Genomic DNA, 72,089 nt, shown 5'->3' with positions numbered 1-72,089 from the left:
CCTCTTGAAGTGGGTCATCCTGAAAGACCTTTGTCACTGGAATTTGTCGTACAAACTCCCATTGGTTCTCAGCCCCCTGATCCATTTTGCTCTTGCCTTTCCTGTCCCTTTCCAAATTTAGATCTACAAAAAGTAAATCATCTATGAATGGCTTTGAGGACTAGGCATTGGATGGTCTAGGCATGTCCGGCGGCTCAATGAGCCAATCATCTCTAGACTCCCTTGCTCTGGAAGGCTTCGATAAGTCTAGGAACTCACTCTTAGAGAGTCCTCCTAATTTGTCTACATTCTCTGGATGATAGGTGACTTCGTAGCGAACACCATCTCCGCCCATGTATATGTTACCCTGGTCATTGACTAGAGGTGTTCTATCAAGCTCTGAGAAAAAGTCCGTAATCTTACGAGATACCGTTGTTGTGGATCCCTAAAGATCTCAGCTCCTTGAGCATTCGTGTAGACATATTGAAGTCTCACATTAAGTGGTAACCCCATGATGTCGGCTTCAAATGGATTAAAAGATCTTGTGGGTGTCCTATTTGGGGCTAAGGGATTACTATTTGATGGCCCTAGATTGTCCATAGACAATGAGCTAGTTGTCCTGGAAAGGGTATCAGATTGGGATTCGAAAAAGGTTTCAACAATATCTGCCAAATTTCCTACCGATTGTGTCCCACTTTCCTACGTAGGCACTCTAGAAGGTGCCCTAGACCCTATGGCATTGTCTATATGACGTCCCGACCGCAAGTGCATAAGGTCAAATTTTAAGTTATTTATTTATTTATTTATTATTTTTTTTTCAAAAAAATCCAAAAATTTTCAAGTTGGCTCAAACTTTGCCAAAACCCATTTTGAACCCCCTCGAACACATTAGGCCAAAAAAATAGCATATTTTTCAAGATCAAAAATCGCCTAAAATTTACCAATTTTCCATAATGAGCTCAGTATGGGAAAACGGTTCCGGGACTGAAATTTCGACGATGGGTGTTTTCTAACTCCTCTCGAAAAGTTGGATAACCTCCCGCCAGAAAATGAAAATTTTTTCACTCTTTTTTTTTGGCACCCCCTTATCCGGTGCGATGGCGGTCTTTATGGTGCGGTGTGTGGGTCTCTCCCACGGTGCGCTGTACACACACAACCGCCTTCTTTTATTATTATTATTATTTTCTTTTTTGAAGTGCGTGTGTAGTGAACTAAATGCGTGTGCAGCTGTGAGATTTGCAGCAGCGAATTCAATGCGTGTGCAGTGAACTAAATGTGTGTGCAGCTGTGAGATTTGCAGCAAATTCGAAATATTCAATCTTCATGTGTGTGTACAGATTTCAGTTTCTCTACAGGTGCAGGTTTAACAGAGAACTAAAATGCAAGTTTAACAGAGAACTAAAGTGCACAAAATTAAAGATGCAGAAAACTAAACTAAGCTAAGAACAGAAAATAAAACGAACATGTAGAAAATTGAAACTGTAAAAATTATCCTCAAACAAAATGACAGAAATGCAAAAACATGCCTCTCTCTTTCGCACACAAATTGAAATTGGCAGGTTTAGCGCCTACCTCCAATCCTTCCCGTGTGTTGAATCCTTGTCCTGACCTCAAGGGAGAAGCGTAGCTAGCCAATCACACTTAAATTGCAAGATAAATAAAGAGAATTTAACAACATATTAGTCTTAAATAAGTACCAAAATTAGTCCCAAAGCCTGCTCTCCTATCCAACAGTTTTGCAATCAATTGGAGCTTAACAAGGAGTGGTAGTGTGTGTATGGTGCTCAACTAATGTAGGCACTCGCTCCCCGGTAGCGACGCCATTGTAGGGCGGTTCTCTCTACCATGCAATATAGTGCTCATAGAGTACTACCGATCAACAAATGAGTTAAGAAACACAATGTCAATCCGAGGACTCGACCCGATTAGTGCATGAAGGCTTATCCCATGAGGGAGAGCTCACATACACGAACCACCACTTGACGATTCAACCATTCAACACCTCAATCAATCTCTCAATCCCTTAAATCCACTACACTAATCAAGAGAACAAGCAATGCATGGCAATCTCTTAATCCCATTCAAACATTGATTAAATCTTAGCTTTCCCTAATGCCAGCAAACCCATAAGCATGCATCTACTAACCCACAAGCTTAAGCAAGCATAGAATGTAACATTCACAAACCCACAAGCTCATAGAGAGAGTCCATCCATGAATAACTCATTGCCAATGAAGTGGGCAAGAGCTTGCATCAATGGAGACTACACACACACACACACACTACAAGCATGCAGCATACACAAGAGAAAGAAAGAAGCATTCAACTAATCACAGATTAATCTACTTCAATGATGCTAAAACAGATTAAGAGAAAGAAGTGGAGCTATACTCATTGGAGCTTGATGCTCATTAGAGTACAATAGAGAGAGAGTTAGAGAGTTGCCATAGCTTGAGAGCTCAAGAGCTTCACTCAATAGCTTATGAGAATGGCCAAAAAACGTCCCCTTTCTTTAGCTAACATCTCTTTTATAAAGATGTCACTAACCCTAACCCTAGGCCTCTTTCACACATGGGCGGACAACCCCATAAGTGAGCCTTGCTTAATACACTTAGAACTCTCATTTAGAACCCACATTGACCAAAAACGATTTACATTGCACTTCGGCACAAAAATATGAAAAAATTATGTGCGTCTTTATGTTCCCATGGCTACAATCCCGCTCTCTCGCATTAATTGCTTCCGGCCTCCTTCCATAATCCGTGTTCCCGTGGAACAGGGGAGGCTTCTATTTATAGGAAAAAGTGAGCCTCAAACCAAGCAAACTGATTCTAGAATTTTCTAGATCAGTTTGGTCAATTTTTGACCATTTTTGGGTCAGTTCAGCTTACTTTTTGGAAATAGATTTGAAATAGGAGAGAGGAGAGATGAAATATCTCATTTTATTGATTTAAAATGGGAAGTAATGATGAGAAAAAAGGTGCCTCCTTCTGTTGAGATTCAAGCTCAATGTCAGTGTGTGCCAGCTATGCTATGTGCTGGCATGTTAGGTAGCAGCATGTGTGAGACATAAATGACCGCGTCCAGCTGGTCATAGTGTGTGGACATTAGCTAGGGTTAGATGTGTGTGAGACATAAATGACCGCGTCCAACTGGTCATAGTGTATGGACATTAGCTAGGGTTCGATGTGTGTGGACACAACTCATAGTGTGTCTTGTGTATTATGGATTATGGCTTTATGCATTGTGTGAGAAGGGAGATGGCTTCCCTCTATGGTTAGGGTTTGCAATATACATTAGGGTTTGCTCCTGTGTGTGTGTCTCCTCTCCCTCTACCTATTTTTCAACATGGTATCAGAGCCTGGTGCTCTCTATTAGGGTTTATGAGTGAGTGAGAGAAGAGGGAGAAGAAGCTATGAAGAAAAGCTGTGAAGCTTGCCATTGAAGCTGTGAAGCTTGGAGCACACCGATTTCTATCAGATCTGAGAGCTTGGCCTACCGTGTAAGGTATTCTAAACATCCTTGAGCGGATTGCAGGTGATTCAAGCAAAAACAAAGTGAATTAGGGTTGCCCAAAGCAAAGAAAAATTTTGGTTTTTTGGAAGCTTTCCATTAAAGCTTGAAAGCGGTGATGTATGGTGAAAATAAATGCAAATCTGGCAAAGAAACATGTATCTGACAAGCAAGAATGTATTAGCAACTCATGTACATGCCCTACACTGATTTTGGAGCAATTTTGATGCATTTGAATGAGTGAAAATTATTGGTTTTTGAGCTCTCACAAAACAGAGAAAAAGAGGTCAATTTTTGATGAAATTGGAGCAAGTTTTTGGCAAAAATCAACCCATTGATGGATTGTACACTTGCATTAGTGTGTTAGGCACTCATATATGCCTTCAATTGACAATTAAATTAGCCCTAAATCCCTCAAGAGCAGGCGATGTAGCTCATACAGAGAAACAGGGCAGAATTTTCATTTTTTTGATGCGAGAAGGCCACAAATCAACTCTTTCACTTGATCAATTCCACAATTGGCTTAGCAAATTTGTAATTCACATACCCAAGGAGGTTGTACACCGAGTCTAGGCTATCAACACCCCATTGTGGCTTTTATACTGACCGCGTGCCCAGTTTGCTAAGGAGAGGGGTCTATTCCGATTAGGCAATGGCGAGGTAGGTGGTAGCGCATCTTGAAGAGATTCTGATGAGGGTGGTAAGAAAGTAGCTGTGGCTGAGGGTGGTAAGAAAGTAGCTGTGGCTGAGGGGGTTGATGGGAGTTTTGCAGTCCTGTCGAGCCCCTTTGAATGATAGGCAAAGTAATTGCTGATGTTGAAGGTATATCTGTAAGAAGGTGTGTCAGCGCGTAGCATGGGGGTGGGTGTATCACACTAGACATTCTGCTTTCCTTTGTCTCGAGTAATCTTCAATGTAGATGTGACCTTAGGTACCCATTAAAGTGTGGGTGGCTGTGGTATGATCAATGTAGGGGCTTAGGCTAGAGAGGTTTGGGGATCCATACGGTATGATTACCTTCATAGAAATGTTGGGCGCGGAGAAGAGGTTTCGAGATCCATCAAAAGGTTGAGTGTGTGGGTTTAGGGTTTAGTCGAGGGTCGGAATGCCTTGAGGAGCGTTTAGGTTTGCATCGATCCTGTACCCTGTAGGCTTGTGGTTGGTGAATGGAGGGCCTACGGGGACAAGGAGATTTGAATCCTCAATTGCACCAATATGCAGTGATTAGTGCTGATTAATCACTGATTAGTGAAATAATTCCCTGTTTTGTGTGCAAAAAATAGTGTGCGGGGAGGCCAGATCTGGTGTCTCAAAGTTTAAATGAGCTCAGATCCTTTCAAGAGCATCAATAGAAGTTAGTCTAGTAGAGGATCAAGCCAAGAAATAAAATATTTGACCATACATTGAATGCGAATGCTTAATCTCTGTTTTACCAAAGTCACTTTTGCAGATTTGATGCAGAGCTTCATGCCACTTCTCCTTGAGGAATTTCACAAATCTGAGATCGCCAGCATGTAGAGCACCCTTGAAAACCCTTGGGGCTAAGAGGAATTAGACCAATTCCATTGGTGTAAGTGTAGATCTAAGTTTTCCTTCAGAAATGGAGCGCCAAACGAAATCACAATTTTTTGCATTCCTGCGTGACGGTTCAACGTTTTGATTCAATGGGCTGATGCTTGGGGGTTGTGGCTAGCTATGGCTAAAAGCTCTTGAGCCAATTTTAAGGCTGGAGGGAGAGGGAGAGGGAGCTCCTCCACCAGCTGGGGGTGCAAAGAATGGTTGAAAAAGAGGCTAAAAAAGTGATTATCTCCTAATTATGATTAATAGAGTGATTAGCAAGATTAAGCTTGGCTCTGGTACCATGTTAAAATGCAAGAAAGATGATGAGCTATGTTGGATCAAATGCAAGAATCAACATAATTAGCATGTGATTAAAATGAGATTAAGATGAGATTAGTGGTGATTAATCTAATACAATAATGTAGGCATGGGAGCTCAATACTCATTAGTCCAATGCCTCAATTTATAGGGTTTACATCCACAAGATGTCAAGCATCTAGTCCCACTGATTTCTCCTTGATTTGTGCCACCTCCCTACATCTGGGGGCACCTTTTCCTAGAATCTTTCCACACCCCTATATTCACGTATGCTACCCTTGATTCTCTCATCAGTAGATACCTCTCACCTTTTCACTACTACCCACTCAATTACAGATTCTCTTTTACAGCCTCTTACTTGCTCCCGCACACACCCATTCATTTGTATATTTCAACAAAAGGAAGTGTGGTCTAAGGCAAACAAGGAGTTATGCAAGGGGATGTCATCGAGTCCCTCCAAAAATCTCCCAATCAACCTCTCATCCAAGAATTTATCTTCGGCGCTACAACGTGAGTGGAGATATCTAACTCTATTAATGTAGTCCATGATGGTTTCACCCTTATTTTGCTTGACGTTATTCAGCTACTCGACGGGGCTCCATCGGGTACCTTGACGAGAATACCCCACTTTGAAAGCTTCTTTTAAAGATTTAAAGGAAGATTTATCTTCTGTCTTCAAAGATCTGAACCATTGGCCAGCTTTGATATCCAAGGTAAGGCCAAAAGCACTTATCTTAGTCTAGTCATCTATGTGGCCAAATGCTTCGCAAATCTGATTAAACATCTCCAGGTGAGTAATGGGGTCACCTGTTCCATTGAATTTTGTGATCAATTTAGAGATGTTTACTTGTTTAGTTCATTCCTGTCTGGGTTGAACAGGTGCAGGGGGAGCAATGTCTACGGCTCTACCCCCTCCCTATTTCCATGGCTAACCTTAACATTTCAGGTGGCAACCTTGTCGTTAGCCATGGCTATTTCCATTGCTAACCTTAACATTTCAGGTGGCAACCTTGTTAGCTGGTGCTGGTTGGGGAATGGGTTGTGGAGGAGCGGGTCTAGGTGGATAATAGACTATCAGAGGTCTCTGCCCTCTAGGAGGACTGGGTTGTGGACCACCTGGTCCTATTTGGTATATTGGGTGTGCCCCTTGAGGAGGGTATTGCTGATAGATAGGTGGGCCTGGGTAAACCCACCCGCTTTGATAAGATGTCTCCGGCCTTTGGGAAGATGGACCTGATTCTTGGTTTGGTAAGGTTTTTGGAGCTCTAAACCAGTCAGCCACCCCCCTGAGACAGGTATGGCTCTCCAGTCTGGTAGCTGGGTCTGAGACTGATGGCTCTCGCTATGGTCAATTTCTGCTCTAAGATCTAGAGATGGAGCAGGCCCACTTCCTTGAGATTGATCCATATCTCCCACCTTGGGTTACAGTTCCTCAGGCTGTGTGTTTCCGAGCATACAATTGTGAAGCCTCGATGCAAGGCTTTGTTGTGAATGTTTTGGTGAGATGGGGGATGGGTTTTGGACAGGTGGTCTGACCATACACTGTGGTTCATTCTCTCTTGCCTTGGGGTCTGGAGTCCACTACTGGGGGGAGGTCCTCGCTCTCACTGGTACTGTCAAAGACAAGCACCGTTTAACTCCATGCAGTATTTATCGATGGGTACGACCTGACTTGTGAAGGGGCGTCTAGAGAGCTTACTTGTGATGGGTCCGATCTGACTTGTGAAGGGGCATCTAGAGAGCTTACTTTGTCGAAGAGGGGTTATTTCACACCAACCTACCTGAGAGTAGGTGTATGGAAATAAGGAAGTGCCATGCAAAACCCCTCTAAGAAAGGAAAGTTTTTTTTAAAGAAACGGACGTACACTTGTGTGAGCAAACGGGCGTACGCACACAGAAAGGGATGGGAACAGGCGTTCACTTCTCAAGGAGAGAAGGAATGGACGTTCGAAGTTGGATGCAGTGTGGAACGAGCATTCCCTTCAGATGGGAAGGTAATGGGCATTCGAAACGATGTGCCAACTGGAATGGGTGTGTGCTTCAAAAATGAATTGGAACGGGCGTACACATGCAATAAAATAGAGAAGACACGGGCGTGTAAGATTCGATGTAGATCAGAATGGGCGTGGCAATGTGAAGCCATGGACATTCACTTCGAAGAAGGGATGGAACGGGCATATGCTTCTAGGGGAAGGGAATGGACGTTCACTTGGCAATTCAAGGAAAAGAGAAGATGCAGGCATGGCAAAGTTTGGAACGGACATTCACTTGGGAACGAACGAGTGTGGTATTGTTAGACAGGGAATTTTCAGAAATTGGCTGGTCTTAATGGTTGCAAGTCTGACAGCCACCCTGGATATCCTCTAGCAGTACAAAATACCCCTAGATTGAATGCACTTCATGCCCAATTAACTGCATTTAATCTAATTTTAATGCTTCTGCCAAAATTAGGCAGCAGATCTTGCCAGATTAGTTTGCAAGCAGATGGAACGGGCATGGTAGATTTGGCACGGACATTCCCTAATGAGCAAACGAACGTGCACTTCTCAGAGATGCCTGGCAAAATAGAATGCAATTTCTCTTGTGATTTTCCTCCTTCTCTTGCTGATTCATGTGTCTTCCCAAGGATTTTTTATGATTTTGTTTTTACAAGGGGCTAGAGCTAGTCTCTAGCTTCTTATTGATTCCTATAATGCATGGTTTAAGCTAATGAATTGAAACTAATTAGATGATTAAACAAAAATGCAAACATGAAGAAAGAACACAGAAATTGAAAATTTCTTGAATGTTAAGGGCAAGGTAAGAGCACTCACAAGTTTATTCGAATGCTCCGATGATGCTCAATCAACAATCCAAAATCCGGGTAATCTCCAACAAAACATAAAACAAAACAATGTTAATCATCCTACCAATGGATTTGCACTCCAATCGGGCTAACTCAAAGACTCTAGCTAATGAATCAAGTGAAGGACCCTAAGCTAAATGCCTTTCTCGGCAGTGGTGCCAAAAATGTTAATGGATAACAACATGCTTCCTCACACACACCAGAGAAAGAAGAAAAGAAAGGTGCATGCAAGGGTCAAATCCGGTGAATGGTACTTAGCCAATCCTATGAGGTTTAACTCCCTGCTGTGAGGCCACTAGGGGCTCACTCCACACTCTCCTTGTGTCATCCAAAGAGAGATCCAAGGCTAGGTAATGAGCAAGAGGGAAAGAGATATGGAGAGCTCAATCTCTACCTCATGCCAATCGCATGCAAATAAGACATGGTAGATAGCAATGAGAAGGTAGAAGAGAAGAGAAGGGAGAGAACTACCATTCCTACTCACATACACCAACAATCTAAGCAAGCAAGCCACCACACAAGCAAGCAAGCAACCATCAACTCAAAAGAGAAAGAGAGAGAACGAAAGACTCAATTGAGACAAATGGGATTGTCCCCCTTTCATATTTCATGAAATGTCTTATATACATGAGCTCATATTTACAATATCCGGCCGCCCAATTAGAAATGGGGGCCCAAAACTAGTATTCCTAGGTTAACTAGCTATATGTACATCAATTTCTTATGACTGGCATTACACAAGTCGTAAGCTTGGCCATCCCATGTCTCTTTTAAGCGCTTAGTGCGGTTACAAAAGACTAGTTACAAAAGACATAGTAGAAGAGATATTTGCCATAATGGCTGCATGTCATGAGGGGGTTTGTGGAGGGAACTTTGCCCTGAAGTTACCTTTGAGGAAAATTCTTATTGCAGCTTATGTGTGGCCCAGTGTGAGGAAAGATGTCTGCCATTGGTGCAAAAGCTATGAGCCATGTCAGAAGAAAGGAAGGAGATTATTACACCATGAGTTGAGGAAAACCATTATTTCATATGGAGCTTTTGAGAAATGGGGTTTAGATGCCATTGGCACTCTACCCACAACTGCCAGGGGTAGGACCTACATCTTAACTTGAGTGGATTATCTTACCAGGTGGACTGAGGCTAGATGTGTAAGAAGCATTACTGCTAAGGAAGTAGCCAGGATTGTCTTTGAGGATATTGTGCCATATTTGGTATGCCCTGCGAGTTATTGACAAATCAAGGACCTAGTTTTAGAGGCCAGATTGTTGAGGAGCTTATACAGAAATTACACATTACTCACGTTTTCAACCCCCTATTATCCACAATGTTGGTTGAGAGGTTCAATGGGGAGTTACCAAATGTCTGGAAGAACATCCCAAGCAATGGGACTTACATGTAGCTTCAGCTCTGCGGGCCTATAGGACAACTGTGAGAACGGCTACAAAGTTTTCACCATACCATTTGGTTTTTGGGAAGGAGCCCTAATTCCCATTGAAGTGGAAATCCCCAGTCTGTAGTTTCTATTAAATCATTAGGGGAAAGACATAGATGAGTATCAAGAGAGGTTATTGGATCTTTAGGAGTTACAAAACTGGCAAGGGAAGAAGCTTTGGATCATTACATCCAGCATAAGAGCAGAGTTGTTCAATGAGACAGTGAAGGATAAAGGAATCAAGGAAGGGGATTTGGTGCTTAGGTATAATAGCAAGTTGGATAACACTTTCCAAACAAATTTCCAAATTAAATGGGAAGGCCCACAGGTATGAGAATGGAATCTACCAGCTTGTAGACATGGATAATCAACTTCATTCAAGGAGAGTAAATGGCTATAGGTTGAAGCCATACTAGTGCAGAGTCATGACAGTCCAGAAGGATACAGAGACAGAGGATGAAGAATTGTCTAATGATGAAGTTGCTGCAAAGGAGCATGAAGAAGATTGTTGGGAGCTAAATGTATTGTTTGCTTTCAAAGAATCCATAGCAAGTGGTTGAGCATAAATGCTTTAACCATGGGGAGTTAGGCAAAAGATGATGGAATTTTTTATGGCCAAGGGGATATGCCCTATGAGGATGCTCATCCCAACCCCAAGAAGAATAAAATAATGTATTGGGTATAATTAAAAACCTCAGGAAGCTTAGGATCTTGCATGGGTGGCTGCATGTTCATAACTCGATGTAATCAACTGCTATTAGATTTGTTGCATGGTGGCTAGCTGACAGAATTAAATAGAGTAGGTGAAAGCATGCATGAAGATAGGGGTATTGTTGCACACGAAGAAGAAAAAAGGGGGAGGGAGTTTTTTGGTGAGAGCTTGGGTATAAGAGAGCTGTGTGAGAGCCTTGGTGTTGTGCTGAGAGAGCTTGCTCTGGTCTTATGAGTTTGTTTTGAAGTTGGTTATATGAGGGATTCTTCTGTGTTGAAAGCGACGTGGGTTTGTGAGAGAAGACTAAGGTGTGTCCAGAGCAGGGAGTTGCAGGAGTGGGAGAGGGTTCTTTGTGGTGGATGGTGTTCCAGAACCTCCCAGGGAGCACTACTATTAGAACTTGGACCAGTCTTGAGGATTTCTCAAGCTATCCCCATTGTACCAGCTAGTGAAGCATGCAAACAGTTTCTGCAATTGAATGATTTATGATGATCTTGTGAATATTTGAGAATACATGTTTCGATTTCCTTGTGGTCATTTGAGAATTTGTTTTGATATGTTGTTTGTTTCCTTCATCTGCTCAAGATTGAGGCTTATTACGTGTTACACAGTCTTCTTTGAATATCCGGAGGGTCAAATTATGTGATATCAAGATTTTCTTCTGTGTTTTGGTTCAATTCTATGTTGTATGGAAGGAGTTCTTTTGGTGATAAGGTTGCAGGTGAGAGCTAAGCATGGTTGAGTTGGGCTTGGGACAGTTAACCTGAGTTAGGCTTGATTCTGAGTCATCCAGGCATCGGAATGATCAACAGGTGTTATAGAGATGTTGTTCTAACTAGTATTAGTTGAGGGGAAGTGATTCTGTACATCAGCTGACAATTCTGGACCTGTCTGAGGACAACATACATAAAGGTTGTTATTTTACAGTGTTTTTGAGGTGACAGTCTAATACAACAGGCCAGTTGATTGCTTCTGAGGCTTGGAGCTAGTGTTGTTTAAGTGCTCTGAGGTCCCTATGAGGTCAGTTGACTCAAAGGAGTTAGAATCTGTGTCAGCTAGGTTAGCTTGGTTAGTTGGGTAGATTCTGCCCATTCGGAGGCAGCTGTGAGCTGGTAGAAGTCAGCAGAGAACCTGGGAGGTGATATCTTGCCTAGTTGAGAAGTCTTTGAGGGGTTATAGCTGTTAGAAGACACTTTGGGAAGTGTCAAAATTGCTGTTGAATTCGGAGGCAGAACAGCTCTGTAACAGAATTTGGAAGCAAAGGCTGCAGGAGGAAGATCAGAAGACAGTCAGAAGAGACCATCATGAAGACCTTGGGAGTGTGAATATTAAGTCCACGGACACTGGAGAGTCATAGAGGACATTGGAGAATCAAATCTAGATTAGGAGAGCCATCCAAATTCACAGACAGGCGATAGTAAGTGTTCTGACTTGTCTGGGGCAGCCAAGAGAGTATATTGTCAGACAAAGGTCAGCTGCCTGCATTTGAAAGTCATTGGAGAATCAAATCTAGATTAGGAGAGCCATCCAAATTCAGAGACAAAGGACAGTAAGTGTTTTGACTTGTCTGAGATAGCCAAGAGAGTATATTGTCAGACAAAGGTCAGCTGCCTGCATTTGAAAGGTTTTAAGATCTGTTTGTGAGGCTATCGGACGATGGAGGACACCTTGGGATTCTGAAGAGCAGATTACGGAGGACAGGATACAAAGAGAAGGCTAGTGATAGATTCCTCTCGCGGTGGTGTGCTTTAGACGGAGCTATAGAGGCACTGTTTCTTGAAGCCAACAACGAAATCTGCCCACTTCAGTCTCCATGAACTGTCACATCAGCGTGCCTCCTACCACATCAGCTCGCTGGTGCCCTAATTAGTCGTCTGACCGCGTTTACTTTTGTCGGATGGACGACCCAGATCCCATGTTTTGGCTTCATTCAGAGGTAGGAGGGGCAACCCTTGCCGGGGTGAGCGGGGCCCAATCATGGCCACCCGTTAGTCGGTCCTACCGGTCGCATCTTCAGAGTCCATGAGCATACCAATGCCATCGGAGAAAGGCAACTCAACATTTCAGGGTCTCTCAAAGCAGAGATGGCGAAATGCCGGCCTTCCACTGCCACTGCTGCTACGACGATGCGCTTTAGCATCAGCAGAAGTAGTATCACAAGCACAAGAACAACAAAGAAGAAGAAGAAGAAGCAGCAGCCGCCAGCAATAGGATGAGTTGTGGCAGGATTTTTCCACACAATAAGAGCAGCTCTTGGCAGCCCCTCTGGCTGATGAACGATCACCAGCACAAGCTCTTCTGGCTGGATGAATCTTGGTTACCGAACTATCATCATCATCACCATCACCATCGTCATCATAATCTTGTGGATTCCCAGTTACCCGCCCCTCATCGTCGTCGTCGTCGTCATCATCATCATCATTACCAGGATTATCTATCTTCTCCCCCAACACAGCAACAGTCGGAGGGATGGCCATGCACTTCTTCTTTCGGAAGGAGATCGTATCACAGTAATGATAACGATGACCTGCGTCTTCGAACTTTCTGTGAAAAAGGGCAGCTGGACATCGCACTGGATATTCTCTATGGCATGGACACAGCTCCCTCCACCAACACCTACTTGGCCCTCCTCAAAGCCTGCATAAAGAGCAAGGCTCTCACACAGGCCAAGCGAGTCCATGCACATCTTGCCATTCATCATGCCCCATTAAGTGGCTTTCTAGTTGATTACTTGGTAGTGACGCTTGCAAAGTGCGGTGCTATCAAAGATGCGCACCAGATATTGAATAGATTGCCTTGCCGCACAGTCTTCTCATGGAATGCCATGATCTCTGCTTGTGTGGAGATTGGACACATTGAAGAAGCGCTCAAAATGTATCAATGCATGCAACAGGATGGTGTGGAGCCAGACAGTTACACTTATGTCAGCCTGTTCAAAGCTTGTGGAAGCATTATGGATGTTGGGTTGGGCAGGAAATTACATGCTGTTGCCCACAAAGAAGGCTTTGCATCTGACGTCTTTGTTGGCAGTACCCTTATCAGTATGTATGGTAAGGGTGGGGCGGTTGTGGAAGCTGAGGCTGTGTTCAGTGAACTGTTCCAACGCAATGTTGTTTCATGGAATGCAATGCTCTCAGCATATCTTGAACAGGGCCAAGGAGAAAAAGCTATATGGTTGTACAGGCAGATGTTAGAGGAAGGTGTTAGTGCAGATCATCACACACTTGTGTTTGCAATTCAGGCATGCTGCACCCTCGCAGACAGCGAAGGTCTTACTGCAGAAGGACCATCAACTAAGCTGATGTCTCAGCGAATTGGACATGCAGTACACGCTGATGCCCGCAGGAAGGGCTTTGCACTTAACGTCTTTGTTAGTACCACACTTTTGAGTATGTATGGCAAGCATGGGGCCATTGCAGAGGCAGAGAATATTTTCAGTGCAGTGTCCCAGCACAGCATTGTGTCATGGAATGCTATGCTCTCAGCATATGTTGAGAATGGCCAAGGAGAGAAGGCTTTAGGTTTGTACAGACAGATGCAACAGGAAGGCCTGAGACCATACGAGCTGACATATGTGATGTCACTTCAGGCATGTGGCATCCTTGCAGAGAGTGAAGAAGCTTGTATTATGGAGGGTCAATCGATCAAGGTAATGTGTCTAAAAATTGGACAAGCATTACATGCGGATGCTCGTGCAAAGGGCCTTGCATCAGATTGCTTTGTTGGTACAGCCCTTTTGAGTATGTATGGAAAGTGTGGGGCTATTGTGGAAGCAGAGGATGTGTTCAGTACTCTGTCTCAACACGATGTTGTGGCATGGAATGCGATGCTGTCAGCATATATTGAGCAGGGCAAAGGTGTGAATGCTTTGCAGTCATACAGGCAGATGCACGAGAAAGGTTTGAGTCCATACCAGATCACATTTGTGTTGGCCCTTCAGGCATGTGGCACCCTTGGAGACAAGGGAGAAGCTCTTTTTCTCAATGAACTATCTACCAAGGTGATTTCTCTCGAAATTGGACGGGCTTTACATGCTGATGTGCACAGGAAAGGCTTCACATCTGACATGATGGTTGGCAACACCCTTGTCAGTATGTATGGCAAGTGTGGGGCCATTGTGGAAGCAGAGCATGTGTGTGGTGCATCTCGCCAGCGCAATGTTGTGACATGGAATGCGATACTCTCAGCGTATGTTGAGCATGGCCAAGGAGAGAAGGCTTTACAGTCGTACAGACAGCTGCAAAAGGAAGGAGTGAGTCCAGACCAGCTGACATTTGTAATGGCACTTCAGGCATGTGGCATACTTGCAGAGAAGGAAGAACCTCTTGTTGTGGAGGGGAGATTGACCAAGGTGACGTCTTTGCAAATTGGAAAGGCATTACATACCGATGCCCACATGAAGGGCTTTGCTTCGTATGTCTTTGTTGGCACTGCCCTTTTGAGTATGTATGGAAAATGTGGAGCCATTGTTGAAGCAGAGGATATGTTCAGTGTGTTGCCTCAACGTGATGTCGTGTCATGGAATGCCCTGCTCTCAGCTTATATTGAGCAGGGCCAAGGAGAGAAGGCTTTACAGTTGTATAGACAGATGCAACAAGAAGGCCCAAGATCATACCAGCTGACATTCATGATGGCGCTGCAGGCATGTGGCACCCTTGCAGAGAAGGAAGAGGCTCTTCTATTGAAGGGAAAATCAACCAAGGTGATGTCTCTTGAATTGGGACAGGCCTTGCATGCAGATGCATGCAAGGAGGGTTATGCATCAGACATTTTTGTGGGTAATACGCTCGTGAGTGTGTATGGCAAGTGTGGAGCTGTTGTGAAAGCTGAGGATGTCTTTGGTGCGTTATCCCATCGTGATGTCGTGTCCTGGAATGTTCTGCTCTCCACATGTGTTCAACAGGGCCAAGGAGAGAAGGCATTGCGGATGTACAGGCAGATAAAAAAGCAGCATGTGACTCTAGATGATGTTACGCTTACCTGCATTTTGCAAGCCTGCAGTTCAACAGGAAGCTTGGAGATATGTAAACAGCTTCACTTTGACCTTGTCTCTGCAGGGTATGATCAGATTTCTTCTGTGGCAGGCACTCTAATTCATGCATATGGGAGTTGTGCAAGCATGGGAGATGCACAGGCATTCTTTGATGAACTTTCCAAGCCTGATATTGTGTCATGGAATGCATGCATTAGTGGTCATGCAGGAGAACGAAGTTCTGTAACTAGCCTGCAAATGTTCGAGAGATTGAAAGTGGCCGGTATTAAGCCTGATGAAGCAACATTCACTTCAGTTATCTCAGCTTGTAGTCATACTGGCCTTGTTGTCGAAGGTCTTGAGTACTTTGAATCCATGAGCAGAGATGACAGCATAACTCCGGACTTGAAGCATTATGGCAGTATGGTAGACCTCCTTGGACGTGCCGGGGACTTCAAGAGGGTAGGGAACATGTTGGGGAGGTTGCCAATGCAGGCTAATCTGGCCATTTGGTTGTGCTTGCTGGGTGCATGTCGTACACATGGCAATTTAGAGCTTGGAAAAGAGGCATTTGATAATGCAGTGAATATGCAGCCCGAGCACACCACTGCATATGTCATGATGTCAAACATGTATGCCGATGCTGGGCTGTAGGATTTTACAGTCAGTGGCCTCAAATATCTATGCCAATGCATGGCCTTGACAAAGATCTGGCTTAGATTGACAAACTCTAGAGGTTAATTCTTATCTGGTAGTGCATTTGCCAAATCTATCGATTCCATCAAATACCGTCGCACTTAAACCATTGAGTCCTGCCAACAGGCTTGTAGTCCAGCAGTGAGGGCTTGTGACTGGGGGAGGGAGGTCCCAAGTTCAAATCTGGCAGGCACCCAGTGGTATTGTGGCTGCTTTCAGACCACAAGTTGTAACGCCCTCGGGTAGGACGACCACACGGCCTCCAGGCAGGTACTAAAATTGTGACTACAGACAGGTCTACTCATGAAATAAATAAGGGACCAGCCGAGTACTGAACTAAAAGTCTAGATCATGATGCCCTTGTGTGCAGTGGTGTTGCTTCTAAACGACACACCTAAGGTAGTCACTTGTCATGTTGGATGCCACGTAGACATATCTGAACAAGGTGTAGGACTTGGAGTGGAAACTGATCCCATGTGAGCCCAGTCCGGGATGAGCCAGCGAGGGTTCCACTCTACGCGTCTGAGGAATAAGCACATGTTCATACAGCCAGCCATGCCTCTCAGCCAAAGATGTATCTCATGCTCTTGGTTGTCAACAAAGGATCGTGGATATATGATGATAATGTTTGCACCCTTCAAGGAGGATATGTATGTAACTAACTGGAATAAGTTTTTTGTTTGCTAAGCATTTGAAGTATTCCTTAATCTTCCTTTAGTAGTGGAAGCCAAGTCACACAAATTTGTAGCAGAAGCCTTGTCACACACAATATGTATCTAGTTAACCAACAGGGATTAGGTCTTTAGTGCATCAATTGAAGTGTTTTGTAATCTTAAGTGGCAACCATATGTTTTGGGAATATATTCAAACCAACATAATAGTCTTGCTTTTGTGTAATGGAATCTATCCGTCTTAAATTTATGTATAACCAGTCCATGTTTTTGTATGTCTTAGTACATTAGTTTTTGTACGTCTTAGTATATTAGTTTTTGTATAATAGAGTTGAGAAAAGCTCATAAATGTTTTTTGAAGCTCGCTCGCAGAAGCTCGCCAAAAAATTTATCCTCCCACGAGGACACACTGAAGGGAGATTAGAGTTAGGGTTTCATGTGGGAGACATACACAGAGAAGAAGGGAGAGAGAGATGTGGGGATAAGTTAACTCAATAGTATGAGTGTGTGACTCCCCTATCACACATGTATATTTGCACTAGTACACATAGTGCATTTAGTACATTAAAAGTACTAAGTGTACTATGTCCTATACAACTTATGGGCTTGTACACACTATAAGGGTGGGCATAATGCCTTTACCCCAACAACCTCCCACTTAAAGGCAAAGTGCCCTTAAATGAAGGAAAAGAAAAATCAGCATGTACATGATAATATACAAGGCCATATCAAGGCTGAAATTGGCCTCATCCAATGCCCATCAAGTGTCTGCAATGAGCAAACCGCTCTGGAGGCAAACTCTTTGTCAACAGATCAGCCGGGTTGTCATCCGTATGAATCTTGACAAGCTGAATTTGCTTGTTCTCTATCACCTCTCTGATGAAGTGATACTTCACATCCACATGCTTCGTCTTTGCATGAAAGACAGGGTTCTTTGCCAACCGGATGGCACTCTGACTGTTACAATGCAACAATGGAATATCACCCAAATCAACCACTAACCGAGATAGCCATAATGCCTCCTTGCAAGCCTCTGTGGCTGCAATATACTCGGCCTTTGTAGTAGATAAGGCAGTGCGCTTCTGCATCCTGGATATCCATGACACAGCACCTCCTGTGAATGTAAACATATAACCGGTAGTAGACTTCCGGTTATCTGGATGACCGGCATAATCCGAATCCGTGTAACCATGCACTAATGCATCCTGTTTGCCAAAGCAAATGCACATATCCTGTGTGCCCTTTAGGTATCTCATGACACCTTTCACTGCTTCCCAATGCTTCTTGCCAGGTTTGGCCATGTATCTAGAAACCACTCCCACTGCAAATGCAATGTCCGGCCTAGTAGCAACCATGGCATACATGAGACTGCCACAAGCTGAAGCATACGGAATCTTGGCCATATCAGCCCTGTCACTATCCGACTATAGGCTGTCCATAGCACTGAGTTTCACATATGGAGGCAAAGGAGTACTAGTCTTCTTCCCCCCATCCATATTGAACCTCTGCAAAACTTTGCCAATGTATTCCTTCTGAGACAAATACAACACATGCTGATTTCTGTTCCGAAGTATCCGCACACCCAAAATGTGATTTGCATCACCCAAATCCTTCATATCAAAGGTTTGATGCAGCCTCTTCTTCAAGGCATCCATCTCCTTACGAGATTTTCCGGCAATCAACATATCATCAACATACAAGATGAGGATCAATAGACTGCCATCCAAAGCTTTCTTGGTGTATAAGCAATGATCTATGTCACTTCTCCTGAAATCCTGGGATTTCATGAATGTATCAAATTTATGATACCATTCCCTTGGTGCCTGTTTGAGCCCATAAAGACTCTTTTTCAGCTTGCATACAAGCTTCTCCTTTCCATTCACTGCATAACCCTCTGGCTGTTGCATATATATCTCCTCATGGAGATCACCGTGAAGAAAAGCAGTCTTCACATCCATCTGAATCAAATCCAGATCATCATGAGCAACCAAAGCTAATACAGCTCTAAGTGTGGTCATTTTGACCACTGGAGAGAAGATCTCATCAAAGTCCACACCATATTCCTGCTTGAAGCCCTTAGCCACTAACCTGGCTTTTTATCTTGGCTTTGCATCATCAGGTGCAACTTTGAGCCTGTAAACCCACTTGCATGGCAAAACCTTCTTGCCTGTAGGCAAATACACCAACTTCCATGTTCCATTTTTGTGCAGAGAGTCCATCTCTGACTTTATAGCACGCTCCCAAAGAGCCTTGTCTGCCCTCTGTAAAGCCTCCTTATAACATGAGGGCTCCCCACAGTCAGTGAGCATCAAGTAGTCAACCCAGGGAACAAACCTGTCAGGGGCTCTGGAGGGTCTTGTGGACCTCCGTACCCAATGACCATCATTTGCAGGTTGCTGTCCAGCCTGCATATCACCTATTGGTGGCTCCTGTTCCATGCCATAAGGTTGAAAGATCACGCCCGGTATCTCCTCTAACTGTGGAATATCCATAGGGATATCTTCTGCCATCTCTGGTTGTCCATTTGGACCATTTTTCAGCACCATTAAAGGGCTGGTTTTGCTGCTGTAATGGCTGATTTACAGTCCTTGGTTGTTGTCCATGATGTCCATCATCATCAAAGATGACTCTGCCAGGCTCCTGTTGCCTTGCATGCTCCTTATACATGCATGTTTCATCAAAAATGACATCATTGCTACGTATAATCTTTCTATTCACTGGATCCCAAAGTCTATACCCCATTTCACCTCTGTCACCATATCCTAGGAATATGCATTTGTGAGACTCAGGATCAAGTTTGGTGCGCATTTCCCTGCGTATGTGCACGTACGCAACGCAACCAAACACTCTCATGTGCTTGTAGGACGGAGGCTTCCCTGTCCATACTTCCTCTGGCACTTTCCCACCAAGCCTCGTGTTAGGTGACCTGTTTATAAGATGAACGGCTGTCATAACAGCTTCAGCCCAAAAACCATGAGGTAACGCAGCATGTGACAACATAGAACGGACCTTCTCCTAAATGGTCCTGTTCATCCTCTCTGCTGTCCCGTTTTGTGGAGGATCATAAGGAGTAGAGAGCTCCCTCTTGATGCCTTTAGCATCACAGAAGTCCTGAAACTGTTTGGACATATACTCTCCACCATTGTCGGAACGCAAAGCCTTCAGTGTTTTGCCAGTTTGATTTTCAACATGAGCAACAAACTTCTAAAACACTGAGAATGTATCACTCTTCAAACGAAGAGGATAAACCCACACTTTACGTGTGGCATCATCAATAAAAGACACAAAATATTTTGCCCCTCCCAAAGAAAGCTGAGGCATCTCACATACATCTGTATGCACAAGCTCTAACTGAGCATCTTTCTGTCCAAGAGCTTTCTTGTGGGGGCACTGGAGTTGCCTGCCATATATACAATGCTCACAAAACTGAAAACTTGAGAACTTTAGAGAAGGCAAGTAACCAAAACGAGACAATTGCTCCATTCCTTTGACACTCATGTGTCCCAACCGGCTATGCCACAGAGATTTCTGGCAGCTCGGTTACATTTACATTAGCATGGTGACAAACACCAGCATGCATGAAGTAAAGAGTGTCCACCTTAGAGCCTCTGGCAACAACCAGTGAGCCCTTACTAATCTTCCACTTTCCACGACCAAATGTGGTAACATAGTCAGCATCATCAAGCTGTCCAGTAGAAAGCAGGTTCTTCTTGATCTCAAGCACATGCCTGACATCATGGAGCATAAGCTATGAGCCATCTGAAAACACAAGCCTCACATCACCTCTGCCAAGAATCTTGCATGCATGGTTGTTACCCAAATAAACTACTCCTTCATTGCCAGCAGTATACCTGACAAACAAGTCTCTGCAACCTGTGACATGAAAGGAGGCACCTGAATCAATGATCCATGAGTGCATACCATGACCATCTCCTGCAAGAAGTGAATGGGCATCAAGTGAAGACGTGAATAGGACTTCATCCTCACTATCACCTGCATGTGACACATTGACTTCTTCAATCTTGACTCCACTTTTGCCCTTTGGCTTTGCATCTTTGGCTTCATCTTTGTCTTTGTCTTTTCCTTTGCCCTTTTCCTTTTGATCATTCTTCCATTTGTAGCATTGCTTTTTGATATGTCCCTTCTTGCCACAATAATGACATTCCAAGTCCTTTTTGGAGCGGGACTTGCTCCTTCCCCGTTCTTGGCTTTTACCCCTTTGTTGGGATCTCCCACGTGCATTCATTGCATTCGACTTTTACACAGTCAATGCCTGACTCCCTGCAAGATGTGCAAACACTGCACCACAGCACACAAAGTGCTCATAGTTGTTCTCCCAAAGTTTATCTCCCACTGCTGCGGAAGCACAAATGTAACTCTACTCCCACTGTATGTGATAAAATCACCAAAATCTGGTTGCTGCAGATTTAGGACAGCACCTTAGATGTGCTCTGTTCCCCTTCCAAAGTACTGTACAACAGTACTAAGTGCTCACCAATGATGTACCAAACCTGTACCGGCAAGTACAGCAACTGAAAATGAGCCTTTTCCTCACTCAAATTAATGTACAGCCATGTCAAAACTTGTACAAAGTTGTACCAAATCTGTACCAGCAAGTACAGTAGCAATAAATGCTCTCCTGGCTGTCCAAATGAGTGAAAATCAGACTTTTACAGTCCCCATCACTGCATACAAGAGTCCCGGACAGAAATTAGGCAAAAGCCCCTTGACTGCAAGTGGATTACTGAGGGTTCAAGGCATAAAAGTCTTGCTTGCTGCTTTGCCAAGCTCAACAAGCATAAAATCTTGAAAAGCCCCTTGATTCAAGATCAATTTCTGATCATACATGGTACATTCACGCACATGAAGGCATCCAGAGTCTTCACAATGCTTCCCCCTGGCCACATATACATCCAATACATAAAAGCCCCTTGATTTACAGGCACATTGAGTGCTTGACAGGCATCAACACATTGCCCAAAGCATCAAATGCCAGTGCCTACATGCAAATCAACACAATTGGCACAAAAGCCCTTTGATTTGCACTCCAATTTCTTGCAATTTTGCCCCAAATGTGAGATTGCTCACATCATACAGCATGTATGAATGCCCAATGGCACAATTACATCAAAAGCCCCAAATATCGACACCCAATTTCTTGCAAATTGACCCGGAATGTAACCAATGTCACCCAATTTTGCCAATTTTGCTCAAAATTTGAGCAATTTGGCACCTGTACCTGCTCAATTGATGATTGTACCTGCTCAATTGCAAATCCCAAAAAAAATTGAAGCAGAAAAAGGGGGGTGCGTCAAATTTGCTGTTGCTGTGCAGGTACGGATGCAGATGAACGTTAGACCCAGGAGCTGCAGATTCTGAAACCCATGGTGTTAAAAAAAAAAAAGACACGTTCCAAATGTTGCAGAGCTACAGCAAATCATAAAACCCATCTTCGAGCTGCTTCCCCGCAAAGATGAGATGCTGCTGGTTACCAATCAAAGGCTCGCTTGTGGCATCTACGCACATTGGTCGTGAGCTTGACGATCTCAACAAATAGGAGTGAAAGCTACAGGCGATGCGGGCTGCTGGAGAAGCAGTAGCTTCAGCGACTATGCAATGCGACGGGCTCCACCTCCTTCGCATACTCGTCAGTGCCGTGTATTCGCGTATCCGCCCAACGCCTACGTGCGCTGTTGGCGTTGGTGGGTAGCTCTCCTCGTGGGCAACAGGACCTCCATGGGGACACGTAAGCGTGCCCTTTGTTACGCCTTGGCCAGCGCTACACGTGACGGGAACTCCACGTTGCAGCTTACGGTGACTTGGTACACCTGCACCACAACGGCGCTCACGTTTTTGTTATGCCTTGTGGCCAGCCTGTTTGTTGCTGCCGCCTCTCACTGTCTTGCAGTGCCCAACACGACAGCAAGCTCTCCCAAATCAGAAACAGGCCGCCCTAGTAAACCTCTCCTCTGCTCGTGCCAAGCTCAAGGCTCCATAGCCGAGCTTCTTCTTCGCGATGAAGACGACTCCGCACACCCGCACACACACGGACACAACCGTGGCTCTGATACCAGTTGAAGGGAGATTAGAGTTAGGGTTTCATGTGAGAGACATACACAGAGAAGAAGAAGGGAGAGAGAGAGATGTGGGGATAAGTCAACTCAATAGTATGAGTGTGTGACTCCCCTATCACACATGTATATTTGCACTAGTACACATAGTGCACTTAGTACATTAAAAGTACTAAGTGTACTATGTCCTATACAACTTATGGGCTTGTACACACTATAAGGGTGGGCATAATGCCTTTACCCCAACACACACGTGAGTGGAGGAATTCAACTTAATCAGAGCTCCAATCAGAGAGTGAGTTATGATGTCTTGTCAAACTTTCGAGTGACAATTTACACTGCCTCGATTATGTACATGACACATATTTCTTGTAATCATGTCTTGAAACAATTGCTCAAACACTGTACTCATGTGATGTATATGTATTGCTTGTGAAGATACCACATGTTTATGGATTGTGGTGTAGATGTCATCCCCACGAGCTATATCACACGAAGGCAGTCATCTAAGACCTTGACCTGTCTCAACCAAACGTGGGTGTGCTCATACCATGATTAGTGAGATGGACAAGGAAGCGACCCTGGGTGATTTGGACAGGGTGGTGCTGGTGACTAGGTATGGCACTAGACATATGTGGCTCCTAAACGCCAGTACGCTTCTAGGATAGGTGATGGCTAGTAGAAGTGGCTCCTAGGATAGTGGAATTTTAGATTGTGGTGTATGTGAGATATGTAGGCTTCTCCACGTATTGATCCGCACGGAGATTCAAGAATGATCAAGATCAACAATGTATGTCATCCTGTGTCTAAAGATCACGGATGTGGTGCAAGGAGATATATTATAATGATGTTATGACATTGTGATGTGTTACTCAGTTATAGATGATTATGATTATTATCTAGATACATATAACTTATAAAAGTTATGTGAAAAATTTAGTATGATGTTTTTGTAAAAAAGTTTTATTTTCAGAGAAGAAGTGTGTGAACTCTATTAAGTGGTGTGCGTGATGGCAATTTAGATTATGGGTATGTGAGTTCACATAGGCTTTATAGACCTAGTGGTAGTGTTTACCATTGAAGTAATGTTTACCATTGAGTGTTTGTTGGTCCGCATGCACTAGTTCTAAAACTCTAGCACAAGCCTCACATATTTTCTTAGTGAATTCTAGGTTCAAAAAACAACCAATGACTACATTCTTCTAATGCATGAACACTAAACTTTGATGGTTCAAGTCTCTAAGTTTTTCATGCTATAAATCCGCCTTGATGGATTTAATGTTTACATGACATACTTGGTGTTCGAGAATAGAGACATAAAGTTTGTATAACCCTCCTTTCTTAAATCCTTGAGCAATCACTCTCTAAGAGTTGCATTTATCTTGTATTAAACGTTTTTGACTACTAAATTTAACCATTAGAAAAAATTTGGACTTGACATTCTCTTTACAAAAATGAACGCATGGTGAAATTTTTGCAAATCAACTTGAAAGTGAAAGAATTTGAGTATTTGAAATCTTCTCTTTGAGACCTTTTCAATGATATATTGCGTGATGAAAAATATTCAAGAAATCCCCAAATTTGGTGATGATGTGTCTAAGGACTTAATATACATACTTGCTTAAGACTAGTAATAGTGACTGGACCATTTTTAAATTTGACTGGCCTAGTGTGAACACTTGTCACTTGCATATGTGAGTTAATTATGACAATAAGTAATACACATTCATTTCCTTGTAATAAAATAACTGTGAGCTTTTCTCTCCTTGTATGTATACTATTGAATCTTGCTTGCTTGATGGATGCATACTAGATAGGTTTGATTGTAGGTTTCCCTCTTCTATTAGCTTCTTCCCTATCCACCACCTTTTGTGATAGAACAACCACAAATGCTATCTCCTTCTTCCCTTAATCTAGGAAAGGGAAGCTCTACCTTCACCCCCTTAGCCAAGGAGCATTCCACCGTGACAACGGAATAAGGCCGCGACGAATGAGCAAGTGGACCCACATCGAGACGTTGCATTGCGACTTGAAGGCAAGTTCCAATGACACATGATTCGACAAAAGGCTAAGGTACACTCTTGACTTGAACAATTAGTAATCAAGATTCAAAGTTCAATGCACAAGCTATATTTGCCAAATCAGCATGAGGACATCCTTGGGGTGTGGCTAGGTGGTATGGGATGTCATGTGCATCACAGATGCCATGGACATTTCTAGGGCTAAATCCAGAAGGGGCAAGCAGATAAAGACTATGAACCAGTAGAAGATAGACATGGAGCAGAACTTGGAGCCAAGTATGGATCAGAAGGCTGTTGGCTGCATGGAGGCTGACGTCCGCAGTACCAAATGGCTGTCGGCTGAGTGGTTGGCTGTACTAGAAGGTGTGGCAGCAGCACGCGCATCAAAGACAACAACCAGATCCAGTCAGCTGCATTTTAGGGACTTTTATGAAGCTGTAACTGGCCGACCAGCAGTCGGCCAGTTCATCATTATTCCAAGGGGCTATAAATAGCCCCCTTGCTCAATGTCTTAGGTATTCCACCCACTAGGGGTGTGAGTCAATAGGAGGTCCCATAGGGGACAGAATTTAGGGTTAGGAACCTTTTTATGAAGGCAGCCCATGGCTGCAAAGATCTGTACCTTTTTGTACCATAGTATATACTGAAATTCCAGCACTTCACTCTCTCTCTCTCTACTCTCTCTCTACCTGCGTTTTTGCATCAGATGGTGCGTTTTTGCATCAGAAGGTTTTCAAGAGTGTTTAGGGCTGAAAGAAGACTACCTAGAGCTTCCGCATGTTACATTGGTATCAGAGCATCAGGCTCAGCAAAGCTAAACACTGATTCAGTCCCAGATGATGGTGTACAGGTCCAAGGTACAGGAAAGTACACGGATTCGAAGCCCAAGGCGGGAACACAGATCGGGAAGAACTCCCAGGAGGTTTGTTGGTGGTGTTCCACAGTGCCAGATGGGGATGGCAGTTCCGTGAGCCAGATGGGTTCTAAGGGAACGGTCCCAAGGGAGGTTGATCCTCCAAGGGTGATGTGAGAGTGCCAGACTCAGTTCCAGGAACGAAGACCAAGACGGTGTTCAGAGTCAGGGCAGGAATGGATTGTGGACTAGAGGAAGACCAGATGCATAGATCTTCATCAGAGACAGAGTGGTTTGGAGAAAACAGACCGGATTTTCAGAGAAAAAGGTTTGCCAGGGATGGAAGATGACAGAGGGACTTCGGAACAGGATTGGGATGATGACAGTCATCCAAGAGCAGGTTGGATTCCCGTCATCAAGTTTAGCAGAGGGGGATGTCATGTGCATCACAGATGCCATGGACATTTCTAGGGCTAAATCCAGAAGGGGCAAGCAGATAAAGACTATGAACCAGTAGAAGATAGACATGGAGCAGAACTTGGAGCCAAGTATGGATCAGAAGGCTGTTGGCTGCATGGAGGCTGACGTCCGCAGTACCAAATGGCTGTCGGCTGAGTGGTTGGCTGTACCAGAAGGTGTGGCAGCAGCAGGCGCATCAAAGACAACAACCAGATCCAGTCGGCTGCATTTTAGGGACTTTTATGAAGCTGTAACTGGCCGACCAGCAGTCGGCCAGTTCATCATTATTCCAAGGGGCTATAAATAGCCCCCTTGCTCAATGTCTTAGGTATTCCACCCACTAGGGGTGTGAGTCAATAGGAGGTCCCATAGGGGACAGAATTTAGGGTTAGGAACCTTTTTATGAAGGCAGCCCATGGCTGCAAAGATCTGTACCTTTTTGTACCATAGTATATACTGAAATTCCAGCACTTCACTCTCTCTCTCTCTACTCTCTCTCTACCTGCGTTTTTGCATCAGATGGTGCGTTTTTGCATCAGAAGGTTTTCAAGAGTGTTTAGGGCTGAAAGAAGACTACCTAGAGCTTCCGCATGTTACATGGGACGCCTAGTCTTACTACATTTAGAGCCAAACCGCAGGGGTGAGTCCGGATGGACTCTATGGTTGGGAGGTGAGCCTTAAGCCTTGATCCTTAGTTGGTTCTATGTCAGAAGGTCCAAAGGGTTTGGGTTTGTAAGACCTAACAGCCCGAGCCCCAACTGTGCTGCAGTGTTGTACTTCTTGGTGAGAGGAAGAAGTCTTCTTGCAAGAAGCTTCTGCTCCTTAACATACAACTGTGGATCTCTGAAAAGGCAACAACCCCAAAATATACAAAAAGGCAAGAACTCTGGAAATGCCAAACCACTACAGCAGCAAGAAGGAAGCTCCTTGACACCCAAACCTTGTGCAAATTTGCTGCTCTAGCTGATTTGATTTGCCCAACTAATGCTTGAAATGCGGGTTGTCTGCATTGATCTGCAACAGCCTCATGTCAAGGAAAATACTCTGTGCATTGATCTGCAAGAGCTTCTTCTCAAGGCAAATACTGTGAAATCTCACTATTAAGTGGGATTGATACAGATGCATGTGGTGCATTGATCTGCAAGAGCTTCTTCTCAAGGCAAATACTGTGAAATCTCACTATTAAGTGGGATTGATACAGACGCATGTGGTATTACAAATTATACATGTGAAATGGTAATAAGCACATCTCACACGTACACCACATGCACAGTACAAAAAAACAACAGTTTTGTACTCAAGGGCCACCCCACCCCCTCTCCAAGTCTCTTGACAAGAGTGTAGCATGGCTCTAAAGAGACAGTCAATCTCAACGCATTGCTGCACCTTAGGAATCCAAGTATTCACAAGTTTGAACGAGGTGAATGTGCAGGAATAAGATGTTTCAACACCTGCTGGATTGCCACCGTGCTAGCCTGTAAACCTTGTTGTTAAAGCTGGCTAATCTGTAGCTTTCTTTTAGCTCCAACTAGGGTCCTATGCTGGTTCATCTTGCCCCTTTTCTGCTGCCTAATATTCACAAGCAAGCTACCCTCTTGCCATGCTGCAACAATGATCCATAACATGTCACTCCATTCTCCCTCTGCGGAGTGGCTCCAATGCCATGCTCTTAGTACGTCCCTTTCCTTGCAGGCACTCTACCTGCCGCTTCCTGTGGCTCCCCTTCTTGCTGTGATCAATGGCTTGCAAGACTGTGTCTTATTTTAAAACCCAATTCCTGCATCCCAAGGAAGCAGTGAATGCATGCAACATACTTTGTGCTCATCCCTTCCACCAGTCAACAAGACAACAAAAACCCCAATTCCAGTCGAACTAGTTCACACCTTTGCACACCTTTCTCCTTTTCCCTTTCTTGTCAAGTCGGCTCCATCATCCACCTTACCAGATGTAACATAGATGTTTGACAGCATCACATACGGTGAAGAGCTCTTCAAATTTGAGTCGAAGACTTGTTTTGCAGTGCGCTCTGCACGCTCTATATCATCTTGGTATCTGCAGGCACCAAGTAATGCCACATATGACCCTACAGAAGGGTCCTGTGGCATGTTCTTAATCAAAGTCTCTGCCTCATCCAACCGTCCAGCTCTTCCAAGCAGATCAATCATGCAGCCATAATGATCCACGACAGGGGAGATACCATGTTGGTTCTTCATGCAAACTAAGAAATGATTACCTTCATCAACAAGACCAGCATGACTGCAGGCAGCAAGAATACTCAAAAAGGTGACCTTGTCTGGCACAAACTCTTGCCTCATTTGTTCGTAAAACTGCAGAGCCTCTTCACCCTGCCCATGATATGCATGTGCAGAAATCATTATAGTCCATGAAACCACATTCTTATGCAGCAATCTATCAAAAATTCTTCGGGCAACATCCAGCTTGCCACACCTTCCATACATGTTGATGAGGGAAGTCCCCAAAGCTATGTCTGATCCATACCCTTTTTTCGTCAGGCAGGAGTAGATCTCTTCACCCTCAGCTAGCTTGGACTGACTGGCACATGCGTAAAGTACACTGATGTATGTGACTTCATCTGGCATTACTCCTCCCCTCTGCATTTGTTCAAACATTTGAAGGGCCTCCAGACCTTGCCCATCCTGAGCATACGCCGTAATTATGGAAGTCCAGGAAACCACATCTTGAACGTGTAATTTGTCAAACTCCCTCCTAGCAACCTCGAGGTTACCACACTTGCCGTATGTATTAACAAGAGCATTCCCAACAGCAACATCTGGCTCAAGCCCACTTCCCAAGAGACGAACGTGAACCCTTTGAGCTTCGGCTAACCATCCTTGCTCTGCGCATAGCTCAAGGATGCTTACAATTGTGACATTGCTTGGCACTAGTCCTCGCTGCTGCATTGTTTCGCAGAGTTCAAGTGCCAACTTACCTTCTGCATGCTGAGCATTAACTGCAATCATCACATTCCAAGATATTACGTTCCGTTCTGGCATGTTCGAAAAACTTAACTTTGCATCCTTGAAACTACCAAATTTGCCATACATGCTAACAACAGCGGTTCCCACAAAAACATCAAGCTCAAAACCAACCTCAATGATAAAAGCATGCATTTGCATCCCCTGACTTAGGCTGGTGCATGCTGAAAGTAGGCTAACAAAAGTGGTTTTGTTTGGCTTGACCCTATTATCATACATTGAAACAAAGATTTGAAAGGCTTCTGCATTCAGGTCATGCAGAACACATGCTGCAATCACTGTATTCCATGAAACAACATCTCGCTCAAGCATATGGTCAAAAGTGGTCTGTGCATCATGGGCTCTGCCACATTTTCCATACATATGGATGAGTGTGTTCCCTAAGTTGACATCAGATTCGAATTCAGAATTCACAATCCGCGAGTGCACCGCCACGCCTGTGGAAAGGTATTCCGGAGAGACGATCGCAGACAAAAGGCTAATGAAGGTAATTTTGTTGGGAGCAACTGCCTCCTCCAGCATGCGATCAAAACACATGAGAGAATCCTTCTCGTGCCCATGTTGGGCATATGCTGAAACTATGGCAGTCCATGAGACCACATCATGTTCCTGCATTTGCATGAATGTCCGGCAGGCACCATCCATGTTGCCACATTTGCCATACATGTTCACAAGAGCATTTCCCATGGTAAGGTCTGACTCGAAGCTACTACCGGAGATGCGGCCATGCATCAATATCCCATTACTAAGTGCTGGAAGGCTCACACATGCAGAGAGGGCGCAAACATAAGTGGCCTGTTCAGGCAATACTCCTTCTTGCTGCATCTGATCAAAGAGTCTGAGAGCGTCCTGCACATATCCACGCCTGGCAAATGCTCTTATCATGGAACCCCATAGGTACACATGCCTGTTAGGCATGGTTTTAAACAAGGCCATTGCATCATCCAAAGCATCACACTTGCCGTACATCTGTACAAGAAGGCCGGACAAGAATGCGTTACCCTCGAGGCCATGTTGGACAATGTGGTCGTGTGCATGCTTTCCTGTCCATACATCTTTAGCATTCCCACACCGCAGCACGAGACTGGCAGTGGTAGCTGCAGAAGGTTCGTAAGGTATCTTCCTCGCGATGGCCTGTTGTTGCTTAAGCACTCTTTGAGGGACCTCCAAGCCGAGCATCGGCTCATAGCACACGTCGGCGGAGCTACGGGCAAGGCCGAACAATAGTTCTTTGTGCCCCACTCGGGGGCCACATGTATTGTTCCCGGATTCCTACGAGACGAAATGTGCTTAATCGTCTTCTTGCCTAGCAAGCCATGAATGGAGGGAAATATTCTTGGGTCACAGTCAATGAAGGTTTAATAAGCACCCAAGATGGATTTTAATTAATTAAATCAAATCATTTACGTAAGCCTGCATGCGTGAGTTAACTGGAGTACTGAAGGTTCCATGTGTGAGTTAACTAGAGTAACAAGGTTTAGATGGTTTTCTTTTTTCGGGATGTGTTTACACGTGTTGATTTCGCATGCTTTCTTTCCTTGTTCGAGTTGGCGCCTCGATTTTTGGGATTGGTCTGGTGGTTACTGATGTCGCTTCTTCATGCTTCTTCTGCAGGTTTCTCGTGATGGTGTGCAAGGTGATATCTTGCTGTGCTAGTTGCTCATGTCGCTTCTTATCCGTTCTTCTGCAGGCTTGTCATCATGGTGTGGCTTCTGGGTTCCTTCTACGGAGTTTGATGTTCGCGACAATGGCAAGTCTTGCAATGTTTTCTTTCGTTCTTGATGCTTGCATATGGCCATCTTGGTGACTTGATTGTGGGAATTGCTCATGTTGTGCTTTGTTGGTTGTTGATGTGGCTTCTTCGTGGTTCTTCTGCACGTTTTCGGTCGTCGTGTGGCCGTTAACTTCTTTGTTGGTTCTAGTCACCTTGACGTTCGCGAGACAATTGCGGTTTTAGGGCATTGTTGGTTGGCAGCTTCTCATGTTCTCCAACGTGCATGGTCACATACACTGTGTTTCTTATTTCGTTGTTTGTTCCCAGGATCGTCTAGATGGCGACATCTAACGCATGTGTTAGCTGCATTAACTTTGACGTGTTACTGTGCATGGCTCTCCATGGTATGATGTTGTCTACTATGGCTTCGTGCTGCATGTGGACTCCCGTTGCATTCAACATGTGGCGGTTGTGCTTAGCTATATCACGATGTTCCCCTTCTCAAAATTGTGGAGCTCATAAATACCACCTGCTGGTGGTTCTTCGTGTGCTTTTGACTATGGCGCATAGAAGGTATTCTCTCCATGACATTACCAATTCTGCTCCTGTGGGTGCTTCTGCCTCTCTTGCCTGTTATGAAGTAAAACCGACTGCCAGCACAATACCTAGAAGAACTTCTGTGGTGTTTGCTCCAGCAAGGGTTATCACTCCACCTGTAGAGGATCGATGTCTGCGTAATCTTGTGGTAGTGAAAAGAGCCACAAGATCTCAAGGTAAAATATGATATTGTTGTCTCGTGTTTATGGTTTGTCTTCCTCTTTGCAAAAAAAGCAACTTTGTCGCATGGGCTTATTCGAACTCTTTTCTGCGTACAGGTTCTTCTGAAACAAAGAAGTGTTGACAATAAGCCCAACTTGTAGTCCCTAGCCTTTTCAATTATTTTGCATAGGATATCTTCTATTCAAAGATGAAATCCACCACCAAATGCCATAAGCAATGATATCATCCTAGTAATGTATCAAGTCACATTGAGTGAACCTCTCATGGCTATATAAGCACTATGTACAAGGAGTGTACAAGCTCATTTGGAACAATGCAATCAAGTGTATTTTCATTATGAATGGCTCACTTTTCTTTCCTCCTTAATTTTAACAGCATAGGAGACTTCTATTTTGGAGTTTTCCAGCATAGACTCCTACTTTGGATTTTTTAGCTTGGAGTTTTCTTTCTATTTTCCTTTCGGAGAACCCAACCATTTCAAGTTTTGGAGCTTATTTTTTGCTTTCCTTTTTTGGACCGTTCTACTACTTTTTTTGTAGCCTGCTCTTCCTCCCCTGCAACTACACGTTTCAGTGCTCGTCCCGTCTCCCCTCTACGCTGCTTCATGATTCGCCACGCTATGCACAAACGATCGCCATTATTTGCGATGCTATGCATAACCAGTTGCTTTCATAAAAGCTCTCCTTTGTGCCTTCGACTATATATGGTGCTCTCCTCAACACCTGTTGCCTCCTATTCATGCCAATACCGCCTCAGCCATCAACGCACCAGCGCGTTACTCAGCAACCTGACACTAACACCCAGCCTGCCTCCTGTTCACACCAGCACGCAGATGCTTTGTCGCACACTTTCCGTCGCTGTTGTTTCTCCAATATGGCTGCTTCCCGCTCCTCTTCGCTGGCGGGATCTCCTTTGAGCTTTGTCAAAGCAGCGCACGTGGCCTATCCACGCCATTAAGGCTTGTAGCCTTTAAAGCCTTAATTTTATAAGGCTCACAAAGGCCGTAATAAAACGATTAAAGGCCTTAATAAAAGTATTCAATACGACCAGAGAGCCAACCTACATCAAAGCAAAAATCGACAATAGAAGAAGAGATTGGCAACATTTTCAGAAATCATCAAAAAAAAAAAGGTTTAATTTTTTTGGGGGGATTTTTCAAATTGGGCATTTTTTGTGACATTTTATACCAATTGGGACCAATCATGGCCACCAACACAAAGTCCCCTGACAAATTCAATGGCCAAGGTTTTCACACTGAGCCAACTAACGTCAAGGGGCATCTCATGAAGAAAAATCTTTAGGCATTAGTCAAACCAAAGAAGGAGAAGATGGTGTGTCCATTAGAGTTGTCATAGCCGCAAATCAAGCACCAGATGAAGAAGCCCTAGGCATCATTATCACTACACTAGATGATAATTATATTCATTACATTGATGATTGTGACACTGCATCTAAAGCTTGGGACACTTTAGAGAAAACCTTTGGAGCACGGGCAAAGCACTCTAAGAAGCCGAACTTCAACAAGAATCTCACTTCGGAAGGATCATATGCTGTCACCAACAACAACAAGAAGTGTGCTACTTGTTGTGGAAGAACCAACCATCTCACAAAGGATTGCTTTATTAATAACCCTTGTGTGCATTGTGGTAAAACCAACCATCCACCACACAAATGTTATTTTAAAGACAAAAACAAGAAGAGTAAAGAAAAGACCAATCTTGCAACAACTGCTGAAGAAAGTAATTTTGTTGGTCTTGGTTTTAATGATGAATCCTATGCTTTCTAGTACACTCTTTCTTTTTAGGTTCTAAAACCTTGTCTTTTATCGTACATGACCTTAATTGTATTATGGAGAAGAGTACACACACCCAATGTCATTAAGGGGAGACTCTATCTCATTCTTGTATCAAGGGGGATTACTAGGTATAAGCCCATGTATTGAGTGTCTTTCACAAGTTTGGCTTAAGGGAGGGTTTGTTGGTAATAAGCCCAACTTGTAGTCCCTGTTGAAATTTGAGCATTGTGATGAGCTATGGTGGATCAAACACTAGAATCAACATCATCAACAAAGTGATTAGCAAATAATTAAGACGTAGTTAGTAGGTAATTAGCAAATAGATTAATGTAAGCATGGATACTCAAAAACCAGCAAATTCTCATTAGGGCAATGCCTCAATTTATGGAGTTTACATCAAGCATCAAATCCCACTCATGTCTCCATGATTCACTCCACCTCTTTTCCCTGATTCTGTCCACCTCTTCACTTTTCCCAGAATATCTCCACACTTTCTAAATCTTCTCTTTCCAGAATATCTCCACACTTCCTAAATCTTCTCATGCTACTCTTTATTCTCTCCCAGTAGATTATTCTCACCTTTTCACAGGTTCTTTCATATTTACACATCCTCTTTTACAGCCTCTAACCAAGGGCTTGTTCCTGCACACACCCTATTCACTTGTATTTTCAACACCTCCCCTCAAGTGAATAATCCTAGCACACCTGGACCCTATACCAAGTTTCCCTCTTACTCGATAGCCCGTGACCAGTGCCTCAAGTCCCTAAACTCCATAGTCCTTGACACTCTCTCTCTCTATGTGTCCAAGGCTACTATAAGTGCCCGCGACCTTGACTAAAAGTGCTCACACATACATCTACCACGTGGCCTACATCATCGGTGGCTCAGAGGTGGTTTTACTTTATTGGGGCAGGTTACATTGGGTTGTGGGGTCTCTCTCTCTCTCTCTCTCAGAAAAGATGATCCGACTCCACTTCCTTTGGAGCCTCCATGAAGTTTGCTGATGTCGTTCCTTCTCCACTGGGTTTGCTAGCAGTCTCTCGCCATGTGTCCTGGCTTTCCACATTTGTGGCAAGTGAAGGTCCTTCCTCCTTCTCTACCTCTTCCTCGTCCTCGTCCTCGAGAGAATCCTCTTCGGTGAAGAATGCTTTTTCCTTACCTGCTGTTGAGTCGAGCCCTTTCTTCTCTTTGCCTCTGCTCTCTTGCTCTAGTAGAGCTGCTTCTATCTCTTGTAGCTTCAATTCAGGTACATTCTTTAGTGTTGCTACAATGTTTTCATAATCACCTTTGTCCACACTCTTCAGAAGTACAGCTAATGCTTCATCATCTTCTACCTTTTTGCCAGCTGTTGCTTAATGCTTTTATATTTGTTCAAGTGTGTGATTAAAGGTTCACTTTCCTTCATGTCCAATTTGTAGAATTGCATTAACAGATTTATCTTTGAATTTTTTGCTTGTGTACCAAATAATTTATTGAGTTCATCCCATGCATCTTTTGCCCATTGTATCCCTGTGATGTGATGAATGATTTCATCATTTAAACTGAGTGCAATAAGTCCCAATGCTTTTTCATTCCTGCTCTTCCACTCATTTTTCCCTCTCTCTGGGCATTCATCTCTCCCTTCAACTAATCCCCACAAATTTTTCCTCATCAGCAAATACATGGTTTTTGTCTGCCATGTATAAAACTGCTCCCCATTAAATTTGGCTATTTTCTGTGTTGAACTCATGGTGATGTGAAGGGGGTCTTACCTCTTGATCCAATTTCAAGATTCAAGGGCAGTGTCTACCCTTTTACAACTCAATCTGGTGTTTAATAGATGATTACAATAAATTTATCAGCATAAAATCACCAGAAATTACACTAAATCAAGGGTAACCAATTTGTACGGAATGGTTGGAGTATCAAACCAACTCCGAATTGCAATCTGAAGTTATAGGGATCTGTATCAGATACCTAATGGTTAATTTGAACCCTCAATTGTACCAAAAAATAGTGATTAGTACTGATTAATCACTGATTAGCAAATTAATACATTGTTTTGTGTACAGAAAACAAAGTATGCGGGGAGTCCAGATCTGGTGCCTTAGACTTTAAATGAGCTCAAATACTTTCAAAGGCATCAATAGCAATGAGTCTAGTAGAGGATTAAGCCAATAAACACAAGATTTGACCAAATATTGAAAGCTTAATCTCTGTTTTACCAGTCACCCCTGCAGATTTGATGAAGAGCTTGGATCTCACTGTAGACTTGATGAAATTGAATTCTGTCTTCATCAGCTTGTAGAGCATGCTTGAATACACCTTGGGCTAGGAGGAATTAGAATCATTTGATTTGATGAAGAAGAGATCTGTAAATTACTGAGAAAAAATAGCGCTGGCCAAATTCGCGATTTCTCCTCAACGCCTTCGCGGTTTGCTGTGCCGTTTTGATGGGCTTGAAGCCAAGTGTGTTGGCTAGCTTATGTTAGAAGGGCTTGCCCTAATTTTATGTGTGCAAGGTGAATGAGATCCTCCACTGGCTGGGGGTGAAGGGGTGAAGTGAAAAATAACTAAAATTTAGATTATTTTCTAATTATCTACTAATCTTGATTAATTAAATAATGGGCTCATAAACCTGATGGATTCTAAACCTAGCTCTGATACCATGTTAAAATTTGAGCATTGTGATGAGCTATGGTAGATTAAACACTAGAATCAATATCATCAACAAAGTGATTAGTAAATAATTAAGACGTAATTAGTGAGTAATTAGCAAATAGATTAATGTAGACATGGATACTCAAAAACCAGCAAATTCTCATTAGGACAATGCCTCAATTTATAGAGTTTACATCAAGCATCAAATCCCACTGATGTCTCCATGATTCACTCCACCTCTTTTCCCTAATTCTCTCCACCTCTTCACTTTTCCCAGAATATCTCCACAATTCCCAGAATATTGAAATTTGAGCATTGTGATGAGCTATGGTGGATCAAACACTAGAATCAACATCATCAACAAAGTGATTAGCAAATAATTAAGATGTAATTAGATTAATGTAGGCATGGATACTCAAAAACCAGCAAATTCTCATTAGGGCAATGCCTCAATTTATAGAGTTTACATCAAGCATCAAATCCCACTGATGTCTCCATGATTCACTCCACCTCTTTTCCCTGATTCTCTCCACCTCTTCACTTTTCCTAGAATATCTCCCAGAATATCTCCACACTTTCTAAATCTTCTCATGCTACCCTTTATTCTCTCCCAGTAGATTCTTCTCACCTTTTCACAGGTTCTTTCACATTTACACATCCTCTTTTATAGCCTCTAACCAAGGGCTTGTTCCCGCACACACCCTATTCACTTGTATTTTCAACAGTCCCTAGCCTTTTCAATTATTTTGCATAGGATATCTTTTAGTCTAAGATCAAAGATGAAATCCACCACAAAATGCCATAAGCAGTGATATCATCCAGAAATGTATCAAGTCACATTGAGTGAACCTCTTATGGCTATATAAGCACTATGTACAAGCTCATTTGGAACAATGCAATCAAGTGTATTTTCATTATGAATGGCTCACTTTTCTTTCCTCCTTAATTTTAACAAGAAGTTGCATTCTGAGGCGTCTGTTGTGTAGCATAAAAAATCTCCACTAAAAAAAAACAAGCTTCTCGAGACTTCAATCACCATAGGTGTTGGTAATGACATTGATTTGTCAAACTAGAGACAATGGAGGAGTTTGTACGCATGGAATGTGTGAAAGGCCTCTTTGCACTAGAGAAAGGCGGTACTCTTAGTTACCTGCATTTCCACATGGTCATTATAATCATGGCGCCATCTTTGATAAGCATTGGAAAGCTTGTTAAGAGGTATATGCACTAGGATTTATATAAACCGCAAGGAGGTCTCATCATATGTGGAGCATTTCTTCAAGTACGCATGCATACCTTTGAAGGCATGCTTGGTAACATCCAATCGTGGTTGATTTTGACGAATATGATGTAGAAGAAGAGTTTGCCAATGCTCACTTCTCAATACTTTGATAAAACAGCAAGATTCAGGAAAGCGATAGTAGCTGATGGACATGACTTTGTCCCCCTCTATCACCTAGTACTCGAAGATTTCATAGCGCTGGGAAAAGTGTAAATCTGTCCATGTTAGTGGCTTCATCTTGATTTCTGGTTCAGTTGTGTTATGCTTGTAATTTGCAGTTTTTGTAGAATCTACAGTGTGCTACAAATGGTTGTAAAATACTGATAACAAGTAATGTGTGTCTCTGTGTTTCCATCGCGGTCTTGTGCATTTGCATGTCGTTCTGACGTTACTTCTCCATTTTTTCCGCGCTGGCGCCTGTGTGAATACAGAATTGCTTCATTTAATAATGTCATGTTAATTAATGCCACGTAAGTGGCATTAATTAATATGCATACAAAAAAGTTCTTGATCCAAGGCCAACAACAAGAAGCGATGCTCCCCCACAATGCCTCTATATAGCTTAACCTAATACCATTCTCACATCACTAACACCCACAACACCTGCAAACCGAGCACCACTAAAACAATTTCCCAGAAACCTCAGGCACCAAAGACAATATCCAGCAAGGTAACACCAGTCACTTCAACTTTCTGACCACTTAAGTTGGAGATTCACATAAAACATGCCTGAGAGATGTGCCAAGAAGATAGTCGACAATACCACAACGAGAATCACTAAGGGCCTTTCTACTTCAATTTTTTATTGGTAGGCCATCAAAGTCTTTTACGCAAGAATCTCCAAGTTTTTTTCTTGTCCAGCAACCACAACAGATACAAGGGGCAAGACAAGCCTCAACACAATAAAAAACTTGGAAGGGAACACGATGAAGCCAAACACACAATCCAATTTTCTCTGGATCACCTCTTAGCATTCATGCAGAGCCCAACCCTTAGTAAAATTTTTACAAACACGGCCAACCCCAAATACTATAACTTGGTCTTCTTGAGGGGGGGAAAAAAAATCATGTTCTACTTGTGCAAATCGGCGCCCTCAGAAGCATACGAGAGAAGCTCTCTCAATGTATGTTTTCTGAAAATAGAAAAGGTGGCTCACAACAAACTCCATGCACAGTGGCTCTCAGAAGACTCAAGCATTTTTTTTCCAAAAAAAAAAAGCTAGCTCTCAAGGGAGTAGCTGCGCTCTCTCTATACCCGCCGACTTTCTTGTTTTAAAAAACATCATGCTCTGCTTGTGCAACTCGGCACTCTCCAACAAAAACTCTCACAATACTTATTTCCCAAAAAATAAAAAGTAGCCATAAAAGAAGTCTGCGCACACGGTGGCTTCTCAGAACATAAAATCGAATATTCAAAAAAATGCTTTAAGGAAGTGGCTGTGTGTGTGTGTGTGTTTTTCCTTCCTCACAATCAAGGGGCTTTTATAGGCTCAGATGGTTGGTTCTCTCCAGTGCTTTTTCTGGTGAGGGACAGCCACGATGTGTGCTCATCCACTCCTTAGCTCCTTGCACTGCAAGCAATGGTTCTCCTCCCATCCCTTTTGCTTTTTTTACGGTCTCCTCCACTCGATGATGCGCAAGCATATGTTTTTACCACCCTTAAATCTTTGGTTTTTAGGTAAGACCTTTGAAAGATAAAGGGTATTCACATGCCCATTAATACCTTTGTCTATATTTTCAATACCTGTAAAGAGAAGTTGGCCACCAACATTTGGCACCTTGTCCAAGTGATGTGAATGTCTTGCTTATTGAAACCCCCATCATATTATGATTCAGCACCTTGAGCATATCACCATGCTCTTGACATTGAATTATTTTATTCTAACCTCCCCCACATGAGTCAAGAACAATATCACTTTGTACCCTTATTCCTCTAAACAATGCAGTCACAAGATGCTATATTTACAAAAGTGATGAACACACAACCAAAAATGCATCCTAACAACACCCTCCTAGCAAGTGAGTTGCTCTATTAAAAAACCTGGTGTTTTCTTTATTCTATGACTTCCTACATTCAATCCTAGCATTAGTTTGTGCTTTGATAGAGTTCATAAAAACTGTTTAACAGTGTCTCCTAATGATTCTTCACAAGGACAAAGAGCTCAGGCCAACTGTGCGCCTGAAGGTGAAGAAGGAGTCAATGTTCATAGTGCTAAAGCAAGAAATTATCGAGGTCCAATAGGTAAACTCTTAGTCACTCTTCGTATTGGTTTGGTGAAGGATTGGTTGTAGGTTTACTAGTCCCATGCCCTTATTGGATTGTGTCATGGTCCTCGTCCTCTAGCTGAGGCCTAAGAGGATGGGTGAGAATGAACTGGTGGCCTAGAGGGGTTACAGTGGACCATATTCAATACCTACCCAACAACTACGTGGCCTAGAGGGGTCACAGTGGACCATATTCAATACCTACCCAAACAACTATTTTTGCTTCCTCTTTAAGGATGAAGATATGGCCCTTAACATCCTAGGTGATGGGCAATGGATGATAGAAGTGGACTGTAATAAGGAACGTCCTGAGGAAATCTTGATCAACCTAGGCAGGGATATTAGTATTAATCTGCCCATCACCTATAAGAACCTACCCAATGCCTACTTCCAGCATAATAAACAAGGCCATTTCATCAAAAATTGTCCACTTAAAAATCCCCCTTGTTCCTAAGAACCTTGGCTCTTAGTTGACAAAGGATACCCCTAAGGATAATGAAGGTTTCCAACTTGTTAATAGGAGAGGGAGGGGTTTCAGACATGCCCCTCTTAAGCCCCAGGCCAGAGGAAGGAACCAGAATAGGTTTATTCCCTTGCTTATGGATGTGGGTGACCCTTCTCAACCTCCGAAAGATGATGGCAAATCCTCAGAGGATGAAGAGTATGTCCAAGACTCCCAACTTAATACTTTGGTCAAACTAGAGAGGGAAATTGATAGAATGGAATTTAATGAATTCTCCCCCCTAACAATCTTAACCTCAGAGGAAAAGGATGAAAATGGTCTCTGCTAGAGCCCAAATGTCCAAGGAGGTATTTGTGCATCAATCATCTACTTGGCCACGTCCTATACCAAGCTCAATCCTGCCCCATCAGGACCTATCCTCCAAAAAAAGAAGAATCTCCAAGGTAGGGATTAGTATCAATAACTCACTAGTATCAAGGGAAAAACAGGCCCCAATGCATGTTACCAAAACCCAAAGAAAATGATGTTTATGTCTATAATATGATTCAATATCAAGGGTATTATAAACCCTAATAAAGGTTCCAAGATTAAAAATTGACTTTTCTAGGAACAACTATCTATTGATTGTCTTTGTCACCAAGAGGTCAAAGACTCTGCACTTAACCTTAGGAATAACCTTGAGAAGATCTCTAAGGATTTCATCTCGTCCTTTACTGACAATCACCAAGGCAATGGGAGCACTACCATTGGGATCCATAAGAAGTGTAAGAGCTCCATCAAGGGTGCTATTGTTGATCCCGAGTCTAATAAATGGGTAGCTATCAAGATCAAAATAGACTCCTCGTGGTACCATTGGGATCCATAAGAAGTGGAAGAGCTCCATCAAGGTTACTATTGTTGATCCCTCTAATAAATGGGTAGCTATCAAGATCAAAATAGAATCCTTATGGTTATTGGTATCCTTGTATGCCTCTGGACAATGCCTCTGGACAAGGTAGTTCTAGGCCGGCCCTCTGGTGGTCTCTTCTTCAGCTAGATCTCCCAATCATCCTTACATGGGATTTTAATTACCAGCAAGACCGAATGCTTGATCTGGGTCTCACTTTAAAGGGTCAAGAGTAACGATAATGGATGTCATGCAAAGACTTCCATGACCTGATAGATATAGCAACCAACCAAAAAGGCTTCGCATGGCTGAATGGCAGATCAGATTCTTACCTCCGTAAAGCTAGGCTAGATAGATGTTATCTAAGTGGTTCTCTTGCTAAGGACTTCAGTAATTCCAAAAGTAGAGTCCTCAACTAGACCCACATATATGACCACAAACCAATTCTCATATCCATTCTCAAAGTAGGAAATCAAGCCAAAGCTGGGTGGTTCCATGCTGACCCTTCCTTGTTCTATCTCCCTATTGTGCAAGAGGAAATCCAAACAATTTTTTTCAGGGCATTTCATTCCTTTTTCCCACCTGCTCAAGCTTGGTCTTAAGATATCAGACAAAAACCAAGTTTTTCCCATTGTTTCCTCTACTGCTTCACTCATTGCTTGCTTGAATTTGTTACATTGCTTGTTTCCTCTACTGCTTCACTCATTGCTTGCTTGAATTTGTTACATGCTTGATCTACATTTATTGGCATGCATTCTCTTGCTAGTTTATCATCAAGGGAAGCGGCATAGGTTTTCTTTTTTTCAATTTGCATTTGTATGCCCATGCTCGAATTTGAGCCTGTTTTCCTCTCCTGTGAATGGATACCCGTAACCATACATGAATGGGTGTATGATCCGAGTTTGGTGATCTATCCCCAATTTCAAAGTTATGCACCATGTGGGATGCCTCATATTGGATCAATACATAATCAATAGCACTCATTCCCTTGTTGGCGGTGTAGCATGTGCATTCCCCTGAGTTGGCAAATTTGTTCACTCCATTTATAGCTATTAATTGCATAGCTGTCATCATGCTTAGTAATGCTGTTCCTTGTGGGTTTGTCACGGTCTTTTGAGCATCGCTTCCACATGTGGTCAAGTACATTCATTTTATGCTCTAGACCCGGAGGTGTCATGAGATTTATGACTTGCATTTGCGCATGTGCTATGCGGGCATTCACGTCCCCAGTAAAGCATCACTACCCCTTCTTGCGTGTAAGTGTTAATATCTACATACAAATCTTCAAAGGGGTTGTTCTTCTCCTCTATGTTGAAAGCATTATAGAACGGTGATTCCCTATGGGGAATGTAGCACCCTGCTATGAACACCGGTTTACCTCCTGTGTCAATCTTGACCCATATGTATCGCTTATGAGCATCTTTTTTGCATATTGTAATCACTTTTTGAAGCTCTTCTTTGTACATCACTGCCACCCCTCCTTGTCCTCTCATCTTTGTACTCGACATCCACACAGAGAGTGTGTGACATACCCATCAACATGTGGTATCCTGCATGTATCGTGTTCCCATGTTTCCAATAGGAAAAGTACATCCGCCGCTTGTGGTAAGACTTCTGTGAGCCCCTCCCCTTTGTGCCAGGGGAAGCCGCGGCAATTCCAGCTTATTACATGTAGTTCTGTGGTCCCATGGGCCTCCTCTTGTCATTTTTCCTATTCTCCCCCTTTCGTTGGTGGGTGTTTTCTTATTGGTGCGTGCTTCATAGGCTTCCCTTCTTGCCTTCTGTTGGTTCGGCGTTCTATCTTCACTTATGTATAATGGGCTGTCTTTTAGATATATGCGAGCATTTTCAAGGATAATGGCCCTCTTTCGTGCATCTAGGAGTGTGCATACAATTGCCCGATTGGTTTCGGGATTCTTCTTCCCTACTCTGTGCGCGCCGTATACCACAACATCATGCATACCAAATTTAGTGGAAATGATATCCGTGATGTCCGTGTTCAATGTAAGCACTTCTTCTGTGTCCGTTTCTGGAATGCCTCGCACTACTATGTTCATCTTCCTTTTCTCTAGTTCATTGTATTCTTTTTCATCCTCAAAGACATACATTTCATCATTTGTGGTAGTGGTGGTCGAGTTTGTGTGCCCATTCTTTACTATGCTTGCCCAAGACCCCACATTTCCTGGTACATTTTGTTGGGTTCTCTCACTGATACGTGTAAGTTTTTCGTCATGTGAGGCCAATGTATCCTGAATCGTGTTGGTTTGTTTATGAAGGCTTCTTGTAGTTCTTGCAACTTCTTCTCTTGGTTAAGGACCCGCATATCTTGCATTTGTAGCTTATGCTAAAGCTCTTGGTTTTTAAGTGCAAGGTTTTTTATTTCTTCACTTTGGTTCATCATGATAGTTTGCATTGAGGTGATGAACACCCATATGTCTTGCATGGAGCCCATCACTACATGTCCCTCCGTCGTTTCATCTACATGGCGTTCTTGTGCTTTGTTTGCTCCTGTACTTGTCCCTGTACTACCTATCCCTGTACCTCTCCTTTTTTAGGAGGCAAAGAAGTCGCTAAGAGAGAAAGGAAAGAAGGCTAAGATGGCACAGCTCCTTTAGGATAAAAGGGACCCAATTTTTTTTAGGTCGGCTCTCTACCCAGAGAAAAGGGCAGTCCTTCTTGGGGGGCAGGTCGAAGAGCATACCTGCGGGCAGCTCTTCACTCAAGTACAGGAAGTCTTCTGCTGCGTAGCAACAGCAACAAGGGGGCCATCTGGGGTAGCAACAAGGGAACACCTACAGTTCCAGACCAGTTGTCTAGTGTACACACAAGCAGAAGGCAATAATATACAAGAAGAAGGCGACCTAATTGAAGAAGCACAACCCTTTCAGAAGTACAAGCCTTATGGACTGAGATGTACACAACCTTTATGGAGGGTTTCGACCAACACATCGACTAGGACACTAGTCAGAGGAATTGTTAAGTATGCGCACAAGAATCGATCTTGGAGACTCAAGATGCAAGCAAAAGAACAATTCCAAAAACTGAATCTAGCATGGGAGTTCTCTTGGAGCAAGCCTCAGCTGAAAGTATGCTCATGCACACACACACCAGCCGCGTGAGGGCCTTAGGGCATTCGGTGTCCCCCGCAAGGAGTGAGGGCTTCCCTTATATAGGCTGTTGGCTGGTCCTCAAATTAGTAGACAAGAGGGTTGCAATTTTGGGAAAAGAACACTTTCTTGGTCAAAAAGCAGACCCTTCTAGCCAAAATCGAAAAAAGGCAAAGACTAATCAGAAGGTGCGTGGCTGATCTGGGTATAAAAGTGTCACCAACCTATATTAAATCTACTTAATACATATATTAATGACAATTGCCAGAAGCATAAAGGCTGGACACCACAAGCTCCTTAGAAGAGGTAGTCCTGAAGGTATTGTAAACTCTGTATGAGTACAAGTGCAGTATGATGGTATGATTAGTAGTAGTCAGCTTAAGCAGGGGAAACACCTGATGAAAGGTTTCTCTCTTGATTGAGATGAGCATGGGAGAGAGGGTATAAAACCCTAATCTGTCAGCAGCAGCTGACTATGCAGGCGTGATAAATCAGATGGGCTGGACAAAAAGAAGCTAAGTCGCTTGGATGCAGGTTCACACTTAAGTGACCTTTGGCCAGAAAGAGCCAGGCTCTACCAAAAAAAGCGCATAATAAAGTACAGCTGACCCTATCGTGGGTGCTAGGTTTATGCTAGAAAGAGCTCACTTTTACCAGAAGAGGCAAAAAATTAGCTTTTTTAGATCTGCGATTTCTTTTATCTGCTCAGCTAGGCTGCGCAAGCTAGAAGAAGAGCTTCACCTTTTTGCCAGTAAAGCTGTGCATACCAAAGAGCTGCTCTCTTTTTCCAGTAAAGTGCCTTTGTCTAAAGGCGATTCTCAGCTTGGCTGGCCTCCTTCCTTTTGCGCTGAGCAAAAGGAGCCTTTCCCCTCACTTTTAGAGCTCCGATTCACTTTTGGCATATGCCTTTCTGTTGATATAAATGACCTTAGCCAGTTTTGGTGTGCGATTTCCTTTGTAGACTAGATCTAGCTCTAACACGCACCCCCAGCCCTTATGCTCTCTCTCTCTCTCTCTCTCTCTCTCTATCATATGCCTTAGGGACATGGGCTGCCCTAGTGGCCTTTAGGTTTCCATACTTAGGAAATTGTAGAAGAGTTAATCCACAGCAAGCTGCGAGGAGTTAATCCATAGCAATCCACAGCTGGCTGGCTGGTATTGAACTTATCTATCCTTCACTAGCTACTTGTAGCCATACCATCACGCTGTACTTGTGCTCATATCAGAGCCTTACAATATCTTTAGGACTACCTCTCATCACTAAATAGCTTAGGAGCTTCTGGTGTCCATCCACGGTTCTTCTGGTAATTGTCCTTAATGTATGTATTAAATTTGATTAATACAGGTTGGTGACATCTTTTATACAGGATGAAGGGCCAACACACATGGAACTGAGAGAGAGCATGTACACATGGTGCATCTTGCACAATTGGAACCTAGAGCAGCTATAGTGCTGGAGTGCGAGGAAGAAGACCATGTACTTCTTGGACATGGTAAACATGAAGTCTATGTACATCATGTACATGATGAGCATCAGGCTCAACCATGGCAGCTGAGGCATGGGAAAAGGCTGTACGGGCAGTAGAACAACAGAGTTGGCTGACATGGCATAGCCACTTTTATACGTGGCAGTCTATACTGACTTGGCAAGATCGCTTTTACAGCTAAGTCCAGCTTTTGGGGGAGATTTAAGTTAAAATTAGCTAATCTAAAGAGCTGCATTTTTTTTAGAATACATGCTTGTTATTTTTAGAGCATATTGTAAATAAAAGCGAGAGTAGCAAGGGAACATAAAAGGGGCAGTCCAAGCATCACTTGAGCATAACTTGGGGGTAGAGTAGCTTTTGGTGGCTGGCCTCTGTGCACCTTGGTTTCACGACTTTTCCTCCGAGAAAAAAATTGATGTGTACTTGCTGGATTTTTCAGCACTTCCTTGGTTCTTGCCCAAGCACATAACTGTGCTGTCCTTTATGCATGATCTCTATTGGCTCTCTCTTTCTCATGAGTTGACTACAATTTTTTTCCCTTGAAATAGCTATGGCTGAGCAAGAAAAGGCTCCCCTCTTGATGGTCATCAAGAGGATCTTGAGACAAATGGCGGTAGACAGAGAGTCCATCCAGGAGGATATGATTGGGTACGCTGCCATGACTGTACCCCAGCTTGAGTCAATCATCACTCACCTCTCGACACTAGTACGGCCAGTAGCCTTTAGGGAGGGCTCTTCGAGGGATCCTATTCTCGGAGGTGGCGGCACATCACAACCCGTGCATACTTTATTGCATGGCAAGCACAGGGACAAGAGAATGGCTTGCAAAAAATGAGATTGGAAAACCACCATCCAAAAATAATGTGAATGTTGTTGATTATCCAACTTCTATTAAAATTTGGGATCCAATTCTACCAATACATTTAAAAAATGTGCATATATGTACATTGCATGCAGAGATAAGAATCTTGGACAAATTGCTCCGACTTCATCCGGACTATGCACATTCTATTAAGCCGACTAAACTTGCAGATGAGTGCATAGAAAAATGCGAAGCCTTGCTCTCTCAAATGGGTTTCCATGGTGGCAAAGTGCATCTTAAAAAAGATCCTGTTCTTTCTAGAGGTACAGGAGATGTTCTGCAAGATGTTTCAATGGGAGGAGCAAAAGCAAGAAGATTTTTGATTAACCATGACACCAAACAAGTCAATGCAATGTGGAACTGCTAGAAACATCTATGTGTCATTACCACAAAATTATGTCAAAAGTAGACCAGATGTAGCCAACAAAAGTATGAAAGTTTGGAAAAAACTCGACAATTTTTTCAAAGTCCTAAGACAATAAGTTGGTTCAAATACTTATGCAGATGATTTCAAAAAAGCAATAAAACTTTTAATAAAAGCTATCATAGATGCCTGGGGAGAAAAAGACATAACTTATTACTTGGTGAGTGTTCAGACTTATCAAAACAGTTAAAATTAAAGTGTAATTTCTTAAATTTACTAACAGAGAATTGTCTTTGTAGCATATTCTTTACTTGCATGGACCATATTTTGCTACAGAAGGACCCCTTGCAACATGGAACACACAAGGAATGGAAAAGTCTCACTATCAAGTGAGAACTTCCTTTTTCAGATGTACCAGAAGAGGAGGTGGTCAAAGAAGAAGCAATGCACTTAAAGAATTATTCAATTGGTTCTACAGGAGGCAATTACAAAGGATGAGATCAAAGAACCCGCAATCTGAAACTACACAAACACCTCAAGATAGAGACTAATGATTTACAAACACATTTGTACCTCTTATAAAATATTTGCTGAGTTATAATCAGTCCTTGCAAAATATTGTGTGTACATTAGTTTTTTATTCTCTTGGGACTATTTGGCATATCACCTCTGTATCTCAAAAATTTTCTCCTCTATAATCTCCAAGAAGATTGATATCTGACTCCTCAGCTGCAGCTGCATAGCTAGAGTAGCAAAGAAAGTATCCTACTCTTGAGGCATTGAAACCTGCAGCATATCCAAAGATTCTAAGAGCAGCAGCTCTCTCTAGAAGCAAGACCTTGTTAGCATTTATTTGAAGGGGAGTGTATCCCATGAACCTTGACAACACCTTCAAGGCAAATATTGGCAACTCAGTATCTTCAGAGAAGTTCATGTGGAATGCACAGAACACAGCCTTATCCAATGTAGGTAAGTAGTGCATGAGAGCAGATGAAGGCCTTCTTGACCTAGTCTCTGTAGCTTTCACTCTGCTGCCTTTAGCTCTTCCTAGAAAATCATCCTTATCAAGAAATTCAATCTGCAAGACAAAAACCTCACTTTAAAAAAATTACAATCACAATAACATTTTGCAAAAGATTAAAAGGAAACTATCTTTTGCAACTCATCCTCACTTACTACTTTGTCTTTCATCAAGTTGCATGAGCCAACCCTTTCCACTTTATCAGAATCTACCTGAAGCTTGAAATCTCTGCCAAAAGACTCTACACCTAACTCAATAAGCCTGTTCTCAAAATCCTCATCTCTAAGGGAAGGTTTCTCCTCATCCACTCTTTTAAGGCACAAGGCAAGTGCATCAGGAGCAGGGATAAATGAGTGGTCAGATGTTTGCAAATCAAGTGCCAAAAACTCTTCCTTTGACTCTACTTTTGTATCAATAAAGTCTTTGGTCACCTCACAAGCTTCTGAAATTGCTGCAATACAGTAGTCTTCCCTGATATTGAAGAGACATTGAAGATAGGACAAAGGAATAAAATCTTTCTCATTGATATAGAAGAAAGGAAGGCTTGGAACAGTAACAGAGGATTCAGATATGCTTGCTTCCTCTGAGGGCTCTTCAGTAAACAGTGAAAGCCTTAAATTCAGCAACATCAAGATTTGCACTTTCTTTCTCCTCAGCTTGAACATCAATTTCTTCCTCTTCTAAAATCTCACTTTTCTCTAGCTTTGAGACTGTGGTGACATTTAAGTTTTCTTCCTCCTTCTCTGCATCAATATCTGATTCTTGCTCTTTATCTTGTATTTCTGCTCTCAAAAATAGAAAGAAAAGAAAGGAGACATCTTTGGGGACAAGGTTACAAAGCTTTATGAATTGGACAAGAAATGGATGAAGGGCATGTGAAAGAGATTCTATTTGAAAATCTACTGAACCTCTTTGTAACTTTGGCTTTCTCCACTGACAATTGAGTAAAATCGGTAAGGTGACAAAAATCATTGTCTCTGATATGAAAACAATGACCTTCAATTGACATTTCAAATTGCTCGTACTCCTCTTCAAGAATGTCCTTAAGCTTCATCAAAACATCTGAAAGAACAAACCATGGATTGAATATCTCCACTGCATCTGCGTATACCTTCATGTCATGACCATCTTGCAAAATAGCATTCAAGAGTCTTTCACTTGGGCTTTCTTCAACAAGTTCATGTCATCCCTCAACACTTTTACTCATTGTGATATTTGAGAAAAATGCTGGAACAATTCTGAAGAAGGCTTGGAAGTCTTTATATGGCAGAGCCCGAACTAAGCGAAAATAAGTAGTCCAGAAGTTTTGGAATGCTTCTATCGCTTGGTACGGGCTTTGGCAATTTGAAGGTTCGAAAAAAAAGAGAAAGTTTTGCAAAATAGAGCTTGGAAGTCACTATATGGGAGAGCCCGACTAAGCGAAAATAAGTGGTCCAAAAGTTAAGGAATTCTTCTATCATCTGGTGCGGGCCTTGGCAATTTGAAGGTTCGAAAAAAAACGAGAGAGAGTTTTTGAGAATATCTGATGGAGCACGTGGAGTGTGGCAAAAATACCTTAAATAGTGACCGTTCGTGCCACGTGGCAAAAATGATTGCATGACACGTGTATCCAACGGTCCTATGTACGAACGGATCCGAGGTATAAAAATTTTATTTTCATGAAAACATTTCTATTTTTCACCGACACGGTATCAAGCGAAATTGCTCCTCCAAAATTCTCGGAATCTTCATTTACCCTTCTCACCCATATCAAGCGATAGATCTCATCCGAACATCTCGGATCCTTCTCATCGCTTAGTCCCGGATTCAAGCGATAACGCTCGTCCAAACAAATCGGACCTTCTTCATCGCTTGGTTCCGGATCCTCCCCTATCACTTGGCCATACCCCGAATCAAGCGATTAAGCTATTCCAATCCTTTTGGAAGCTATTCATCGCTTAGTTCTATCTCCCATAGTCATAGCCCGAATCAAGCGATAGAGCTAATCCAACCAATTTGGATCCGCCCCATCGCTTAGTTCGGGCCACTGTTAGTTTTTTTTATCTCGACTTACAAATCACCCCGATCGGGTTCTCTTCTTTTTCTTTAACTTCAATGGCGAGGACAAAATAGACTGCAAGGAAAGTCTACGTCCCAAGCTCAAGACAAGCCAGTTGTCGATGAAAAATAAGAAACGCCTCCTCCAAAGCCTCGTGCTAGGGCAACAGCAAGAAAGAGATTAAACTATCAGGTGAAGTCACTAAGAGAGATCAGAGCGGCACAAAAATCTACTAATCTTCTCATCCCTCGACTGCCATTTATGCGGGTTGTCAGGAACATATCAGAAAGGTTAATTGGCAAAATGAGAAACACATATCTTGATAAAGTCCGATGGGAGTCACAGGCCCTTATGTGTCTTCAAGAGGTTGCTGAGGATTTTTTGATCGACTTTATGAGAATGATGGATACATTGTTGCTGCATTTGCTCATAGGATCACTCTCATGAGCAAAGATTTTGTGCTTGTGTCCAGACTTAGATACAAGTTTGACAAAGCTTTGGAACCCATTCCAAGTCAAGATATGAGGGCTTTTGAAATTCTAAATATTCCTCCAGCAAGACAACCCAAACAATCAGTTGTTATTGAAGATGTTTCGCATACTTATAGTACAAGAAAAGATCAAGATATTAAAGTAAGAAGTGGAGAAAGAGAGAGAGCAGGAGAGGATTACAGAGGATGCCATTCTTTCTCAGCAAGCTGAAATTCTTCATGCATCCAATTCAGAACTTTATCAGAATGTAACAGGTCAAATGGTAGTAGATGTCTCCATGCATGGAGAGGATGAGGTTTATTATGACATTTCCCCTGAAGACACAAGTATGCTTGTGAATCATAATATTGAGATATGTGACACAGTCCTCTTTATCTATCTGAGGTTTGTGTGGATTTCCTTTTGCTTTCTTGATGAATTTCTCAGATTCCATATTTTATTGATATGTTTTGTTTATGTCTCCAGATGTCTTATGTGAGGGATCTTCCTGACTCAATGGCTATGCAAGTGACCATTCTTGATCCCCTTGTTACATAGTGCCTTTTCAATAGGCAAGGGGATCTTGCAAGTTTTCTAAAAAACTTTGATATGCTGACATGCAATTACATTGTATACCCTTATGTTGAAGTGTAAGACTCACACTCAATTATCTTTTGTCCATCATTACAATATTCACAACTAATTGCAGTATTCATCTTATCATAGAGGCCATTGGAGTCTTATTATCTTCAATCTATTGGATAGAGATGTAATCTTTATGAATTCTTTAGCATCCATTCATGGGAGAAGTAAAATGTAAGAATCAACTTTACCATGGTTTATGTTCTAGAGCAATATTTTGTAAGTTTTCAATTGTTTGGTTGACCCTCAATATTTTATGCTTGCAGTGCTGCCAAACTTATCTTGAGTTTCCTAGGTTCCACCTATGAAGACTATAAACTTGAAGATTTTAAGTACTATAATCAGAAAGTTCCTTTGCAGAAAGACTCAACATCTTGTGGATGGATGGTGCTTGCTAATGCTTGGAGATATCTTGAGTTAAGATTTAGAATGACAACACTTACTGTAAGTTCATGTAATGATAGCATTGATTGATTGGGTCAATACATTTAGTGACTTTCTCATATTAAGAAATTTTATCATTTTCTTTGGCCTTAGTTGCATGAATATCCAGATTCTTGGGTAAGTTGGGTAAGGGAGAAGGCAGTGTCTATGGTTTTGGAAAGATCTATCAATCCAGTTGATCCTGATTCCCCCCTTCCACCTAAGAAAGGAGCCAAGGGTACAACTTCAAAGAAAAGAAAAAAGGAGGAGAAGAAAAGCCATGTCAAGGATAGCTCATCCAAAAAGAAAAAGACCTCTGCCAAAGAGAAGAAGGAAAGAAAGAAGAGCCCTACTAAGAGCAGATCTTCCAAGGGGAAAAAGAGCACTACTAAAGAGAAGACCCATTCTAAAGGGAAGAGCCCTCAAGCTACAGAGAAAACCCCTAGCCCTCCTGCTAAAGAGAAGAGCCCTAGCCCTCCTGCTAAGGAGAAGAGCTCTTCACCAGCTCAAGAGAAGACTCCTATCAAAGAGAAGACCCTTGTCAAAGAGAAAACCCCAATCAAAGAGAAGACCCCTCTCAAAGAGAAGAGTGCTACTAAAGGTCTTCCGTTCACTCACCAGTGAAATTTAAAATTTAGAAGCGTCGTTCATCCAACAAAGAAAGTAAGAGGGCAAATGTTGGCTCTCCATTCAATTTCTTTTTCATGTCCCCCAAGAAGACTGCCAAGTCTCCAAAGCCAACCTCCAAAGAACCTTCTCCAAAACCAGACCCCACTGCCAAATCTCCCTCGCCAACACCTAAAGATCTCAGAGAAGAGCCCAACTTACCACCAGTTGAGGAATCCACTGCAAAGTCTTCCTTTCAAGAGCTCAAAACACCGGAACTTGAACCTCAATCAGCCAAATTTGATCAAAGCAAACAGAAGAGAGAAAGATTCTCTAAAGATCCAGGGTCATCCCATGCCAAAATAAAAGTTGATTTTGTTGAGTGATTCCACAAATTGGCTTTTGTTTTGTTCATTTTGTCCATATGAACACACCCTTTTTGGGACTATATTTTATACTTAAATTCAGTATCAACAATTTGATATTCAACTGTTAAACCTTGTTTTGTGTTGCGAACAATATGTTGACCATTTTTGTGAAGAAGTCAAGATGAAATTTAGCAGAATATATTGATTACATTATTGGAGAAATCCTTTTCAGCTTAACAAACTTGCCCTTGTTGCAAGTGGCTCAAATACAACTTTTTTTGGGGGAAGACATGTGATGCATGAGGTTACACTCTCCATCCTTGTACTGACAACAATATCATCTACTTTGAATCTATATTCAGGTGATGTTTCGTCCAGAAACTCAAGCGACTCTCTTACATGTTGTAGTCTCCAGTTTGATGTTACTATAAGGTTCCTAGGATCTATGAATGGATGGACTATGATGTTAAATTCAAACTCTGGACAATTCTCTTCAGAATCCAAAGGGACCCAACTACCAAGCTTGCTTTTCCATCTCCTATAGTCATAGCCCAAAACTAGGGATTGACGACATAGTTGGTATGAGATAGACATAGAATTTGGGCTTACTCTACAACTGATATTGTCGCCAATATGAAAAGTTTCCTTGGTACTCCATCCTTCTCCAAGTACAGTGTCCAGATCAGTCGTAGATAGTCTTCTATTAAGCCACATCGTTCTTGTCCTCTTCGATTCCATTGTATTGAAACATGCCACAATGACATGTATAGGCAAGAACCATTGAATTTTTATCCTTCTTGAAATCCTTCCAGGAGACATAGCTTTAAGAATATCATCTTTTATTTTGGATTTGAAGCTTGTTATGGTATTTGGATCAGGAACTTCCCATTCGAGTGACATTAATGTGGGAATAGGTATGTCATATAATTCTCCATGAACACCTTCTCTTGATGGAACCCTGTATTCTGTAAAATACACAAATATATCCACTGATTTGTAAAATGAAGGTGGTTTGTCTGCATACATTACATCTGCAATCCCCTTGTGAATTGCTTTGAATGTGCCACTTAAGCTCTCAACAGGCTGCCACTCCACAGCTGTTGATGGAAAGATAACTGAAATTAAACAAACAACAAATATATCAGAAGGAGAAATATTGTGTTGTATCAAATAGATAAAGTTTTGTTAAATTACAGTAAGAATGAAGAATTGGATGTTCATCCAAGTTCAACACCATGTCTTTGGCCATGTAGACATGTTGTTGAACTTTTGCAAGCCAGCCATTGTCGGTCACGTTGAAGGCAAGAACACGACCTTTCCAATGGGATTTCACTTCATTTCGCTTGGTTCTTTTCACCCTGTGGGCACCTTTGCAAAAGGGAAGCATTGTTACCCAATCATTCACACGAAAAGACATGGGTTTCCAAACACCATCCTCTCTGGTGTTATAAAAATCACAAGAAGTTATATTATGAGAAGGACGACGTAAGGACGCCATAGAAGCTCACAGATGAGAGAAAAATAGTGAGTCTTTTGAAAATGCAAAGAAAGGAGAATAAGCCATATGCCAAAATGGAGGGAAGGTGGAAAAGGGAATGAGCCATACCAAAATGGAGGGAAGGTGAAAAGTAGACGTTTGAAAAATTTGGTGATTTGTCATTAATAGCATTGTTTTCAGAGCCTGAAAAGAGAAGATTTCGTATCTTCCTGCTTGATTTTTTGAAATATAAAATGGAACAAGATGTCACTATTTTGGACCCAAACTTTAATGTTAGCCATCGTAAACGTCTAAATTAAGCCGTTTTAGCCGTTCGCCACTAAAATAGAACCGTTAAGAAGACATTTAGAGGAGACAAGAATGCCATACTTTTGTATACGTGTCAATTCACAATTGGATAATTTCTTAATCCTTAGATTAACAAACAACCCTTTTCTAGCTATTTTTGGCCCTAATGTCTTACTGTACTTATGTCCATATCAGAGGCTTACAGTAACCTTAGGACTACCTCTCCCTAATCAGTCTAGGAGCTTCTGGTGTACATTATAGCTCTTCTGGTAATAGTCATTAATGTATGTATTAGATTTAATTAATATAGGTTGGTGACATTATGTCCTCATCAGTTCATGCATGAGAAGATTTGCTCAATAAGAGGTGCCCTCTCTCACTTAGAGAGTATACGTGGAGTTGGATTACGGTGGACAGAGAGCTGAGGCCATCATGGGTTGTGTGCGCCATCATGGGCCAAGAATTCCACGCGGGCAGAGAACTCCACATGCGGACTAAGAGCATCCTTGTTGGTTGGAAGCTTCTTTTATTGGTTGGAACACCAAAGCTGGAAGCGCAAGTTTGGTATCATCTTTTGAGAGTACATTTAAGTGTGGCCAGCCAAAAGAAGGGTCTTCGCAAGAGGTGTCCATGAGAGTTGTTATTTCTTCTCAGAGAGGGTTTGACAACCCTGTTTGTACCTTTTGATTCGATAATAAAAGTAAAGAAATACCTGCGGGGGTGCTAATCTCTCACAGCAAGAAACTCGGTGCTTAGCCGGTTCCCCTCCCAAATTGCTTAATCCCCGACAATGTTATCAAATCTTGCACAAAATAGTTCTTCAAGGTGTAATTGACATGCACCCAAATGCGTTAGCATAGCATATACGGACCGTCGGGCCGGTCCGTATGCACTATGGATGTGCAATTGGTCCATTCGGAGAGCCAGTACGCTCTCCAAATGCACCCAATTGAGCATCCATAGCGCATACAGACCGCTACATTTATCTATTTATCTATCCACCTACCTATGTATATGTGTTTATATATCCATCTATATGTTTATTGATCATAAATTATGAAACCTTGTAACACACTGTTGTTAAATGCTTAGGAAATTTGCAGCCATCCCTGAGCATACACACCCACCTACGATGTGCAGAGATTCTTTGGCGGCACTTCAGGAAAGAAATTTGTTTGAGAGTGACATGGCCTCAACAAAAGGTACACAAAGTTAATTCACTCAATGCATATGATAGGTACTTCTTGAATAGCATTAATTATATATTCATATAAAAGCGCATTCAGCAACAACAATCCCATGAATCACAACAATAACACACAAGTGGACGAGGCCAATTTAGAGGCACGGGGAGTCAAAGAGGTCGTGGAAATTGGCAAAGGTCGCGGCGGGCACTTGTAGTAGCCTTGGACACATAAAGAGAGAGTGTCAAGGACTATGAGTTAGGCACTGGTCGCAGGCTACCAAGTAAGAGGAAAACTTGGTATAGGGTCCAGGTGTGCTAGAGTTATTCACTTGAGGGGAGGTTTTGAAATATGCAAATGAATGGGTGTGTGCGAGAACAAGCCCTTACTAGCAAGAGACTGTAAAAGGGAGTCTGTAATTAAGTGGGCAGTAGTGAAAAGGTGAGAGGTATCTAGAGTGCTACTACAGACCAAATGAAGAAGGATTGACATCGGCAAACTTCATGGAGACTCCTAAGGAAGAGGAGTCAAGACATCTTTTCTGAGAGAGAAAGAGAGAGAAACCCCACAACCCAATGTAACCTGCCCCAATAGAGTAAAACCGCCTCTGAGAGCCAGTGATGATGTAGGCCATGTGGTAGATGTATGTGTGAGAAGGAGATGTCGACACTCGATGCTTTTGTAAGTAATTCTATCAAATATTATTTTATGCCAATCAAGATCTGCATGTGTTATATGTTATGTGGTTTTTTTTATACTCAAATAGCTAATAGACATTTTTAATTGCAGGAGCAACATGGTGAGAACGACATGGACGAGGTTGCTCGACAGGTAGCAGCAGGGTTATCATCGCAACCACCCAAGAACGTACAAGAGGAGGACTCTTCTTCCGATGACTCCGATTAAAATTGTCATGATAGAGCCATTTAGTGCTAATTTTGTAGACATAATTTTTTGGTACATATAGTCGCTCATTCAGAATGATGGCGCTCTTTTATTAACATTTTCTTTATGTATGTTTGTTTTGGCCATGATGCACATGTATTACATCTATCAAGAGTTTCTTGAAGTGTCTACCTCCCAAATCTACAGATTTAAATGTTAATTGATTGCAAAATTTAATTTATATTTACCGTAATCAATGTCGGTCATTTCTTTTTCATAAGTCGATGTATGTCGATTCTTGGGTCTTTTGTTGTACACGAATGTGCGTGCGTGCGTGTGTGTGTGTGTGTGCGTGTGCGTGTGTGTGTGTGTGTGTGTGTGAGAGAGAGAGAGAGAGAGAGAGAGAGAGAGAGAGAGAGAGAGAGAGAGAGATTTTTTATGATGTTTGTATACGTACGGATGTGTGTGTGATAAAGAGGCAAGTGTGTATGAGAGAGAGAGAGAGAGAGAGAGAGAGAGAGAGAGAGAGACCAATGTTTATGTGAAGTGTGTGTGTATGTGAGAGAGAGAGAGAGAGAGAGAGAGAGAGAGAGAGAGGGAGAAAGAGAGAGAGAGAGAGAGAGAGAGAGAGAGAGAGAGGGAGAAAGAGAGAGAGAATGTGTGTGCAAGAGACACAAGTGGAGATAATGTGTATGAGAGAGAGAGAGAGAGAGAGAATGCGCATCGGCTAAAAAAAACGTTCAGAACAAAGGTCTTTTAAGCGACCCCAATGGCTTTAAAAAATCATACAAATTGGGCCGCTAATGCCACCCAAACTTGGGTGTTTATGCCACTCAAATAGGGTCGTTTATGCCATCTTTGCAACGTCGTTTATGCCACCTAAAAACATGGTTTATGCCACCCTCGTAACGTCGTTTATGCCACCCAAAAAGCGTCATTTATGCATCTCAAAAACGTCACTATAGAGGTCGTTTAAACGATGGTCAAGAGCGACCTTTGGAACGACTTCTGTAGTGACCCCCGTACGGGTCGCTACAGGTTTCTACTCTTGTAGTGTAAGTCCATGTTCAGGAAGGTTGAGACATGATAGTGTGAGCACAAGTGAAAGTGTTGTTGTTGTTGATAAAGGTAAAAAGAAGGTTGAAGGAATTGGTATAATAGGTTATGAGTCTTTTAGCTCGAAAAGCTTAGATGAAGGATTTGGCATCCTAGCCTTACGTGCTCTAGGTGTAAGGTAGAGAGATATGTTCCTCCACATGCTAGAGCACAGTAAAGTGATCCACAAGTTTTGAGAAGATCACAAAGGATTAGGTATCTAGTGGAGAGATTGATATATAATGGGTATGCAATGCATTATGCATACATGAAATCAATGATAAATCATGTGGAACAATCATGTTTTGGAGAAGCTATTGGAAAGCATGTATGGGATAAAGCAATGTGGATGCCTTGGCTCGCAACAATGACACATGGGACTTGGTTGCATTACCAAGTGGAAAGAATGGCATTGGTTGCAAATGGGTGTATAAAGTGAAATGTAAGTCTGATGGATCAATAGAAAGGCATAAAGCAAGGCTGGTCGCGTAAAGGGATATGCACAGACACATGATTTGGATTATGATGAGACATTCAGTCCCATGGGCTAAGATGGGAACAATGAGATCTGTGATTGCATTGGCTTCGTCAAATGATTGGAAAATGCATAAAATGGATGTAAAGAATGCATTTCTAAATGGTGAATTTCAAGAAGAAGTATTCATGGAGCAGCTAGAAGGCTATGTGCATCCCAAATACCTTACACATGTATGTAAGTTCAAGAAGGACTTGTATGGATTGAAGCAAGCACCACGTGCTTGGACAGACAATATAAGCATGTATCTCATTAGCATTGGTTTTCAAGTGGGAACGTCAGATTCGTCACTATATGCAAAGAAGACATCACATGGTATTGTAGTGATTGTCATCTATGTAGATAAATTGATCGAGATAGGTGATTCAAGCAAGGAAATTGTTGATGTGAAAGTCTCATTATGTGCTGAATTTGATATGAAAGACTTGGGAGAATTGAGATCCTTTCTTGGCATTGAAGTGGTAAAAACAAAGAAAGGTTGGTTCAAAGACAATATGCATTGAACATGCTTGCAAAGTATGGAATGATAGGTTGTAAGACAATGAGCGCACCATTGGAACAAAATGTGAAGTTAAGGGTTAATTGTGATGAAGAGATTGAGGATGTGACAATGTATAGAAAGATGGTTGGTAGTGAGACACAAAGTTGGGGTTTTGCCTTCGGTCACTTCTTAGAATCAAAACACACTTGTATGAAACCTCACAGCCTCCTCACCTCCCTTTCTCTCCCTAGGTTAAGATAAAAATAAACACATCAAAGGTGAGATCATAATTCATGGAAGGAAAGATGAAAGGCTCAGGAGAAGCAAGAATTTCTGCCAGTCTTGCAACTCCAAACAAGAGGGCAATTCTTTGTTGGAAGAAAATCTTTCGACTCAGGATTATGTGAACGAAAACATACGGGAAATGTTGGTAAGGTTCATCTATTTGAATTGGGCAATTTGGACGGAATATCTTAAAGTAAAAGAATATAGCAATCACTTACCAGAGGATAAGATACATGGGGTTTTCTTTTTGATAAGAGATTAAGAGGAATTAATTATTATTAAGAAGAAATAATGACCAAAATTTATAAAAATAGAGATACACAGAGAATTACAGTTTTAACTCCATATAGACTTTTAAAAAGAAGATAAAATATGTATGTAGAGCTTGAAGAGAGCTTCGTGCCTATATAAAAACTTTCGAAAACGGACAACCGAGCGAAAAGTTATGAGCATTTTACTACAAGACTATAAAACTACCAAAATTCACCTAAAAGATGTTGAAATTTGAGCATAATGATGAGCTATGGTGGATCATACACTAGAATCAACATCATTAACAAAAGTGATTAGCAAATGATTAAGGCATAATTAGTGAATAATTAGCAAATAGATTAATGTAGGCATGGATACTCAAAAACCAGCAAATTCTCATTAGGACTATGCCTCAATTTATAGAGTTTACATCAAGCATCAAATCCCATTGATTTCTCCATGATTCACTCCCAGAATATCTCCACCTTTTGCCTGATTCTCTCCACCTCTTCTCTTTTCCCTGAATATCTCCCAGAATATCTCCACACTCCTAAATTCCCTCATGCTACCCATTATTCTCTCCCAGTAGATTCTTCTAACCTTTTCACAGATTCTTTCACAATTACATCTCCTCTTTTACAGCCTCTATCCAAGAGCTTGTTCCCACACACACCCTATTCACTTGTATATTTTAACACCTCCCCTCAAGTGAATAATCCTAGTACACCTAGACCCTATACCAAGTTTGCCTCCCCTTACTTGGTAGTCCGCGACCAGTGTCTACTCCTCCCCTCAAGTTATCTCAGCACACCTGGACCCTGTATCAAGTTTCTCTCTTACTTGACAGCTCCTTGACAGTCTGCGACCAGTGCCTCAAGTCCCTAAACTCCATAGTCCTTGACTCTCTCTCTCTCTATGTGTCCAAGGCTACTATAAGTGCCCGCGACCTTGACTAAAGTGCTCACACATACATCTACCACATGGCCTACATCATCGGTGGCTCAGAGGTGGTTTTACTTTATTGGGGCAGGTTACATTGGGTTGTGAGGTCTCTCTCTCTCTCTCTCAGAGATTTTCACATGGCTCCTCACTCTTTGGAGCCTCACATCTTCTCTTGTCTTCAGTCTTCTTCTCGTGGTGGCAGCTTCTCTCCACGCGTCCATGTCTTTCTCTTCTTTCAGTCTTCTTGGGGCAGCTTCTCTTCTTGGGGCAGCTTCTCTTCTCGTGGCAGCTTCTCTTCTTGTGTCCATGTCTTCCTTCAAATCTTCTTCTCGGTGTGGATCCTCTTCTTGGAAAGAGATATTCTTCTTCTTTCATGGCTGGGGCCATGAGCTCGTCCGTCAGATCATTTTGCTCCATGTGAGCAACATGTTTCAATGTTTTGCTGACAATTCCTTTGGGCTTTTTATGTTTATTTTGTATCATTATGCAATGCAAACCCAAATTTATGCGGGAGGTCTTACCTCTTGCCTTAATCTGGACAAGGGCAGTGTCTGTTCCCATTTTTACACTGATGCAATGTGCCCAATACATAATGCGTATAGCATTCATTCTCATGCACATTCCAAATGCAACTCTGGCTGTGAATAATCTTGAATTTGAGTGAGATTTACAGGCATTAACCAAGGGTTAAATGCAAAATGATGATTTTCACAATTTTATCCAGCATAATTTTACCAGAAATTACATTAAATTAAGGGTAACCAATTTGTACGGGATGGTTGGAGTATCAAACCAACTCCGATTTGCAATCTGAAGTTATAGGGATCTGTATTGTATATTTCAACAAAAGTTAGCAACTTTGGGAGAAATTCTGATCATCAATGAAATAAAGGATTAAGAAATTAGTTACATGAGTGGAAAGAGCATATAAAGATATTCCTAGCCATATGATCAATTTCAGAAACCAATACCCGAGTGATGAGTAATTACCGGTTGAAATTTGGGTATTTGACCATAAAAACTGCACTTTCCTCTCTTTGAAACCTCAATTTTCATATAGCCTCTTGCCTTTCATCTCCTTCATGATTCAAGCTAGAGGGTAAGGGTTAACATTGCTCATCAGACAATCCTGAAGATTTACTTATGGTCCCCAAAGTCTTTCCACATGCTCATTACCGCTAAAACCATTGGTACCTCCAAAGGAGGGCGGCAATAAGGCAAGGGCTACCTTGAGAAGTCACAGGCCCACCAAGATAATAACTCCTTATCCCACTTATCATGAATCATCAAAGAGGTCCAAATTTGAGTTAAGCATGAGGAGCTAATGCTAAATGAGACATTCACATGTAAAGAGAGTGTTTGAATAAGGGTTTGAAGATAAGAGAATGGCAATGACACAAAATGCTCAATTGAGGAGACTTCATTCCTTGATTTGAAAGGGAGAGGAGGGCTCCTTTTATAGGTGGAGAATCACCCTCTCTTCCATTGTTACAAATTACAACATAAAAATCTTCAACCCTTTAGTGACATAAGGGTAGATGTACCGATCAATTGTCCTTTTAGGCTAAGTCTTCTATTGATTATTAAATTGAAGACTTTTTGACTTTGAAAGTGTGAGGAGATAATAGCCAAGTCTAAGTGGCATGTAGGTGGAGATCCCACTTACACATGGAGGAATTGTCCTCTTCCATATAGGCATTCTAGAAGAATCTTTCCCAATTATGCACCTACACACACTCCTCCACATGCCTTCCACACTCCCCAACTTGTAGCCTTATGGTGAATACTATATTAATAATACAATTAAAATCCATGTGAGCATGAAGGCCCACTTTTATTTTCTATATCACTAGCCTATCTACTACCATATTAAAGTATTTATCAAGTATACTTGTGGCATTTACAATGTGTGCACCCTAAATCAAGTAAAACCATTATATTTGAAGATAGAATGCTGTTAGCAGGGTAGCCACCAAGCCGCCGCATCACCACGCCATTGTTTCATTGTGGGCGCCACAATCTTCTTGGACAAGCTTCCACCTTATTACCATTGAGAAACCTTCAAAATATGTACAAAATTGAAAATGAAAGATATCAATTTTTCATGTCACATCTTTTCCCCCCCAGCAGATCCTCCATACTTGTCTTGGGGGTCTGCTGGCCACGGTGCTCGAGGGTAAAATATCTTTAGCCGCGGTACTCATTGGCACGTCCGAGAACCTCCTGGCCACTTGCATCCTCTAGAAGATAGGTGTTATTTTTGAACTTTTGCTTTATCCTGAAGGGGCCTTCTCAGTCGAAGAAGCTTCTTATCTAGCCCTTTTTCCACACAGCCATCATACCTCATGAGACTAAGCTTCCTTGCTTGAGTTCTGGCTTCTTATTCTTCTTCTTCGTGAGAGTGTCATGCCATGCCTTGCCTTGCGCCGTTCTTGTGTAGTCTCCAAATTTTGAAGTGCCTAAAGTCGCCTCTCATCCAAGGTCTCCAGTTGTACTAGGTATTGGGCATGTGTTTCTTCTTCATTATTCAAGCGTGCAAAAGATGTGCGAAGGCTTATGATTTCCAATTCTATTGGCAAAATAGCCTCCGTTCCATAAACTAACTGAAAAGGTGTGAAACCAAATGCACATCCCACTTTCTCTTCATAGTATCCACTAGCTTAGACAAAGATCCACAAAGCAGTCCATTAGTTTTTTCTACTAAATGGCATCACCCTATAGGCATACACTTCCCAAGGGGTGATAAATGAGGTTTTCCTTTGATCTTCTTCGTCACAAATCCGGATTTGAAAGTATCCAGAGTATCCATCACACTGAATATAACTCATGACCTACAACTTGATCCAAAATCTCATCCTCATTCTTAAGCACCTCCGCTTGCACTACTCCCAAACGCCTTAGCCGCTATACCACTGGCTTACTTTGGGGCTTGAGATCAATCTTGTGCTCTACTAGGGTAACTTGGCGTACTTGTGAGTAGCTGTTTGCAAAAAGGTTAGGATATCCATCCAACATTTTTAAGTAATTCTCCCTTTCAGTATCTGCTATGGACTCATCAAAAAGAAGTTCATTCTGTTGGTGGTGATGAAGACTAGTGAGGTCCACATCTCCTTTCTTGAACATGGTTGAAGAAGCTTCCTCTTCCAAGGCTCCATTGTCTTCAGCATCCCCTTGATCCCTTCTCCCAGGGAAAGACCAAATGCAACTCCCTTCACCTCCCCTTCTGAGATGGAATCCTCGGAGCTACCACTCACTTGTCTCCTCTTCATTGGATGACTCTGACTCTGAACTTTTGGAGCTACCACTCACTTGTCTCCTCTTCATCCGATGACTATGACTCTGAACTTTCGGAAGTTGAAGGTTCACCTCTTACCACTTTCTTTGCAATGACTCTTGATGTTGTAGTGGACCTTCTTATTCTCACCTTATAGAATAAGATCACCTGTCTCCCACTTTTGAATTGCCTTCACTTGGCGAAGCCATGGCCTACCCAATATCAATGGGTAAGCCCTAGCACATCAGGCTTTGTAGGAATGACCTGGAAAGTTGTAGGCACAGAAATACCACATACATCCACTCCCAAATTCCTGACAATTCCTAAGGTTTTCACCCTAGTATTATCAGCAAGTTTGATGCAATAGGGAGAGAGAGTAGAAGACAACTTTAAATCGGCATCTTTCATTGTTTTTTCACTCATGACATTGATTGACGCACCTCCATCAATGTATGCATTAGAAATTGTTTGCCCCTCAATCATGACATCAATCATCACAGGCACATCATCTCCTACATCAATATCCACCTTTTGAGCCATAGGAGTCCCATTATCCCTCTTCTTCTTTTTCATCTTTGGCGAGAGTGCCAAAAGCTGCCCAAATGTGATTTATGCTGTTATCTCCCTAAGATCTCTTAAGAGGTCATAACTAAGAGATCCTTGTCCAAGAGGAAAGTCAATTTTTTTCCTAGACGACTTCTTCTTCTTCTTATTTTTCTCTTCTTTAGATTTATCTTCTTGTTCTTCTTCTTCTTGGCTCCTAGTTTTACAACCCCTTTTTGCCATTAATGGCATCAATGTTTCCTCTTCTTCTTCTGAGCATGTTTCCTCTAAAAGTGCTAAACTTTTATCCTCTCTTTTCCTCAATTTTTGACACTCAGTGTGATAGTTCCCCTTCTCTTGACATTCATAGCATGTGACATTATTTCTATCCCTAGGTTTATCCTCAACTCATGGAACCCTAGGTGGCCTTGCGTTGACTAAGTGTAACTTTAAATCAGCAAATTCTGCCATAAGTGGTGCAATGTTATGATCCAAGGATGGAGCTTGTACCTGAGATGTTGAGGCTATCTCTACTCGTGGTGGGGTCGGCACACTCGGAGAAGATTGGAATGTGGACTCAATATGAAGAGTGGCCTCCTTCTTCAAAGCAATACGAAGAGACACTTGAAAATTAGTGGGATCTTTGCTAAGAACTTTTCCATGCAAGGGGGATCCAAAGCCATGATAAAATTGCTCATCTTAAGGTGCTCCATTGAACTCTTTGAATCTCCCATAGAAGGTGAAAAAGAAGAAGCAACAACATGTAAAGCAGCTTGTTGATATTTGATGAACAAGGATTCATACCTCACTAAAAAGGTAGAAACTGACTCTCCTTCCTTTTGATCCAATTGCAATAGTAAAGCATTTAGTGACTCCACTGTCCCAAATCTCTCCTTCATTACTTTGTTTAACCTTTCCCATTCATTCTTGGACTCCTCTAGCAAAGCCTCATGATTAAAAATGAAAGACATTAATTTTTCATGTCACAGTAGTTTGATATACATGACTATCACTAGACCGGATTTATGCTTTGCGGGTTGGGCTTATGAGTCAATTTATGCAAAGCCCAAGGAAACCACATTTGGATGTAGTGAGAAGAATCTTGAGATATGTGAATACTACAACACATTATGGACTCTTTTATGAGTATGTCAAAGTAATGGATGTTCATGGATATACAGATGGAGATTGGGTAGGTAGTTCTTATGATAGAAGATCTACTAGTGGCTATGCTTTCACATTGGGAAGCACAATGGGTGAGTTGGAGTGGCAAAAAGCAACCCACAGTTACTTTATCTAGCACAGATACAGAGTATAGAGGAGCAGCTACTATGGCTACATGTGAGGTGGTATGGCTGAAAAAGCTACTCGAAGATTTGGGACAGCAATGTGATGGGAAAGTTGTCATACATTGTAACAATATGAGTAGCATACAGTTGGCAAGAAATCTAGTCTATGTAAGGACCAAACACATTAAGGTCCACTATCACTTCATGAGGGGAGAAAGTGTTGGATGGATAGATAGAGTTGACATATGTGAAGACTGAAGAGCAGGTTGCAGATATCTTTACCAAACCACTTGGTAAAGAGAAGTTTGAGTACTTCAGAGATAGGCTTGGAGATGGATATGCTGAGCTTGAGGGGGAGTGTTGAGAATGCAAGCTCATTGGGATCTGGTTGATAGCGGTAGCATGTGGACACTAGTCTAGCAGTGTGTGGGAGGACAATAATGGCTGCGTCCAGTTGGCCAAGTGTGTGGACATTAGACAGGTTATTTTCAATGTGAACTTATCGCTAGTGTAGTGTGCTATGTTTTGTGGTGTGCAATGAAGGAAAGCTATGGAGCTTCTCTATCATGTAGATGTTGATGGGGTTTGAGATACTGAGAGCTAATTAGGGTTTACCTCTCTACCCTTGTGTTTATCTCCTCTGTCTTTTCACTAGGGACCAATGATACATCGTCAGATTTTGACTCAATGGAAGGATCCCCACAGTCCCAAACAAGAAGTGAGAACCCTAAGCAGGTCTCACCAGCCAAAAGCCAGCTACCTACTGTGAGCCAAACTTTACAACTTACAAACTATATGATGAAGGAGTTAACTACCTGAGAGTTATGGCCTCAACTGCTACCTACTGTGAGCCAAACTTTACAACTTACAAACCATATGATGGAGTTAAGGTGAGAGACACTTGGTGTACTCTCATAGTTGTGCAAGCAGGGAGCGCTCATGTTGATTTCCCTATCCATAGAGCTCTTGTTACACTTGTTGTTGCAACTATGACCATCAAACCACCCCCTGCACAAGTGCTTATGTGCCCGATGGTAGAACATTAAAAGAAGTGCAGGCGGTAGAGGCACTGATCCAAGCTACTAGAGCAAAGGAAGAAGAGACTTTGCAATTGGATTAGCAACCCAAACAGCCCAATACACCCAAAACGAGTCCCAAACCAAGAATGCGCAGGTAGTGCTCGATAGTCTTAATATAAGCAATAGCATTGCATCTACCTTGGGGAAAGTGCTAGGCTTGCAAATCATGGATCAACGTCTTCTCACAAATGATTGGGAGTATGACGCATCCATAGATACTCTTATGGATTGTCACAAGCCAAGCGTATGAAGCCAAGCGTATGGTGTTAGTTTGGAAGGGATTGTCCAATTCATATCCAAGGCCATAACAGAGGAGGAACGATTGCAGGGTATCTGTGATTGTATATATAAAGTCATTGAACATGAAAGGATCAAAAGACCCATGGCACAAGTTGGGACATCTAAAGTAAGAATGCCCACAATGAGCGAAATGAAAACACCTCTTGTGAGCCTAGAGGATCCTACTTTTGTAGTATCACCCAGTTATACCATGGACCAACCCACAAGGCCATGCTACATGGACTCAAGGGGTAGACTAGCATGAGCTTCACTTTCTTAAATCCTAGAGCTACCCCCACCTAAGACAATACTAGCACACTGCCTCATCCCAATGGATGGCATCACATTAACTATGGAACCTATGATTGATGCAGAATTTCCTCTAAGCCACATGTCCATGGTTACCATGGTAGCCAACACCACTTCACACATGGAGCCTCCTACGCCTAACATATCTAGTATTACCATTCCTAGAGGGGTTACATCTCATTCTACTGCACCCATGAAATATCCCTTCCCTAGAGTGAGTGTGCTGCCAACTCTTGCTGCTGCTGCGAGACCAGCTGCATCTAATGCCCACATGACTAGAGAACCTATTGGGGCACCAGTAGAGTACATACCTTATGTAGCACATCTACCCGCCCCGCAGTAGGGTTTAGACCAATGCATCCTCATGTAGTGCCATGTGTTGCACCTCCACCTGCTCCTATCATTGCTTTGGTTCTACCATAGATTCAGTTGCTTTTGTACAGGCCTTGGGAAGAGCGGTAGCAAAAAGCATAGCACCTATTGTGAGAGAAGAAAAAGCATCAAATTCTAAACCTACTGCCTCCGGAGTCACGGACATAGCACTTCTACAATTAAATCCCTTGCTAAAGGAAGCACTTTATCAGAGATTAACTTCACAAATTTCATGAAAGCACTCCAAGAGGGAATGAAGGCCAACAAAGCCCCCCAAAACATACATATGTACCCAAGGAGAGAGACTCCTCCTCCAAAAGTAGGGAGCTAAGATCATCAAATCCAACTGCATGGATTTGACCTAGCATCACAAAGATCGAGAAATCATATCATAGTCCGGAGGAAGCTTGGTGAGGATAAGAGCACCCAGCTGAGAAGAGGACAAAGCAACACCCATAGCCAGTATTTGGTCATGGTGGATAACCTTGGCCTTCATGAGAAACAACTGCATGGAACTGCCTTCGAGAGAAACAACTGCCTTCGGGAGAAACAAATGCATGGAACTGCCTTCGGGAAATAACAAACCGTAGAGCTTCCCTTACAAAGTAGCCGCCCTCATCGAGGAATCTTGAGCAAATATTTCCTCCAATTTAGACCATACCTCATGAGTAGTTGGTGAGAGTTTGCACTGCAGATGAGACCTCCTCTATGATGGTCTGCACAAGCACAGAATGCGCCTTCGAGTCTCAATTCTCCCAGTCTTTTAATTTCACAACAAATTCATCCTCCTGATATCCTGTGTCCACCTCCTAGAGTTTTGAGGACACTCAGGGTTCCTTTCAGTGCCCTGAACAATATCCCACAAACCCTTGTGGATAAACCAGATCCACATTTGAAGCTTCCAATGAGTATAGTCGGGTCCTTTTAACTTGTCATCCTTGTTCGTTATTACAGGGGGAGCCATATCCACAGCCACAAAGAACAAATCTTAGCTCCCAAACATTTCTCTCAAGTGCTTTCCAACGAAGCGAAGCTCCAAAACTAATCAGCCCCCTCTCAAACCTGAGAGAGAAGGAGGCTAGACAATAGCAACAAAATAGTCCAAGAAACCACTAGGAACGGGAAGGGCAAGGACTCGTGGAAGAAGAAGGAAATGTACAGCCACTTGTCTAGAAACTCCACATGCAAGAGAACTCACCAAATGTGATGACGGAGCAGAGTTTGCAGCCAAAAAATCCTACGCTTTCCTCCGTAGAAGAAAAAAAATCCAACACTTTCCTCCGTAGAAGAAAACGCAGCTAAGAAACCAAGATGGCTTGCCTCTGTAGGAGAAAACACAGCCAAGAGTTGGCCGGCAGCAGCAAGGGAAAGGTTGGCTGGACCAAAAAATGCATCAGTGTATGAAAACACAGCCATTGTTTAGGACTGAACTACAGCCAGGAGGAGGTAGGGTAGAAAACGCAAGGCATAGATGAGAAGGCAGGTAGATTTGTAGAAGATGGAGCAGCCTAAACGTAAGCAGCCTTCTGATACCATGTTAAAGTCATGCAACCAACACGCACACCACCCTAGGGCACTGAGCAACGTTGGTGGGCTGGGCTCCCATCTCCTAGCCGTTTCTCCCCCCTAAAAACCTGGCCAGAGGAAATATCTATGACAAGGTGCCACCACACCCTATATATGGCGCTTCAACTTCCCATGCTCTTGCATATGGGACAATCCACCACAACTTCTAGTCATGCGATAACTCGAGAGTAGCTACGAGAATTGCCACCTCCAACACCCTCCTTCAATTTAGGCACCTCGATCAAACAGGGGTTAGGACCGCTTAGGACCACATAGGCCGGGCTCTGATACCATGATTGAGATTGCACATGCAGAAGCATAAATAAGACAAGAGAGAGAGCTTGTGACAAGTTCACCTTTTATATTACCTCGAAGCTTTACAATGGCAATAGGCCAGCAAGAGAATGTTGAGCTTGTGCAAGGGAATGGATGGATTAGTGAATAATGGGGGAACTCCTTATATAGTCCATGTGAGAGTTGGCCGACTGTGAGAGTTGGCCGACTGCCTGTAGGGTTGGCCGACTGGCACATGACAAATAAATAGGAGAAAAATATATAAAATACCCTAAAATAGGTACAACCCCAAAACACTGAGATGCATAAATTCTAACATTGAGTACATCTCATTTAGCCACTAATTGTGACTCATAAGATTGATTAAGCCATCCCCTAATCCTTCATATATTTGAGAACCACCTCCCTTGAAGTTTTGGACATTTTCTCACCTTCTTCTAGGCACCTTTTTTTATCCACTTGGCTGGACATTCCACATACTTCTTCACATTTGTGCTTCCTTTAATCCTTTAACACTCCCCCTGCTCCTAACATTTACCTAGCGTCAGTCTATTTTCATGATTCCCCCCGTCGAGTGATAAACTGCTACCATCATATAGATCTTCACTCTTAGTTATTTGCTAGAGTGGTCTATCACATGTGCCTTATAGGCTATAGTATGCTGGCTTAGAGCTTGAAGTTTTACACAAGGATACATATACAAAGAGTGGGTTTGGGTTTAAACACAAGGTGGGAGAGGTTTCCTCTTTCATAATTTAGAAGAGATGTTCAAGTGATTGGCCTCCTTGGGAAGCCCCTTCATTTGGTTCTTCTTTGATCATTATGTTTGCTAGAGTGTTGGCTTGAGTCTTCTTTTTCTTCCAACAATCTCTCTTTATGTGGCTTAGTTTTCCACACAAAACTTTGGCTCTCAGTCCTTCGGTGAGAAGCACTTTCTCCTCATAAATGTGATGAAGATCCACCCACTTTGACTTTGATTCTTTCCTCAAATCAAAGCTTCTTCAATGCCAGAAGGTCGAGTAGGGTAGATTTTTCAAGGTAGCCACCAATGGGCTTAATGCTTCCAAGGTCATGCATACTCTTGAGTGAGAAGGATTGCTATGAAATCCTCCTCATCCACCATTGGAGCTCCAACACATGTAAGTTGTTGCATGACACATTTCATTTTGTTGAAGTGAGCTTGAAGTGGCTTATTTTCTTTGATGTCCAATTTAAAAAAAACTAATTTTTGAGCTCTTTTGTTTGGCACAAAACATTTTTTCTAGTTCAACCCATGCTCCTTTTCTTCATGCATATGATTTGGATGAAACTATCTCCTAGTCCTAATGCAATGATGGCTAGGGCTCTCATCTCTTCCAAGCCAAAACCATTTTTATTCTCCTTCCAAGCCAGAATACTTCTCTCTTCCATTCACAATCCCCTAAAGTCCATCCTTCATGATACAAATTTAAGCTTTACTTTTCATGTATGGAAACCATTTTCAACTATGAGTGGAGTTGTCATGATTTTTTAATGATTATGGGAAGGTCTTAGCAATAGAGTGACCCAATTTCAGTGTCTAGTCCCTTACAAAGAGAGAGATGCATTGTATATTGCATATAGTTTACTCTTCCCAATTTCAAAAACACTCAAACCAAAGAATAATTTGTTTTGGGAGAGACAATTAGGCATCGATGTCTCTAGAAAGACTATGGCCTATCTTTGAGAGAGAGAGAGAGAGAGAGAGAGAGAGAGAGAGAGAGAGTGGCTGCGCACAGATCTTCAGCATGCACAATGTTTGTGTTTGCCATAATTTCTTTGTGGGTGAGCCTGAAGCAGTTCCACCAGCTATGCTAGAGTTTTTACCCCCTTTCAGAGCCATTCGTGCAGACATATTTTCCATCTAAGTAGTGGAGAATTCGTGATCGTGGCCGCGCGCAGATTTTCAACCTGCGTAGTGTTTGTGTTTGCCCTAATTTCCCTGTGGGTGAGCCTGAAGCGGTTCCACCAGCTATGCTACTATGTTGGGGTTTTACCCCCCTTTTGGAGCCATTTGTGTAGATCTTCTCCTCTTTGTTTGCAGGGCTGAAAGGTAACTCTTCGCCTTCTTCTAGTGGACGCATTAATTTTCAGTGTTAAGAAGTGGAAATGAGTCAGGGAACCATAGATATGGGAGAAGTTTGAGGGTGGAAGGCCAGAGCCTGAGCCTGAGCCTGAGCCTGAAGATTAGGCTAAAAGGTAGCGAATTGATTGGAGGTGAATATGGAGGGAATATTGATTGGAGGTGAATATGGAGGGAAGGAGGCTGGTTGGATGCTTCAGGATACCTTGCTTCTTGATGCACCTCAGGAAGAGAACCATTAGGTGGCTTTTGACTTTTGAGTTGCACAAGCTAATCAGATTTTGTAGCCATATGTGAGGGCAAATCATGTTAGGGCTACCAAGGTTCCAATAGAGGAAGTGGTAAATGCCCAAGTGGAAACATGGCGGTTTGTGGCACAAGTGGAATCCTTTCATTACAATGATGCAATTTTCTTTTTTACTAGATGAATTCCATTCTTCAATAGGATTAAAATTTGGTTACATGATTTATTAGATGGTAAATTTGTGGAGAAGATCTTTGATGGTCCCAGAGGATTCTATGAGGTCCTATTCTCATCTGAAGAAGTTCGAGATTCGGTTATGCAAAAAGTCCCATTATTTCTAAATGGATAGTTGGTGCATGTTGTACCCTGGTGCCCCTATGGCAGAGTATAGAGATATGTTATGCCAGGCATGCCCTATTTGGGTTAAGATTGTAGGCTTTTCGTAACTATGTGGGAATTGTTACCGTTGGCCATGTGTACTATTGGGGAGGTGTTGATGGAGCCCAGAATGTCATCCAAGAATAAAAATAGGATTTGCATGTTCTGGGATACTGGGAATTATGCGTGGATGGATTTGACCCTTTGTATTTTGAATTAAATTGGGGATCGTTTGCAAGCCATTGCTTCCATTATGGGGAGATGGGTCACTTCATTTCAAAGTGTCTAGAGGAGGTGAATCCTGAGCCACAATTGAATGTGTCCCAAGGTTTGACTCATAAGGATACATTAGCTCCTATTTTTCCATCTAGTTTGAATATAGATAAGGAAAAACAAGTAGCAAAACAAAGTGAGTAAGTGGATAACGGTAAACAAGTTTTGGCAGATACAGAAGATAGACCCTGGATTGTGGTGAGGCGAAGAGTTCTAGTGGTAATCAAATGTGGGTGATGGTCATGGTGCCTCTTCATGGTTTCGTCTTGCTGCCACAAGATGGACTTGAGAGAAAGATAACCAAGGCATGGTATCACACTCTCGGTATAATC

The 72,089-nt window shown here is 42.4% G+C and overlaps 2 protein-coding genes and 2 pseudogenes across 2 annotated transcripts; 1 reads left to right on the top strand and 3 right to left on the bottom strand.

Moving 5' to 3' along the window:
* Positions 1 to 11,986: 11,986 nt before the first annotated feature.
* On the top strand, positions 11,987 to 16,717 carry LOC147605229 (pentatricopeptide repeat-containing protein At5g39350-like). Its single transcript, XM_086793840.1, has one exon. It carries the CDS (start codon positions 12,572 to 12,574, stop codon positions 15,983 to 15,985), a length of 3,414 nt encoding a protein of 1,137 aa, XP_086649966.1. The 5' UTR covers positions 11,987 to 12,571; the 3' UTR covers positions 15,986 to 16,717.
* Positions 16,718 to 26,950: 10,233 nt separating this feature from the next.
* On the bottom strand, positions 26,951 to 30,428 carry LOC147605228 (pentatricopeptide repeat-containing protein At3g03580-like). The gene has a single exon (XM_086793839.1). The coding sequence runs from the start codon at positions 30,275 to 30,277 to the stop codon at positions 27,980 to 27,982; it is 2,298 nt and encodes a 765-aa protein (XP_086649965.1). The 5' UTR covers positions 30,278 to 30,428; the 3' UTR covers positions 26,951 to 27,979.
* An 11,147-nt stretch (positions 30,429 to 41,575) lies between these two features.
* Positions 41,576 to 42,118, bottom strand: LOC147605227 (uncharacterized; annotated as a pseudogene).
* Positions 42,119 to 42,458: 340 nt separating this feature from the next.
* LOC147605226 (uncharacterized) lies at positions 42,459 to 43,366 on the bottom strand (annotated as a pseudogene).
* Positions 43,367 to 72,089: the final 28,723 nt, after the last annotated feature.

Source organism: Cibotium barometz, chromosome 60, assembly GCF_041138505.1.
Source record: "Cibotium barometz isolate CiBa-2024 chromosome 60, ASM4113850v1, whole genome shotgun sequence".
NCBI lineage: Eukaryota > Viridiplantae > Streptophyta > Polypodiopsida > Cyatheales > Cibotiaceae > Cibotium > Cibotium barometz.
This window is presented reverse-complemented; position numbering and strand designations above follow the sequence as displayed.

Excerpts from the sequence above, each read along its gene's own strand:
- LOC147605228 (XM_086793839.1), bottom strand. The coding sequence starts at position 30,277 with ATGCTCGGCTTGGAGGTCCCTCAAAGAGTGCTTAAGCAACAACAGGCC.
- LOC147605229 (XM_086793840.1), top strand. The coding sequence starts at position 12,572 with ATGAGTTGTGGCAGGATTTTTCCACACAATAAGAGCAGCTCTTGGCAG.